General features: G+C 36.0%; 1 long non-coding RNA gene across 1 annotated transcript; it reads right to left on the bottom strand.

The window, feature by feature from the left end:
• Positions 1 to 8,155: 8,155 nt before the first annotated feature.
• On the bottom strand, positions 8,156 to 43,733 carry LOC145680801 (uncharacterized). The gene is made up of 3 exons (XR_014130681.1): positions 43,612 to 43,733; positions 25,997 to 26,119; positions 8,156 to 8,275 (listed from the first exon to the last, which is right to left on the bottom strand). It is a non-coding gene; the product is annotated as an uncharacterized LOC145680801 (long non-coding RNA).
• Positions 43,734 to 72,089: the final 28,356 nt, after the last annotated feature.

A 72,089-nucleotide genomic window follows, 5' to 3' on the forward strand; every position in this document is an offset into this window, starting at 1 on the left:
CTTTTACCTCAATAAATGCTTACAGAGAAAATTAATCATTTACTAGGGAAGTATATAAAACAAGTAGATAGAGGGAAAAGTTCTATAATGCATTTAATTAAGTAGTGCTGCCACGAGACGAGACATTCATATAATTTTTGAGACGATACGTAAAGTGAAAATTAATTACTAAATTCGTTACATTAGTGCTTTTAATAAATAGAATTTACTGAAAAACTTTATGTAGCACACTGAGCACATAGGCAACACTTACGAAACCTTTGCAAACAAAAAGTGAAGAGTAGTAATAAAGTTGCAAGATGACATTTTTTCATATTTTCATATTGCAATGAGTCTTAAACATAGAAGTTTAATTGTTTCTCAGATACAAAAAAAAAAAAAAAAAAAAAAAAAAACAAGAAGTTATAGTAGTTAAGAAATTTCTCAGTAGGAGGTTCGAACAGCTTACTATCTCAATTACTGATTGACTCTATAATGTCACGTTAATCAATTTGGTATCGATTTCTTACACGCGATGTCCCTGTTCTACTAGAAGACATGATTTTCATTATTATAGTGTTCTAATTCGTCCCGTTTCATAAATAATTTCCATTGTTTGGTTTATTTATATGGAGTCGGAAGATATAGGAAATGTTAGAAATATTTGACTAAACGTTTTATTTGTGCATATAAATTCATATCGTTCACACTGTCAGTGATGTGCTCTCCGTACTACGTTGAATTACAAAATTATTCCTCAGCCTAAAAGAAATACCCTTTTCAAGAAAGTTGATAATTTTCGTAATATTGGCCAAATTAAAATATTTTGCTTCTAATTTATGTATTTTAAAATAATATTGAATACAAACATTACAAATGTATTTGTGATTAACCTTTCCTGCTGTGGAAACATTTCGAACATATAAAGGAAATGTAGATATTTTTAAACAACGTTAGCTTGAAGAGACGCAACAATAATTTTGCACATACCTGTATCTTTGAGCACTCTTCCTTCCCTTAGGATACGCTTAAAAATCAAAGTTAACTGAGACAAACCGAAGACGGCTTAAGTCACAAATTAATGTTAAGCGGTTTAACTACTTCGTGAATTTGGTTATTTTATATATAGATAATGGGAATTTAAAATATTGTAGGATTTGATCTTTTTCTTCTCAAAATCAAAATTTTCGAAAGTGATGGAACAAGTATCAACTTACTCATATACAGAGTTTGATTTGTCTAAAATGGGTTTTAAGATATATTTTGATATTGTAATCAGTGTTCTAACGTAGATTTCCGAAACTTCCTGTTGTGTTATATGTATAAAAGTTAAAATAAAAATTGTTGTTTTGTTGGGACGTTTCCTTGATTCTGAAAGACCGATTTTCGATGTCTCTTAGCATTTTACTTTATGGTTAGCAGTATCTAAACCGAAAGAACAAGTAATTTTTTTACCACTTCCTGTTTTAGTAGAGTAACAATGATGAGACGACCCTTTTACTTGAGACATTAAATCGGAAACCCGCTTGTGGCTTCCATTACGTTTTTGTTCTGTGACTATCAACAATGTAACTAAAAACTTTATTTCTAGCAGTTCTGGTTTGAATAGAGGTTGACTGAATAGGTGGAACCTATCCTTAAAATTCTGAATCAGTTATAAAAATATCGCTTGTCGATATCTGAATATTTTTGTTCTGACAGGTGTCGAGAGACGGACGGAGACTTTCAATATTTAAGCATAGCATAGTTTCCAAGTCTAATATCCCGGCTGGAGCCAATGATAACTATGAAAATGAAATGAAATCTTTAAGTTTTACGTCCCACAGTTATGTCGGCCAAGCTAAAGAACACGGTGATGGTGATAAGTGAATGAAATGGTGGAATGAAGAAAGTGGGAGGAAACGGGAGAACCCCGAGAAAACCCACGAGCACGGTGTTTGTCCACCACAAAGTCCACACGGCGCGAGCTGGGATCGAACCAGGGACCTCTAGCACCGGAGGTGAACGCTCTACCACTCAGCCACCGCGCCCCCCACCAATGATAACTATATTCATTTCACATGGTACTGCCATTTACCTGTGACGATAAGGTAGACAATTTTAGAGTTCATGTTCATACAGTGAGAAAAATATTATAGTTATCTATTTATATGTTTTCTTTTTTCTTTAGGTTTAATGTTCCACGATTATAATGTGTGGTTAAAGGAGACGGTGAAAATGACATACATGGTAATGATGGAATGAAAAACTGGAAAAAACGGATGAGTCATAGAGACCCACGCTTTATATAAAATTCTTCATCATGGTAACATTCTTTAAAGACATAATTTTGAATTATTTGGAAATATTAGAAAAAATCTTGAATGAAGAGAATAATACCAAAAACATTATTAGAACAAAACATCATTGTTTAACGAATTGACAGAATCAATCTTTTATTTTTTAAAAAGTTACTGTAGGGTATGGGATTTGAACTGACGATCGTGGAAAAATTTAAACCCCCAACGAACACACATTAACCAATTACTCAACGAAAGCAACTTAGCTCCCAGTCAGTTAGTGCACATATATAAGGAAATCACTGAGACAAAGTGCCTCATCGTTTCGCATATTTTGTGTCTTATTTTTATTTAATCTTTTGTTTAGGTGTGAAATCTTTAATACCTATTATTGTTAGAGCTGTGCTATAGCCTTATATATAGTAACTTACATTATGAAATATTTGCATTATATTTCTAGTAGAGCATAAAATTCCCTCTCTCTTCGCAAATTTCGCTGCGCGTTTGCCACGTTTACGAATATGGAACTTATAATTTGGCGATGAAAGTTTCTATGATTTCTTTTCTTTTAATTATAACTTGCTTATTTCTTAATTTTTTATTGAAATCTTTTAGGAAATATGTGTTTCCTTCTTCTGTATATTTCGAAGGAAACGTGACAATTTTGATCATAAGAAAGAGTTATTCTCATTTATGTAATTTTTAAAGACATACGACAGAAATTCCTCATCTAGAGGACATGAGGAATTACAACAAGACTATGTGAACGGACAATACGCAAACACTAAACGAACTTTTTTTTAAATATTCGGCGAGGAAACTGTTTTAGGGGTCAAAGTCCCCACACAAATGTCTTAAATTTGCCGTCCGCAAGGCAAGAAATGAACCTAAGTGAATAAAATTGTGCAAATATATTATAGACGTAAAATGAGGGAATACCTATTTCCAGTACCGGATCTATAAACCGCAAACCAGGCGGTGCGGAGGGACCCAGAACCTAAGGGGTCCAAGGGCTTTTAAATGTCCCTGTGCAGCTTGCCTGTAAATATGAATTTTTAAAACACTTGAAAAAGAATATTTTCACAATAGTTTAACTAGAACCAAGTAATGAGCTACCAGGACTGACAACGACGCACGAGATGTCTCTTACTTTCTAGAGGTTTAAAAATAAACTTATCCGTATTTCGTGCCTCTTGCAAGAGTTGCAACACCGCTGAAGTGTTTTTAGGATTTTTACATCCAACTGCATCCAGACTTGCCACTCTGGCGTTAAGTTATTTGGAGAAATTGAGATTGTCTTTCAAAAAGTACAGAGTGCTGGAATATAAAGGCGCTGTTGTGATGAGTCTGCTTACTCACAAGGGAAGAGAGGGAGGTTGGTTATATATCGGAGTGGAAGATGATTTATACGCCAATCGAAAGCACTAGTAGGATTTTTACATCCAACTGCATCCAGACTTGCCACTCTGGCGTTAAGTTATTTGGAGAAATTGAGATTGTCTTTCAAAAAGTACAGAGTGCTGGAATATAAAGGCGCTGTTGTGATGAGTCTGCTTACTCACAAGGGAAGAGAGGGAGGTTGGTTATATATCGGAGTGGAAGATGATTTATACGCCAATCGAAAGCACTAATAGGATTTTTACATCCAACTGCATCCAGACTTGCCACTCTGGCGTTAAGTTATTTGGAGAAATTGAGATTGTCTTTCAAAAAGTACAGAGTGCTGGAATATAAAGGCGCTGTTGTGATGAGTCTGCTTACTCACAAGGGAAGAGAGGGAGGTTATATATCGGAATGGAAGATGATTTATACGCCAATCGAAAGCACTAATGACAACTATTAAGAAACTGTAATAAAATAATTCCAAATGCATATACTGTGTGAGTTATATGAATATACAGGGTGTCAAGAAAATACGTTCCAACCTCTAGAATCGCAAATGGTGAGACAGATGCTAAAACAGGAAAATATGTGTTTGATCATTTTAAAATTACAACGAGTCAAAGCAAAAAGTGTTGTCCCAAGGCCATTCGCAGGATCCCAGATTGTCCAACTCAAATATTGTAAATGGTAAGCTATTCGCAGGATCCCAGGCGGTTTCCAACTCAAATATTGTAAATAGTAAGAGGGTCAAGAAGTTTATCGTTTGAAACATGTTGGGAAATGAAGGAAGAATGAACAGTTCTCGACTCTCTAAAATTATCCAGTGTAAACTGGCGGCTGGTCAAAATGTCGGCAAAAATATCATTGTAAAATTTATAGTCATACCCAGAAAATTAAAAGGATGAAACACATGTCAAAACACGAAAATACGTGTGTCATTATTTGAAAAGTACAATTATTGAAAGTAAAAAAATTTGTACGAGGGTCCCAGACGGTGTCGTACTTAAAATTTTCAAATGGCAAGGAAGATCAAGTAGCATATCGTTGGAAAGTTTTTGTGAAATGAAAGAAAACGGAACAAGTCTCAACTCTCTAAAAAAAACCTATGCAAAATAGCTGTCGGTGAAATTGGGCATCCTCATTTCGATTCCCTGAGCGCATTCGCTTTCGATTTTGCAATCGGCACTTATTGTCACGGTAAGACATTTGCAAGTATTCGCTGTTCCTGGTGCAAAAAAAAAAAAAAACTCGTTTGAATCATTTTATACTTGATAACCCAGAATACGAGCTTAAATACTACTATTCTACACTATATGTTAACTATTCAGTTCTATACTCAAAGATGCCAAATCTTCTTTTCTTTTCAGTATTTCTTACTTTCTTTTACTTTATTATATTTTTTTGTTTATTTGCACATTACTGGACCCAAAGAGTAGAATATCAAAACGGTTAGGTGTGGCTTAGACCCCTCTAAACAGTTGAGCAAAATATATCGACTGTAGTAATACGGGTACGTCAAAAGTGTTCATAGGACAAGGAGAACTGCAACGAAACAGTGTAAGGAAAATACGCAAGAAATAAAAGAATGCGTAATATGTTAGTTTTTGCGGAATAACCGGGACGAGCCCTCTCCGAAAAAAATATATTAACGAGGGAGCACGTTAGTTCCAGTTTATATAAACGTAGCTATAAAAAACAGAAAGCAATGTCATTTAAATGGACTCGAACCCGTAACCCTCTATGCAGAAATCCAGTACACTAACCGTTCATATAAGACATCTAACGGTAAGCGTTTCTTTGTTTAAATTTATAACCGAGGGACACTATTATGTGCAAGTCTAATTTTCTGTCTCTCTTTCTCTCTCATATGTTTCACAAATATCATATGTTTCGGACATTTTTGAATATTAGCTATGGTCTATGTCTGATTATTTTACAGTAGTTTTTAGCAGACGGTTCTTCCAAATAAAAATTAACTAACACAGTAGTAACCAATGTTTTGTTTACTGATTTTCTAGAGGGAAAATACTTAGACTCTTGGTTCGCTCTTGGCAACTTAAAAATTGCAGCCTCCTTCCTGGGTTATAGGTGACTTCCCTCCAAGTGCTTGGGCGATATTTCTCCCACATTTATCATTCTCCTTCTCCTGAAAAAAGAGCTCTTCCTCTAATGAATTCCACATTGATTTACAAGTGACACACATAGCAGAGTTCATCACTTGGTAGCATGGGGTAACCAGGATTTGGTTTCGGAGGTCCCTGGCTAAACGTTCATTTGGGGAATCCGGGAGTTCACTCCCGGAAAAATTTTGAATAAAACTAAATTTTTGGCCCCATTTCAACAACTTTTACGAATGTCAGATGTTTCAGACCTCCTGGCTATTCCATTGCTTGGTAGCATGCATTGTTCCTAAACATCATCAGTCTTTGTTCACTTCTACTTTCAGTCATAATTTTACTCTTTCAAACCAAAGAGAACATATTCTTTCTACTTCGCATTTGGCGTTCTTAAAAGTAAAATTATGGTATAATTGAAAGTGCGATTTGGCCATTCTCAATGTAAATTTCTGTCCCGTCCGCAAAACAAATATCATGGACAAAACCTGTGTTCGAAATAAAAAAATGAATTTAGATATTTTCTGCAAGACAACTCGCGAGGTACAGAATTTTATATCCAGTATTTCTGTTTACTTAGTACTGGAATTAACAGAATTGGAAGTAATTGTTTTGCGTAAGTATAATTGTGCAGAATACCCATGGATAAATGTTTTGTGATCCTATAAATGTATGAAAATTGTAATGAATGTTTCTAGAGGAGTGGAAAATATTCTTCCCAGGCTGGTACAACAGTAATTAAGTTAGTGCCATTGAAAGAAAAACTACAGACGAGGAATTTTTTGGCTTTTCCCCTTACAATAACGTTTTATAATTAACAAACGTTCTATGTCTGACGTTTGACTGCCTATTGTTTTCTGTGGCTCAGTGGATGAGTGAGTAGAGTCGTTGCTTGGTAATCGTGAATTTGATGGATCGAATTCCGTCCAGGGCAGTTGAAAATATTCTTAAGATATTTCTCCCTCTGCGTAATCATCTGATACTCTCAACTGAGTTCTCCACTTGAATTCAACTGCTGATAGTGGGATGTTCTCAGGTTCGAGTGAGCTTTTACATGTCTACTTACAAGATCAAAATTTTCGACAAAATATGGATGCTATCCGATCATTTTATCACAAATTAAAAATTTGCACATGTGACTGTATCTCTCTTTCAACATATTCACATCGTTCGTTCTCTATTGTCATCAACTATTACATAAGATGGCTTGGGAGGAAAACTTCAAAATATTAAAGCGCTACACTAATGGGCTCACTTTCACTAAGCATTTAATTAAATGAATGTGTTTTCACACTGATGGGGAGGGGGTTCACTCTTCGTATCCTTCTGAAGTGACAGAATATTTATTCACGCTTTGCAAAGTCGTTTGAGATCAAACGACTGAAAATAGTGTTCATTCCAACAGCAACATGATTGAGTTTCTATCTTTTCTTGGACTTTATCTTTACTAATAGGACAAATTGCAAGTAATATGTTTGCCATAAGAACTACACGTTTGAGATTCATCTCATTTTGGAGAAATGATGCTGTAGACAGTAGTGGGAATTTCGCCCATGTTTACGGGAATTTTCAGTGCCTGCCGATTATGCCACTCGCCTTCCCTTAAAGCTAATTCGGTTGCAATACTTCCTGGCAAATGCTTCGAACTTAAGTGGTGGAGAAGTTTTGCTGTAAATCTCCATATGGCTGTACCATCCAGAAGTGTTCATTACTGTACAAGTATCATGATTTAGGGATGTTTCTTCTGCAGTGGGATTTGTATAATCTATATTTGTGATGGTTGTTAATGCACAAACATACAAAATGATTCCTTCGAGAAGAGATTTATTCAATGGTGAGTAATTTATTATTCAAGGCGATTCTGCCCTTTCCCGCTTTGCCAATGTTATAAAAGATTCTTACTTACTGTATGTTACATAACTTCCTTGACACAGTGATTCGTCGGTGACCCTATTAAAAATTTGTGGCTTGATTTAAAGGTTATGACTTTCGAGAAGACACCTGCAGCAAGAAAGCAGTTTGTTGAAGCAATAAACCACGTCTGGCAACAATGTATTTAAGTAAAGACAGTGCAAAACTTAGCGACCTCTTTGCCAAAACTTTGCAATCTATCGAATTAAGTATCAGCCCAAGTCAACGTTATTGTTGTATATATCTACATATACTTCCGTTAACAATGGCTGTCATATTTTATAAAATATTACAAATTGTTGCTGATATGGGTAACTGCTGTAACATAATTTGCATTTTGCATAAACTTTCCTATAAATTGATGCATATTTCGCTACATATATGGTTACTTATGTAGATTTTTTTTTTAATTAAACCTTCGAACATATAATGGTATTGCATATGAAGCTAATTTTTTTTTTAATTTATCCAAATTAAAATGTAACTTACTACACATATTCGGATCTTCGTCACTTCCATCCTTGCAATCTTTACGTCCATCGCAAAACTTGTTCGGGGGTACACACTTCCCACAATACAAGTCCTCATCATTGCATCCTAGCAGTTTCTCTGTCATGATAAAACATAGCTACTATTAGAGAAATTAAAAGATTCATTTTCTGTAGTAAAAAAGAGTCATTATAAACATTTAACCTTTTTCATTAATAACAAATCAGTTAACGATACAAAACCCGCTATTAACCCCTTCCACTACAATTTATTTTCTGAATTCTGATAATTGAAGTATAAGTTATAAAATATATTATAGATGTTTTATCATTATATAACTTTCAATACATGAATATAGTAACCCTCCGTGATGCTACTGTAAACGGCAAGATTGACTTAGGTTCATTTGCATATTAATATTTAAATTAACTATTTCATATTGTATTTTTTTGATAATTTTTTATTAATTAATTATATATTATCAGTATGCATTATACATGCATATTCTTGGGAACGCTCGGAATTAATAGTATTTTTTGTTTCATCGGTACCCTCCGAGATAGTAAATTTTATACTATAAAAAAATCAAGAAAAATCTCAAAAACGGTTTCTAGAAGGTGAAACATCTGAGTGAAATAGCAAAAACAGAGAATAGTCTGCTTGCTTGAAGCGAACAGAATTCGTTAGTTGACAGTCAATCCGTTTCGAAGGCTGTTTTATGGCCCCCACAGTGGACAGGTCAAGAGGCCACACAAGAACTAGGGGTGAGACGAAGTCCTCTGAATTCCTGCAGAGCAAGTGGGTGGTAGTTTTTTTTTTTTTTTACATAACTCGGTGCAAAGAATTCGAAGGGTGACAAGGTCAGTTCGGTTTTCAGCTTCAAGAGAAAAAGTTTAGTGAATTGGTTGTTGGCTTTTTGTGTTCAGTTTTTCTTGTCTTCAAGAATGGTGTTAGTGAGATCACCAACTGATCTTACTTTTCAGTGTACATTTAGTAAGAGCTAGTGTTTTACTTTTTAATAAATAGCTCAATTATGTGATGAAAACTGAATTGCTTAATAAGTGCATACAAATATCTTACCAATTATACATAATTATGTAAATTAGCGGCAGAGATACTGAACAGTTATTTTGTTTAATTTTATTATTTTTTTCGTTTGAAAATACGTGCATTGATATATATGAACTATCTATTACATAGTTAATTTTAAGGAAATCTCTTGTAAACTTTACAAAATGGACTAATAAATGGAGTAGAAATTACTAGTCCTTTCGATAAGTGATATTCTCAGTGATTGTTGCGAACATCATGAAGCATCAGTTTCAAGAACTCGCATTATAACATTCTACTGTGGACATAATTGTTTTAGAAAATTATTAGTACGTGCTTACTCACCTTGTAGCACTACAGTTAAATTCCAATGAAGTGATGGACAATGCAAATTAAAGCCATCGGATACCAAAAGGCAGCAGTGTCATTCTCTCATGGGAAGAGAGGGAATTCTAGGATAGATGGAAATGACTGGAACTTTTCACGTGGAAAGACTTCCTTCATGTGATTTTTTTTAGTAGGAACTCTACCACATAGTTGTGGTGTATAATAAACTTTGAACATTTTTTTTTCTAAAGAAATAAGTGACAAAGCCAAGTTCTAAAGTTATTGGAGTGGGGATCCCACGATGTTGTAACAGTTATTTTTTTCTTTGTTTTGTTCCATGGCCAACATATATCATATAGGCAATAAGGTGTGTTTTTTTATTAGATGGAAGTTGATAATTAGCTAAAGTTTTCTGAAAGGCAGAGGGCGAGTAGACATATTTTGCTATGTTTTATAGGCTTAGATGTCTTGTTTTCAGATGCCTGGTTTGAGATTTCACAGTGTTATTGTGTGTTGGGACTCCTCAAAGGGGTAGGGGAGAATAAATAAATACCCACAGGTACAGAAGTGAAGAAGAGGAGGAAGGTGATAATTAGCAAGAGAGAATATTTTGATAATATTCATGCATTCTGTCCAAGGGCGTAGCCGATAAATATTGAGGGAACATTTTTTTTATATTTCTCTCTCTCTCTCTCTCCTCTCTTGTTATTCTAACACAAATATTATATTTATGTTTACCTCCTCCGCCTTCATATAGCACCCAGCCTTACGGCAGTTAACACTACGTAGTACCGATATTATAAATTTTATGACAAGTGCAGCTCGTCATGGTGCGATTTGGCATGGGTGACTTTGTCGAGCTAGACTTGTCATTATAGGGCAAGGGGTTAATGTGTTACGTTTCCAATAAGTGAGTATTGGTTGTTGAATTCATTTGTAATAAAAAGGGGCGCGGTGGCACAGTGATGGCCCTCCTCGCTGATCTAGTGGCTAGCACGTGCGCCTTTGGTGTGCGGGGTCCCGGGTTCAATTCCCGGTGGGAGAGCCTTCGGAATATTAACTGTCCTGCATATGTATGTGTCCCTATCGAATTTACTTAAGGTCAAAGAGGCCTCGTATACGAGAAAACTCGGGTTGCTCAGGAAACTGAGGTGGGATAATTTGATCTCTAAAAAAAGTAGTAGAGCGTTCATCACTGGTGCTTGGGGTGGGTCGATACCAGCCCTCGCCAAGTGAACTTTGTGGTGGACAAACACTGTGTGCATGGGTTTCCTTGGGGTTCTCCCGTTTCCTCCCACTCCCTTCATTCCACCATGTTATTCATTATTCATCATCACCGTATCCTTTAGCCTAACCTGCATAACTGTGGGACGCAAAACTCAGAGATTAAATTTCATTTCTTTCATATGTAATAAAGTATCGTCTTGGCTAACTTAATGATATGTCGCGTTTTTTAATTTTCGAGTAAACTGGGAAAGAGGGTTAACTGTTCCCATGCAATTCAATGCAATGTTTCATACCTTCCCTGCCGTCTGCAGGGATATTTCTAAAATTTAACAATCTATATATTCTTCTGGACTTCTATCACATCCCATTCCATGTAATAACTATTTGATCGAAAGTGGCGCTTACCAATGTTTTCCCGAGCTGTTCAATTATGTACTAATAATGAAACTACGAAAATCTTTTAACAATGAATATGTAGCAAAGTGATTAGTACCTCTTTATGTAGTTCTTAATGGCGATTCAAGAACAGTGCATGCATCAGTGTTTGAGTATGTGTGTCATTGATAGTGCTCTCAAACGGGTCGGGTTACGGGTTGGGTTGTCGATTCGGGTCAGTCGGTCAGCTCGGGTCGGGTTATCGGGTCAGGCTACTCGGGTCGGGTTGTCAGGTCGGGTCACTCGGGTTACTCGGGTCGGGTTGTCAGGTCTGGTCAATCAGGTCATCTCGGGTCGGGTTGTCGGGTCTGGTCAATCGGGTCACCTCGGGTCAAATTATGGGGTCGGGTCAGGTTGTCGGGTCGGGTCAGTCGGGTCAGTTTACTTTGGTCAACTTAGTTTGGGTTGAACTTAAACTCGGCTGGAGTCGAAAGCTGCTCTTTTTCACTAGCTGCCTAATTAAAAATAGCAATTTTCAATTGATTTTATTAATATCTACGCCAGTATGGAGTGTGGATTTTGAACAAAACCAGAAATTGTTTAAGCAAGGCCAAATGAAAGATTGGATATGGACGACCAAGCCCAAGCGGGTTGCGGTAACTCAGTGGTACAGAATTTAGCTTTGGTGCGTGGAGTCCATGGTTTGATCCCAGCTTGTGGTAAGTGGGCTTTGTGGTGTGCGTGTAGTGAGTTTTTTCGGGGTTATCATGTCTCCTCCCACTTTCTTCATTCCACTATTGCATTCATTTCTCATAGTCACCATATCCCTTAGCCTCGGTGCAGAATCGAGGGACCTCAAACTCAATATTTCATTTCATTTCACCAAACCCAAGAACATCGATACAAAAACAAGATAAAGATTGGATATGAAAGACGAAGTGCATAGTAATCTCGCTCTTGGCCTTGTTTTGGTGATCACCAAGTAGCGATGAGCATATTTTCTTGCTTTCCGTATAGTATGAAAGACGATAATCAAAATCACACTTGGTCTTCATTTGTATCGATGATGCTAGCATTCTTGACTCTTGTATAGCATGAAAGACCACCAAGACTACGAAATGCAGGACCAAGACTTGACTGTGCAAGGCAAAGAATAAGACGCAGTATTGATGACCAATACCCAGGGAGCGAATTGTTTGAATTTCATTTGTTGGGCTGAAAGTGATGAAATAAAATTCGTACTTTATAATTAATTATCATACTGTATTTTTAAATTTTAAATTACAAAATTCATATTATGTATCTTCTTACTTGCAACTATATATACTGTAAAATACGTTTTAATTACCGAGAAAGGAAAATCAAAGTGGCGCGGGCCCCGGAATTATAAGAATCTATTTTGGAATGAAAGTTGAATTGTTAGAAAAATTCACAGATGTTCTCCCGTTTCCTCAATCCTTATCAGTTTTATTATTTCCTTACATAAATTACAAGCTGAAAACACAACCACGGGAGCCAAACATAATTAAGTAGAAAACGAGGCTGAAGCCTGTCTACTATATTAAATAATATCACATATACTATACATCACAAAAGAATATTATATGACAAAAAAGATGCCATTTGTTAGTCTGAAAGAGAGGAATGTGCGTTATTGCAAAACAGCTTCCAAAAACCGGCTAAAAAGTGCCGGTCCCTGTCGGGGGTATATAACTTTCGACGTGTACGTTTCAAAAATTCAAAGTACGTGCGTGCATCTAACTAGGTTGTGAAGCGCTGAAAATATACGAGAGTGCTGGCAACATGAAACAGCACCGCGCCATGTTTAGTGGGGGGATAAAAATGAAAATCAGGGAATAACATGAACTGCACCGTGAAATGTGAAGGCGCGCGACGGGTAACGCGTCCCAATACCTCCTGTATGGTGTGCCAAATTGATTTAGAGCCGACACAGTGTGTATATCGATGGGCTAATGTGTCTTCTTGCTGGCAGTGCTCGCACAAGGCATCTGGGGCTCGTTGAAACTCATATCGACGCGCCCTTGTCGGGAGAAGTTGATGTACTATTTGAAACCACAATACCTGCATGTATTTAGGTATGATAGGCTTCGACATGTTAGACCACACCTGCGGCCAATCTATTTTGGATACAGCTTAGGTACTCGTAAATTAGTGTTAGAGAAAGAGTGCGCCGTGAGTATTTATATAACGAGCGCGCATTGTGTTGTTGAGGGTGTAGAACCATCCGGGAATAATTCCAATATCGGATAAACGTTTTGATATAAGCCGGGCACTGATCAACGAATTGAATATAAGGAGAGTTTTGTAGTTGACTATAATCCTTCCAAAAACAACTTACCCAATGATTAGTGATAGAGCTGAGTGATGAGAGCGCCGCATAAGTGTCAGCCATAAACAACGTTTGGCATTTGATACGAATATTGACTAAGCCCATCCCGCCAGCGGAACGAGGCAAATAAAGGGCTTGATGGGGAATTTGAAAATTAAAACCTCGCCAAATATACCAAAGGAATAAGGATTCAAATCGTTTGGCATAAATTTCTAGGAAAGGAAAAACACGCGTTCTGTAGCAAAGTTTAGACACAACAAAAATAGTGATAAAATGAATACGGTGAAGTAAAGGGAGCGTACGGAAGCGCTGTGAATAGAACAACTTACTAATTTGCGTTAAAAGGGGAGCCCATACTTCATCATACTTGGGAGTTTGGTTAGACGTGAAGTGGATGCCTAAAATAGTGAGTGAAGTGACATGCGGTAAGGCCGGAGAAACCAAAGGATCCTCTGGGAGGTGGAAACCATTAAAAGACAACATCTGTGTTTTGTTGTCGTTATACTGCAAACCCGAACATCGGAAAAACGGGTCAGTACAGGAAACACGCCCTGTAGTGAGACTGGATCATCTCCTGTTATGGTCAAATCGTCGACATACCCAAAAATGTTTTGACTGCGGAACAGGGAGGGACCAATCGAAGACAATATGGCCAAACGATGGAGAAGCGGGTCTAAAACCAAAGCAAAAAGAATTGTGCTAAGACAGCACCCCTGGTGCAGTCCGCGTCGTAAAGAGATGTTCGGAGATAGATGTCCATTTATTTGCAAGTGGAACTGAGCTTGAGTATATAGATTAGGAATCACCTGGCGAAAAACAGTGGAAAAACACCAAGATTCAAGCATGAGATGAAGAAACTGATGATCTACTGAATTATATGCTTTGGCTAAATCCACTGCGAGTGCGCCAGCGGGAACATTGCGAAGGTGATAATACGAAAATAGATCTCGCAGGGAGCGAAGCGTGTATTGAATGTTATGCGACTCATGTAGTGCAGCTTGATACGGGCTAATGTATTTCCGAATAATAGGACAGAGTCTGGCAGCAAGAACTTTTGTAAATAATTTAAGATCCACTGGTAATAAGGGCAGCGTCCTATAATCGGTCACGACTCGCGCAGTGGAGGACTTCGGTAGGAGTACCACAATAGCTGTGTTGTGAGAAAAGGGGTCCCCTAATAACCATGCGTTAAACAGGAAGACTAGTGTACGGCTAAGAAAGGACCAATAACGCTTATAAAAGCAAAGCTCAGACCGTCAATCCCAGGGGAGCTACGGCCTTTGGTTCCGCGAATAACAGAAAAAATTTCATCCTCTGTTATAGGACGTATTAAGGCTTGAGAGTCAGGCTCTGTCAACTTGTAAGGCAGAGCAGACAAGAATTCCGGGGCGTTAGAGAGATCCATAGGCTGCACACTCGTAAAAGCAGTTTAATGCCTTGTCAATTCTTTTAGTATTTTTAAAGAGTCATTCCGCCCGCCGTTATTAGAGTGTCAGTGTACGTAGCTTTCCGCTTCCGAAACAGAAGATCAATTTGGTATATGGAGGCAGTTTCATCGGGGAAACAGTGATAAAAATCGTCCGAAAAATATGCTTGTATTGATGCATGCATGGGAATCTAGTTGACGCAACCTACTCTAAGTTCCTGAATTTGGATCCTGTTAGCCAAGGTCTGGAGGGTCGCCCATAACTCGCTGAGAGCGCGATAGAAAAATTCTGAGAGCGTACGGTCCTGTTGTTGCGCCAATTTACCACGCCATTTAAAAAAACTGCGAATTTTGGTTTAGCATATACTCGCCACCATGTATCAACATTGGGGAAATGTCGTTGCATCTTACACCAATACTCAACGCGCGTCGTAAATTCGTCGATCACGTACTCACGAGACAAAAGCGTATTGTTAATCTTCCAATACGATGGACCTCGTCCAGCGGGAAGAGAAAAAGGAAGATTAAAAGCTACTTCAACTGCAGCATGATTTGACAAAGGGGGCAAGAGAGTTAAAACGTGAAGCACTGCCTTGCATAAAGGATCTGCGACATAAACCCTATCTAGGCGGCTCTGCGTGGACATACAGCATATGTCATTACATGCGGAGAGTTAGAATCAAAAAGAGCATCATGTAGCTTCATGGCATGCACAAGCTCAACTAGTGAAGGGCAGGGAGTTGAGGGGGTGAGGGGGTGAGGGAGTCTCTAGGATCTATCACCGCATTAAAGTCGCCCAGCATTATACATTGATCAACACCAGGAGGAATCATAGATGGTATAGTTGTTGCAAAAAACTCATCCCTCTCTCTAATTTTAAGAAATCCAGAATAAGCATACAACAGGGTTATACATATGCCTGAGATATAGCATCTAGCTGCTCTACGATCAGGGGAGAGCATGACACGATCAAAAACTAAACCGTTTGTGACAAGTATCGCGACTCCTGTGGTGTTTCGACAATTAATAATAGCGTTATAATCGGGGAGAAAATCGAAAGAATGAAAAGTCAATTCAGTGAGAACATATATCAGGAAGGCGGCGCTCTATAAACTGTTTTAACGACGTTAAATTTGGTGTAGAGCTAATCCTATTAATATTAAGAGTTAGAAGAGTGAATGCGTTTAACATGGGCATGCTCTGAGGCACTATGAAAAAACACACATTACAGAACTTACTTGAAAAATCCGTAGAAATATTGTGTGAAAAGACCACATCAAAACACACATTCCTTCACACTTGAAAGCAACTAACGAGAAAAAATAAAGAAGCCAAAAAAACCACCCATAACATGCGAATTTGATTTAACACAGAAATACTGTTTTTATCATATCATGAAAAGAAGGCAAACTAACAACACCCACTATAATTCAGAGTCAGATGTGGATCAGTCTTGTGGGAGCGGGTCACGTGAACTGGAGTGTTTTGATATTGGTGGAACAGATTGGGAAGCAGGTTAAATCATTGTAGTTAAACGCTTTGTCTCTGCCGAGAGACTCTTGCTACTACCTTCCGAGAAGACCCCCTGCCTTCCCAGCAGGTGAGAGCTCTGACCTTGAAGAAAAATTTCATCACATAGAACTAAAGAAAGAAAAAAATAAATTTTTCCCATGTCGGATATTGATATCAGTTATAAAATGAAATAACCAAACCTTAAATGTACCAAATATTCCCTAAGATGCATATACAAATTTCCCGTTTGATCTAGCTAGTAGTTAATGTGTAAGACTTCAGTACACGTGATCCGGGTTTCATTTCCAATGGGAGTGCATTTTGGCGTTCACTCAGTATGATGACGTAGTGCTCTCAAACGGGTCGGGTTGACGGGTCAGGTCGTGTCAACGCGGGTCGGATTGTCGGGTCAGCTCGGGTCGGGTTGTTTGGTCGGATAATTCTGGTCGGGTTGTCCTGTCAGGTCGGGTAAGTCAATTCTTCAACCCGAACAGGCCCGACCCGTTGAGAGCACTAGGCATTGATACATTATGCAGAATAAGTCATCGTTAAAAAGAGACGAAAACACAATAAACTAGGGATGGAAAAAAATTCCGGGATCGGCAATTTAAGTTTCCGGATTTCCGAAATATAAAGTTTTTCAGAATTTCGTAATTTTCTAAATTCCGATTTCTTCCAAATTTCGGAATTTTTCAGAAATCCGGATATTTTCTAAATTCTACAATGCTGTATGTTTCGGAATTTTTCCGAAATGCGGAATTTTTCCGAGATCCAGAATTTTTCTGATTTTACTTTCCGGATTCCGGAAGGTAAAAATTCCGGAAATGGCTATTTCTATAATAGACACAATCTGCTACTTAACAGTGTACCAGTTTTTCTTTCGTTACTCAATAGGGTACATTTTAACATGTACGTACAATGCGTCAATAAATAAATAAATACTGTATGTTCTACGATTATAAAATTAATGAATTATAATTGACAATGGCGTATTTACGGTTTTGTCTCGAGGGGGCTTTGCTAACTTTATTCTTAGAAATGTGAAAATTCTGCTAGAAATTTCATTTACTAAAAAATAGTAAACAAAATTTCAGGGCTGGGGGCTTTAAGACCGTAATCCACTCTTGAATACGCCACTGATTATTAGCAAGGAAAGATATATTGTTTGCCTGTATAAAAATTCGTCCTTCATGTTTTTCTCAACATGTATACAGATGAAATTTTACCCTCAATCTTGTAGTTTGGTCAGATGGATGTCATCTATCAATTAATCTTTCATCAAACAATATCGTAATTGAACAAAACTTCCTTTTCTAGCTTATCATCATTTTGAACTATGATTTTTATTAACTACATTGTGTACTTGAGTCTTGCAAGTGTCAGATTGGTAGCTTGATGAGAGTACATTTCAGTCTCAGTTTCATTTTAGTACGCGATATGGTTATAAAACAGAACCTATTTTTAAATATTTAAAAATCTATTTTTTTCTATTCTCTTGAAAATCCACGCACCATTACTTACATTCGGACATATACAGTAGTTTTGTAAAATCAAATTGGTCCATCGATTGATAAGTGTATGCCTCATTTTCCGATATTTTCTTTCCTTCTTTCATTAGATACTAGTAATATCGTAGAAGTTTGTTTAACCCTCGGATATCCATAATACTTTTTAATTTCGAATTCCTAACAGATTTGCAATCAGAAACACATTTATTTGTGTCATCGTCATCGATAATATTGGTATATTAGTTTGTGTTGGGTTGTGCTTTTGTTAGGTTATGTTGGTTTTGTTAGTGGAGGTAAGTTTTGGGTAAGTTTAGGGAGGTTAGGTTAGCGAAACGGAAATTTGTTCATACGCTTTAGAACTATATTAATTACGTAATGTTTTTGTGGCGGGAAAGGTTGCAATATTCCAATATGAATGTAATATTTCAACGATATTTTGCAATACGCCTTAATACTATCTGTTCTTTATTTTGCTTTTTAGAATAATAAAATACAACAATAAAATACTTGAAACAAATATGGTAACATAGATATCCAAGGGGGTATAAATGTACTCCCAGTGTAGTTTTAGCCACATAAGTAAGCAGATCACTTTACAACATAATTGTTATTGAGAAAATAAGTTTCCTTACAGTTCGGCCCATAATGTAGAGCACGCTAGTCAACCTGGGGTGTCTGTGACACAAAATATACAGTAATTTCAGTCTATGTTCTTCAATCAGATTAAGCGAATATGTTTCGCAACCATACAAAATAACAGGCATGATTATCGTTTTATATATTTTAAGCTTCAAATTCGACAGAATTCGCGGCGACAAGAGATTCTGAACTGAATAATACCACGAATTCCCTGCTTTTAGTCGACATTTAATTTCTTCATGGATACAGTTTTCGTCTGTTAATATTGATTCTAGATATTTGAAAGTATCCACTTTATGAAAAGTGTTATTTAATATTTTAACGCATTAATAATTTGTCGTATTACGATCCCAACGAACTTCCATGTGTTTAGTTTTCTCTGCATTTACTTCTAAACCCATGTCCCTGCAAGCGTTTAATAATATCTCTGCATTTCTTTCTATTGTTTTCCTATCATGCCCTATTAAATTTACATCATCAGCGTACACCATACTATTCAATTCCATTCAATACCATTCAATTCTAGGCCCTGGTTGCTATCTTTGATTTTCGTTATAGCGTATTGAAGGACAAAGTTGAATAATAATGACGACAATGCATCTTCTTGTTTCATGCTATTCTCCACATGAAAGCTCGTGGACCAAAGTTTTCCTACCCGGACTTTACTTAGGGATTCAATTAAACATATCTTAATTACTTAATTAGCTTTTCCGGTATTCTAAATTCTGTAAGAATGTTATACAGTATTTCACTCCTAACCGAGTCGTAAGCCTTTCTAAAATGAATAAATAGTTGTTGTACCGGGGTATTGTATTCTCACGTCTTTTCGAATACTTGGAGAATGGTGGATAGTTGATCGGTTTCGTCTAAATCCACACTGATAATCTCCAATAATTTCATTTGCGTATGGGTCAATCTTGCTAACAGAATGTTTGAAGGGATTTTGTAGGATGTTGACAGAAGAGAAATGCCTCGATAATTATTACAGTCAGTTTTGTCACCTTTCTTGTGAGTTGGAACAATGATTGATTTTTTCCACTCTTGCGGCAATTCTTCCTTGTTCCAGATAAGAAGAATGGTCTGTGTATACTGTTCTACAATTTTTCGCCTCCAGCTAAAACTAACTCAGCTGGAATTTCGTCTACACCCTGACATTTGCCTTTAATTTCTTTATAGTTGTTTCTACTTCTATTCGGCTAAGTTTTGGGATATACAGTTTTTCGGTGTGTATTTCCCTTTCTGCACGCACCTTAGTTTTTGGTTGCGTGTTAAGCAAATCGTCAAAGAAATCTTTCCATCTATTCAAGATACTATCTGTATCAATGAGAATTGTACCGTCAGCTTTCTTTAATATATAAGCACGAGGTTGATAGCCTTTCTAAATTCGTTGATCCCGTTATACTTGTCCCGAATATTTTTATTTTTACTATTATCTTCAAATTCCTTAATTTTAGCTTTCAGAAAATCGCGTCTCTTTGCTCTAAGTTTTGGAAGTTTCCCGCTTGATGTCTAAGAAATGTTGTGTAGTAAGTTCAATCGGATTTTGTAGAGAGAGTAATTTTGCCTCTTTTCTCCTCTAGTTGAATACATTCCTGGTCGAACCATGTTTTTTTTCTACGTATTTCCGCGTATCCTAATTTTTCTTTTGTTGAAATTTTAATGCTATCTCTAATTTCAATCCAAGTATCCTTAACACTAATGCATTCCGAATCTTCTAATACCGAGAATCCATTCGAAACTTCAATTTGGTATTCCATTCTTACCTGGCCCTCTTCTAATTTCTTTAGATTAAATCTCTCCGTATTGAGACGTAGTATATTCCCTTTATTCAACTATAATCTCTCTCTTATTATCGTTGCTACCAGGTAGTGACAGTGTCACAATCAGCCTCTCTAAACCACCGATCATCAATTATGCTAGATTGTCTTCTTCTATCTACTATATCATAATGTCTACTATCTACTATCTTCTTCTATCATAAATATATATAATAAGAATGTAATATTTCAATATCACTTTGAAAATGATAATCGTTCTAATCTATGTGCCAATGTATTTTGGTGTATTGAAATCTTTCAAGCTATTTATCTAATCATGCGCCATATGGATTACCAGTACCTTTAAAATACTATATTTCAACCTCGCATATTTACACTGTAAAAATAAGGTATTGAAACAACACAAAATGACCACTACTTTAGCGTGTCACTTGTGTGCTAATTCAGCACCAAGCACATCGCCTTCCGAGCATATTAGAAATAACTCGGAACTACCTGAGGGAAATTGCATTTGTATTTACCGTTTAATATGAGCAAAGCTTTGAGAAATATGCCAAGTAACGAATAATGTTCTGTTTTCTGTAATCGCTGACAATAATATTGTTGTAAACATGTTAATCGTCTGACAACAGTTACATAAGCAACAGTTCTGCCATCTTCTGTACATATAATAACAGATAAAGCAAACAGATGGAAGCACTGTTATCTGTGTAACTGTTGTCAGATGATTCCCAGGTTTACAATAATATTATTGTGCCCGATTACAGAAAACAGAATGTTAGTAGAGGAAAACCAGAGTTCTACGCCACTGAGTTCGTACCCATTTCGCCAGTCCCGCCTGAAGGAGAGAACGACTTTCCCCTGCCGCCTGATACGAGATGCCAGACGACCCAGGTACGAGTCGAGAAATTAACCCCTATGTTATAGGGAGGTATTCGTTATAATTTATGAACACTTTTTAGGGAGTGTATTTGTTCCTTTTTATGACCACTTTTTAGGGGGTGTATTCGTTCCCTTTTATGAGCACTTTTTCATCCCCTATTTTAACATAGCAGAAATTACATAAGGAAATGAATACATAAAACAATGAGATATTACACAGAGACTACGTACATAGCAGAGCTAATAAAAGACTATGGACACATTTTCCAAAAATTATGTAACATAGCAAAGGCTACTAACACAACAGTAATGTATTCTTCTCTTTTATGACCACTTTTTTCAACCACTATTTTCAAATAGCAGAAATTACACAGATACTACGAACATAGCAGTAGCACAAAAAGGTATTAAATGCTGAGTTAGCTAAAATGTCATTTCTCGTTGGTACAAAATTGAATAGGTCACTCAAATTTAGTCCTACGTTTATTTGAGAAGTAGAATATGGTATAAAGACTCATCTAGTTAAAATCGTTCTTCTTCGTTTCTTCTCTGGTTGGTACAAAAATAAGATAGATCACCCAAACTTATTCCTTCGTTTATTTGATTAGTACAACATGTACATAAATACTGAGCTATTTAAAATGTACCTTCTTTGTTTTTTAACCGTTAAAACTAAAGTAAAGAAGCCAACAAAATTTATTCATTCTTCATGTACTATCTGCTTGGTACAAAACTGAATAGGTCACTCAAATTTAACCATTCGTTTATTTGAATCGCACAAAAAGGTACAAAATACTAAGCTAGTTACAACGGACTTTCTTTGCTTAAGCTAGTCAAATATATTCCTTCGTTTATTTGAATAGTACAAAAAGGTATAAAATGCTGAGTTAGTTAAAATAGTCCTTCTTCGCCTTTTCTGGGTAGTTCAAATTTAAATACTACAAAATGATCTAAAATTCTCAGCTAGTTAAAGTGGTCCTTGTTCGGTTTCTTTTCTCGTTGGTACAAAAGTAAATATGGCACTCAAATTTATTCCTTTGTTTATTTGTGTAGTAAAAAAGGTATAAAATACTGAACTAGATAAAATGAACCTTCATTGTTTGTTTCCGTTGATACAAAAATAAATAACCCACTCAAATATATTGCTTCGTTTGTTTGAGTAGCACTAAAAGGTATAACATGCTGAGCTAGTTAAAATGACTATTCTTCAATTTTTCTTCTTGGTAGAAAATTGAATAGGTCACACAAATTTATCACTTCGTTTGTTTACATAGTGCAAGAAGGTATACAATTCTGAGCTACTTAAAATGGTCTTCCTTTGCTTTTTCTGGCTAGTACAAATTTATTCCTCTGTTTTCTTGTGTAGCGCAAACATTATTAGTCAGTTAAAATGGTATTTCTGTTTGGTACAAAACTAAATATGTCACACAAATTTATCCCTTCGTTTGATTAAATATTACAAAATGTATAAAATTCTAAGCCAGTCTAAAATGATCCTTCTTCGGTTTTTCTTCTCTTTGGTACTAAAAAAAATAGGACACCCGAATTTATTTTTCATTTCTTTAAATGGCACAAAATGCTGAGCTAGTTAAAATGGACCTTCTTTGCTAATCTTCTGATTGGTACAAAAATAAAGTAGACCACTCAAATTTATTCCTTCGTTTATCTGAATAGCACTAAAAGGTATAAAATACTGAGTTAGTTAAAATGATCCCTCTTAGCCTATTCTGCTTAGTATACGTTTTTCTTTCGCTTGCTTGAATGGTAGAAGGTATAAAATACTGAACTAGTTAAATTGGACAATCTTCGCTTTTTTTCTCGTTAATACAAAAGTAAAGAAACCAATGAAAGTTATTCATTATTCGCTTTTTTTCTGCTTGGTACAAAAGGAAATAGGACACCCGAATTTATTTATTCATTTCTTTAAATGGTACATAAATTCTCAACTAGTTAAAATAGTTCTTTTCGCTTTTTCTGGTCAGTACAAATTTATTCCCTTGTTTATTTAAATAGTACAAAATGGTATAAAAATAGAACACTCAAATTTATTCTTTCGTTTTTGGAGTAGTACGAAACTGACACAAATTCTGAGCTACATAAACTGGTCCTTTTTCGCCTTTTCTCGTTGACATAAATTTATCCCTTCGTTTGTTTAAGTATTGCAAAAGGTATAAAATTCTAATCCAGTTAAAAATGGTCCATCTTTGCTTTTTTTACTCGTTGGTACAAAAGGAAATAGGACACCCGAATTTATTGCTTCGTTCGTTTGAACTAGTTAAAATGGTCTTTTTCGCATTTTCTGGTTAGTACAAATTTATTATTTTGTTTATTTAAATAGTACAAAATGGTATACAATATTCAGCAAGCTAAAATGTATCTTCTTCTCTTTTTCTCTTTTTGGTATAAAAAGTAGAACACAAAAATTTATTCTTTCGTCTATTGGAGTAGTAGAAAACTACAGAAGTTCTGAGATAGTTAAAATGGACCTTATTCTGCTTCGTACAAAACTGAATAGGTGACAGAAATGTACCCGTCGTCCTGTTTACAAGTTATTAAAGGTTAAATATTTGATCTTTGACCTCAATGGTCAGCACTTTTGGTACATGTAATACTTGATGACCTAATACTAAATGTGGAAACAGCACCTCAATATATGGCTCCGTTTACAAGTTATTCGGGTTTAAATATTTCACCTTTGACCTCGATGGTCAGTACTTTTGAGACATGTAGTAATTGATGACCTGTTATTAAACGTGGACACATCACCTCCATACGTTGCGTTTGTGTAGAAGTTATTCGGGTTTAAAGTTTGGACTTTTAACCTCGATGGTAATAAGTCATCAACTACTACATGTCCCAAAAATACTGACCATCGAGGTCAAAGGTCAAATATTTAAAGCCAAATAACTCGTAAACGAAGCAACATATTGAAATGCCGTTTCGAAATTTAGTAATAGGTCATCAAATGCTACATGTCTCCAAAGTACTGACCATCGAGGTCAAAGGTTAAATATTTAAACCCGAATAACTCGTAAAGGAAGCAAGATATTGAGGTGCCGTTTCCACATTTAATAATAGGCCATCAAGTACTACATGTCCCAAAGGTACTGTGTAATTTCATGTTAAAATAGGGGTTGAAAAAGTGAACGAGTAGTTCCCTTTATTATGTTAGTAGTCTTTGCTATGTTACATGGGAGTGCATTCGTAGTCTCTGTGTAATTCATGCTATGTTAAAATAGGGGTTGAGAAATAATGCCATCCTCTTTTATTAGTTATGTTATGTTACACAGTCATATGTAATATGTGCTATTTTAAATAAACGGTTGGAAAATGCGTTCATTGTTTATTTCTTAGCTCTGCTGTGTTAAAATAGTTGTTAAAAAGTAGTCGTAGAAGAGAACGAGGGCACCCATAAAATGTGGTCAGAAAGGAGAATGATCATAGTCTTATGTAATATGTGCTATGCTATATAAAGGTTTAAAAAGAAGCCATACTCTTTTTATTAGCTTTGCTAAGTTACATAGTCTTATGTAATTGCTACTATGTTAAAAATGTTAGTATTCTGTCTGCTATGTTACATAGTCTTACGTAGTCTGCTCTGTTAAAATAGATGTTGAAAAAAGTGCTCATAAAAGGAAACGAGTACACCTCTAAAAATAATCATAAAAGAGAACGATCGTAGCCTTGTGTAATATGTGCTATGTTATAGAGGGGTTGAAAAATTAACCATACTATTTATCTGTTCTGCTATGTTACATTGCCTCTGTGTAATATCTTCTATGTTAAAATAGGGGTTGCAAAAGTACTCATAAAAGGAAACGAGTACACCCCTAAAAAGTGGTCATAAAAGAGAACGATCATAGCCGTGTGTAATGTGTGCTATGTTATAGAGGGGTTGCAAAATTAACCATACTCTTTTATCTGTTCTGTTATGTTACATAATCTGCTATGTTAAAATATGGGTTGCAAAAGTGCTAATAAAAGGGAATAAATACACCCCTAAAAAGTGGTAATACAAGAGAACGAGTTTTCGGGGTGTTCGATTTTCCATGGTTGAACGGTATGTGGGTCATGGCGTATCGCGTGACGCTAGAATATTGAGCTTCAAATCAGGTGGGATCTGGATTGAGCAAGTATGAGCCAGGTCTGTTCCAGGTCTCTTCCAAATCGATCATTTTAAACTACTAATGTTATTAGTTACTTGCCATAAATGCGAAATATATTTCGCAAAACTTTACTCATACAAAACAATAAAAAACAATGCAAATACTTACAGCCAGTAACGAGGTATTTCTGATATGCTCTAAGGAGATGTGGTTGGTGTTGAATTGACACGCAAGTATCACCTTATATCCGTAGTCATGTTGTGTTGTTTCAACACCTTTTTTCTTTGCTGTGTAGTTATTACGGGGGAAATCTAAATAATTACTTTTAAATTTTTACGTCTTTATCATTTAACGTTTCAATGGATTTTCGATATTCTACTTGAAATGCGATTGAAAATTTATATTGTAATTATTTAACAACCCAATGTATATTCAGATAAATATTTTAAAAACTGCATACCGTAATATTGTAATCATTCAAATACATGTTGTTGTACATGTAATCATTTTTGTAAGATTTAACTACGTATAATCTATACTTTCAATATATATTACTATGATGATTATAATAAAATCAATTATAAAATAATTAATACAACTATGTAAAGTATAACACATATTTTTGTCTAAGGTATAAATAATCAAATAAAAATGTGCTTACTGCACGTTTCAGGATCTTCGTCGCTTCTATCTGGGCAAATGCTCAATCCATGGCAAATTCTGTTGGTTGGAATACACTCGCCAGAATTACACTGAAATAACCCTTCTTGACATCCAACCTGTTCTGTGGATAGATAGAAGACATTTTATAAAAAGATAACGTTCTCTTTGTACTATAAAACTGAGTTAACTTTGTCACAGTGATATAAAGAAAATGATTAACTTTATGTTTTAATTTCTTATGTTAATTTTGTATATTTTTACCCTCAAAATTTTACTTTCACTACGCCAATATTTTCGAATCTCAAAATTTTTGTGATAAGCATTTAGAAAATATAACTATATTATTATTGTCATTAAAGGGTATGTTTTTTGTCTTCAGCTAATTTAATTCATCGCGTTATAATTACGAACACAAAAATGCTATTTTTTTCTGAATAATCTCACAAGTGGTCACGTTTGGGTGAATCGAGTTGCTGGCGGAGACATATCTGGTAGAGTAGTACTAAATGTGCTCAATATATCAGGGAAGTTTTCGGCTCAAAACTCAAAGGGTTTAGGAGATACAGCCACTAGAACATCACATGGAGGTACATGTTATAGTCGTAATACATAGTCCAAAACATAAGAGAGAAGTCTTATAGTTATTATTTCCTCTAAACTAGTTTATGTTCGTGTTTCCAACATATTTAAGTGATGAAACACATGAGAAAGTTGTTTGTTTTGCAAATCCGAAGTGGTTTCGTTATTGCATAGAAAAGTTACCAATTACTACAAACAATATGCAGTTCAGGATACAGTGCATGCCTCGCACAAATACCCTGCTCACAGTAAGCACACCTGACAAACGCAATTAAGTCACACTTGAAACATCTGCTGTTTACGATTTGGTCAAAGCAGTAATTGTAACGAACGATCCAACTTTCAGGCCCCTCATCAGTCCAGCAGCCACAGAAGTTTAAGGGGGCATGAATATGTTAGGGAGGCAGAGTTATTAGAAATTATCTTACAAATCTTTAAATTGTATTTTTTGTATTAATAATAGTATTCTGTATTGGGGTCTCAAGGAGCCACGAAAAGTTTAGATTAGCCAGTCCCCCTAGCCCCTCTCTCGTTACAGGCCTGCTCCTCATTCAAGTATCCAGGCTTATTCAAAGCGAATCGAACTATGTTGCCAAAATAAGGGGCACTGAACTGGTAAATTGTGAACGACTGACGTTGTACGAACCTGTCACGATGCAAATATTCGCATCACTTCCTGTTATTGCTGTATCAGTGATGAAACGAACAAAGGCTTTGTATGAACGGAAGAAATGAACACCGAGAGTTTGAATCATGCCATTACATCCACCAGGTATCAGTCAATTGATCAATGCAAATCCTTCTGGCACACACTGTGACGAAAGACTGTCGTCTTTGCTTGCAGACTATGAATCAAGTTACAGGAGGACTTCCTTCCTATCACCTGGAATTCTTTTCCACATGACGTCCGAATAGAAAGTCTTAGTCCCTGGCTCTTTGTAGCGTTTGCAAAGCGTTCTTATTGCTCATGCGTACGCTTGGAATACGCTGACCATGTATTTAAATGTGGGTGGCTAATCACACACGAGAAAGCAGTAAAATCGTGGAGAAAACATCAGCTCGAGCGTATTTGGTGCGTTTCGGAACAATAGACCACCTGCTGTTGAAAAGATGTCAAAAGGAAGAAAAAAAAGGAAAACATGTTGCCAGGCAAGGGGATTTTAGCAACAAACAGCTGCTTGAAGATGCTTTGTGCAGACTACTCTGCAGCAACTTTACTATTATAGACCTGGACTTGGAAAAAAGACATGGAAACCCTGACTGGCTCACAGTATGATTTAACTTTGGCGAAATAAATTTACCAAATAGCCACCTTCGTCGTGTTCGTTCTAGAGGGTAAAGCTTCGAAAATGCATTCCCAAATAGCCAGAGACTTAAGATCCTGCTTGTTCATGTTCGCTGTTTCACCAGCAAGTGAGATTAAGATTATATTAGCTGGATCGGCTGGTTTTGCTGCAGGAAACCTACCGTTTGGTTCAACCACCAGAACATATATGGGATACAGAATTTCTCCGTCCATGGACGCAACCGGCATTATAATACAGGAATGAGATGTTGCACTCATACACCCCACTATTGTTCTGATCTCCTTCAACGTCCGGTACGAATGCAATTCATCTCGAAGCGACTTTGATCCGCATTGAAAACATTGCCAGCTGGAATGTCATCAGTGACCATAAGATCACGTACAGAAATAGACTATAGCATGTACTTCCATGTAACGTTCTAGTGGCTGTATCTCCTAAACCCTCTTAGTTTTTCACCCAAAACTTCCCTTTCATATTGAGCACACATAGTACTAATCTCGGGCACTAATTCGATTCAGACAAACGTGACCATTACTTGCGAATACCTAAAATGTCATTAAGTTACATTTTTCTATAGATACATTTTCAGAGAAGAACATGTAGTTTAAATTGTATAAAGGAACAACCCCTTATAGGAAATTGAACTAAAACTAAAATTATGCTACCGTAATAACTTTTCTGCTTTTGTTACTCATAAATCGACTTCCTTATAATCGACAGTTTACGAAACACATTTATATTTTCACTAATAAGAACTAAATGGCACAATAAACAAATATGATGAAACATGAACTTTTTACAATAAGTAATAATAATATACATAATTCTTATTCACAAACAGGGCTAGGCTTAAGCCAATTGGACCGAATGTTCCCAAACGGGCCCCGCGCCAGAGGGGGCCCCGTGCTAGTACCGTCTACTCTACTCTCCACTACCATTTTAACAGCATATTAAGCCCCAGAGCAAACAAGTGTATTGTCCACCCCATGACTATACATTTTGCTCCCAATACATTTAATTACACAACACATGATCTTAATACATGCCTTTCTGCTCGCGGAGCCCCCAATGCTTGCGAGGACTCCGGCCAAGTGACTATGGTAACGTTAAGATGGTTCTGCTGCTCTCCGTTGTCAAGTAGACATAACAACATATTGCAATACGTATACATCCATCGATTCCACATTGGAGAGCATTAACTCTCCTTAACAAATAAATGAATAGATTGTATTAAGTCTCCTGGCATAAGCAAATATTTTCTAATGATGCAAGAGATTCTTTATATTTTTACATTTACAACTTCTGTTGTAAAAATAGATATTATGTGCAGGGAGTATTCTACACACAGCAACACACCTAACACTCGCGAGAATTTACTTACACACACCCCTGGGTGTAGCAATATTGGTTTCTTTGAGTTTGTGTAAAAATGTATCATTATTCTCTGTTCTCACCCTCTTTTATTTTGAACAAGCCAGTAAGTAAAAGTTGCTGCTGTTCTTGTTGACTATGTCATCTGATACTACAGTGACTACCGAGATGGTATCAAATAAACCACCCTCAGTACGACTTCTTTGCATAAGTTATCCAATCTATTGCTATAGCTATTTTACAAATACGAAAACCAGAGGACAATTTCTGCCCTCTCCTGCGAAACATCCTGTGGATGTATTTTTTAAAAATCAAGACTCAAAAAACGAATGTGTTTTATTACGTACTGAATAGGTGGCTGCTTATGAAGGTTTGTCTTCTAACTCGAATAATCCAATGGAAAATATGTTATCCATCTTCCATCAGTTAATTAAGGTTTGTGATCGTATCATCATCGTTTCATTTTGTCTGTCGATAACGATTTCAACCTGATTACACCTTCCATAAGTAGCTATCTACGATGTCCTCACTATCGTACATTAGGTTGTCCTGGCTTGAATTATTTTCAAAAGATAGAACTGATAAGAAATCTTTGAATCATGTAAGACATACAGTGCATTTCATTATGTCTTACAAATATAAACTTAGGGAAACGTAGACTTTACCATTGTATTTCTCATAAACTGCTAGCCCCATTTCACATATTACATGATTCCCTTCCTAACTGAAAACGTCGAACGAGATACAAGATTGCTAAGTTCAAGATGGAGGCCATGATAAGCATACCCTCAAATAGATGTCTACTTCCTCTCGGTATCAGTAATGTGCTTTTGTTTTTCACCCCTTTACCCTCTCTACAAATAAAAGGAAATTTATAAATTTGAAGCACTGTTATGGTGTATTCTGATCAATCAGGTTTCGGGCCACTGCGGCCGTCTTTATAGAGGAAGGACTTTAAATTTTGCTTATGCTTGTTTCTTGATATTAAACACTTCTCTACCAAGTTTGGTCAAGAAATTAGATTTCGAAGTCGGTAGATTTACTTGTAAGAGAAGAAAACTATGAAATACTGGTACAGAACCTTCTTGAAAAATTGCGAGGCAAAAGGGTGAAATATATATTTTAAAATTCATTCACTGTCTGCATTTCTATTTGAGTGATTTCTCTGAAAAATTAGCAGCTATAAGCAATGAATAGGGTGAGTGTTTTCTCCAAAACATTTTGCAGATGGAAATACGTTATACAGGGAAAAGGGACCCGCCTATGATAAGGACCCATTGACCATTCATCAATTTTCTCTCTGGACAAAGTAACCTGAGGACTAGACGTTCTTGCCCCACATAGCGGGGACGAACCAACACTTCTTGTTTTGTCATTTCACAGTCACTAAAACAAGTAGTTTTAAGACTATGTCCTATTCAGATATGAAATACTAATATTGCTAGTTGTAGATTTATATATTGAAATGTACCTTATATATGTTTTGTCTATTGACTTTCAGTCATTACTTAAGCGCACATTAAACTTTTGAAATGAAATTAAAATTATCTATTATGATTAATGAAAGGGTGTGATTATGAAATTAAATTTTGTGATCTCTCCTATCCGAAATTGGCCTCGAGTGTATTGGTTTTACAGATCTTGGTGCAAGTTAGTTGAAAACCTGGTATTGTCTTTTATCTTTCCTTCCTTTTGTCGTTCTTTCTTCCCTTCTCCTTTCCTTTTTTCCCCTTTTGTCTTACTTTATTCCTTCCTTCCAGCGAAGTAACTAAACTAGTTGTCTCTCGGGGCAAAAACTTGCCTTAGCGCCCCCTCCGACCAACCAAACCTGAACGTTCCCTCAAATACTTGCCCAATTTTGCACCACTTTCTATTGCCCTGTGCAGTGTGTGAATTGCCAAAATGGATGAGAGGGAATTCCCCCTCTGTGAATTCCAGGAATCTGCGATATCATTCAATATATTTTGTAGGATGTCCCAAAAGTAATGGCGAAAATTGATACCACAGATTCCTGAAATTGTATAATAGAGTTATGCAATATATACATGGTATTTCAGATTTTCCCACAATTCTCTCCCATGGAAATAAAACCAATCAATTATGAGGAAGTTATTGTTTCCCTCCCTTTAATTAAGAAAACGGTTTTTTCGATAACTTTCGTTAGTAATTATTGGATTTTGCTGAAATATGCCACATAATTTTTCTGAGACGAACGAAACACACAAACTAAAATTTATTAGAAATAAGAAATTGTATGTTAGAAAAAAAATACTATCTGCGAAAATTTCGCGAAAATTCTGCGATATTATGAAATATACGGTGTTTTCTTTCAGAATAGGGGTTTATTGCTATTGTTTATGGTTGAAGTTAGAGGAACGAAGATTGATTCATGCCGTTTCGTGAAGGAGGTTAATAATATAAAACATTGTATATGTTTTCTTTCAGGCTTTCACACGCGATCCTAATTATTAACATTACATATTAGAAGCAGCCAAATACTCGTCAATTTTTAGACCATGTTTCAAGAAAACTTTCTTTAATAATAAATAAATAAACGCATAAACAATTATAAATCATTAAATATAGCATTCTTTCTTTCTTGGGACCTTAAGAATTACCCGGGATTGAAATGGTCAGCCAGCCAAGCCCCGGAGATGTCAATAGAAAATGAAGCGATGGCTTTTGAGTGTTAGCAACAGGCATCCACCGTAGAGTCATAGTAGATACGCCTCTGTGACACGCCTTGCCGGATCCCAGGCTGAATTTTGGGGGGAAAGTACCCAAAATGGCGGACTCCAAATTCTTATCCCACACAAGAACTTCCTTATTTTGCTGTGGATCTTCAATATTTTGGCTATTCGCTCATACCACTGGTTCCTCTTTGTAGGTTTTCAAAATGGCGGGAAACAAGATGGTGGACGCGATACATGAAAATAAATTCTCTTTAATGTATTTTTAATATTGACATGTGAAATATAACTTTTTATACGCAGGAAGCTTGTTTCTACAAACTATTTAATTCTGAATATTTTTAAAATGGCGGAAAAGAAGATGGTTGAATAATAATAATAATAATAATAATAATAATAATAATAATAATAATAATAATAATAATAATAGTAATAATAATAATAATAATAATAATAATAATAATAATAATAATAATAATAATAATAATAATAATAATAAAGTAATACCCGTAGCTCGTATGGGACCCCTATACTAGAAGAAGACGGACTCTGTAAGTTCTTTGGCGTTAATCCGACCCTGGACATAGTTGTCGTTTTTGTCCTATATAATTAATAGTACTATGTAATTATTAACCATGTTAATTAATATAATTATTATAACTTAATTAATTTAAAAATACAATTCTTGTTAAAATGCCATTTTTCGACGATCAAGAGTTATTATTTTATTTGCTTAACCGATGTCACTGTATTCGCCTAAAAAGTATAGCCTATAAATTGAAATATTTTGCTTATATAACATCAAAGTGATCTGATTTTTCTCGACTAAATACGATCATTTACAATTCATTCATATATGCTTTATTTGTTAAAGCAAAAAATAGGGTTTTGTTAAAAGAAAGAGTACTCCCGAATATCGTTGGTAACTGTTGGAATATATTTGGGTAACTTCTTCATGTAATTTGTACTGCATATTATAGTATATTGTACACATTGAGATTATACTCTAGGTAGTGAAAATGGAATTAGCTCCTGTAGCTGTGCTTACGACAAACTCGTCAGTGCATATATGCTTCTTTTATAAAAAGAGTAATGCCGGACTGAGAGCCCCATCAGATCAGGGTAAGAAAAGAGTTTGTTGTGTTGCTCGTGAGCGAACTGCGTTAAAAGATACATTTTACCCCGAAGTACTCCGTGATATAGTAGGATTCACAGATGAAGAATGGGAACAAACTGACTGAAAGTGGCATAAAAATTGCTACTCACAGTTCACAAGCGAAAGTCATATCTCTCGGTTGCTAAAGGGACCAACATGTAGTGGAGAAGGACAATTGGCCAACGCAAGTGAGTCTTCGGGAATAAGAGTCACTCGTAGTATACCAACTACAACCATAGACTGGAATCTCTGTATGTTTTGTCAGTTAAGAAAGGACGAAGATGAAGTGTACGACAAGAAAGGAAGTAAGAAACGGAAGAAAAGTAGTACTAAACTCTATAATGTTTCAACACTGGAAATGTCAGAAAAGGTCATTGCTCTCTCACAATCTGACACTGTTATGAGAGTTCGCGTTGAATCTCTTAGATCTGACTTAATCGCCAAAGAAGTAAAATACCATATCTCTTGCTGGCTACAATTTCAAAGACAAGTTTCCAGCTCAATCAGGAGGAAAACGTTTGTACGGACAAACCTCTTGATGAAATATGTGCTTTTCTTATAAAGGGTTTGTCGGAAGGGAAGTTTTATTGTCTGAAAGACGTATGTCAGACCTATGCATCATTATGCCAGGCATCCAGGATTGTAATATCTCGTAAATACTGTTCTCGCAGAAACACTTTCTATGAAGATGTACAGAAAAGAATTCGTTCGGCTAAAAGCATAGTCAGACCTCTTGACCCAAACTCACATGTACTTCTTTACCCAAGTGAATTAAAACCTGTTGCTATTGCCCAGTCAGTTGAGAATTCTGAAGATTCTGCGTGTTTCGTTCCAATGAGCCAACCTCCAGAGTTACAAGAGTTAGTGCATGTTGCTTTGGATATTCGAGCAGAGTTGAACAAAATGCCAGGCCATGACACAGGATGGAATGGAATAAACATAGATTCTGCAGCAAAAGTTATTCCAAAGAGTATTCTTTTGTTTTTGAGTCTTGTTTTCGGTGGGACAAGTGTTTTAGAGTTGGAAGAACATGAAGAAGGCAATGATAACATGAAAAGAAAAGTTCTATCCATATGCCAGGACGTAGTTTTTGTTGCATCCAACGGCAGGAAACTAACGCCGAAATATTCACGAACTTGTTAAAACGACAAGTGATATTAAAAGTAGACCAAATCCTCTTCTCACAGCTATGCCTCACGTTCAAAGTTTCTTTGGTGATCATACTTGTAGAAGTAAGGTACGGTCAATAGATTTAACTTGGCTTATTTGAAGATTATATAAACTTAATATCCAGTATGTACCTCTGTGGGCTGGGTTTAACGAAACGTGCGATGCAAGCGATTCCGAGATAACGTCTGTTGGTATGATGCCCATCCTTCAAGCTTCATCTGATGATAATGACACAGTATTTACAGTTCTCAATCGCTTTCAGGCTATTTCACAGAAACTTGGTCAAAAGTACACAGTTATAGTAGCTGACTTCCCCTTGTACAGCAGAGCCATGGAACTTATTTGGAAGATGCCTGACAAGTTTAAAGATATGTTAATGCTCATGGGGCCTCTGCATATAATGTTCAACTTTCTGCGAGCAATTGGCCAACACTGTGAAAGTTCGGGATTGGAGGACATTTGGCTCGAAGCCGGCCTACTGGCTCAGAATTCAATGCCTTCTGTAATGGAAGGGAGAGAATACTACAGAGCTGTGAGTTCACATCTGCTGACATACGAAGCTCTTTTTCGAGTCAAATGGGGTTACTTCGTTTAGTGGTTACTTTTGCATAACCTGATTGAAGATGATGAAAGCATCAAAGACCTAGCTACTTCAGTTCAGAAATAGTTCCACATGAAAAATAAGATGGAGAGAGACATTATTCGCGAAAAGGTTATAGATCTTCATCATAGGCTAAATGAGTTGGAAATTTCTCGCTATCTGAAGAAATTTGAAGATGGGTTTAAGTCTGATCCAAATTTCGAATTCTGGAACACCTACTTGCAACTAGTAGAGATTCTTGTTGACTAAATTAGGGCTCATCGAGAATGTAACTGGAAGCTACAAGTTATGGCACAAGAAGAAATTGTGCCATGGCTAAGTGTATTTGACCATACTCATTATGCCAGATGGGCTCCAATTTACTTGGCTCAGTTGAAAACACTACATCGGGGTTTCCGGAAGTATACCATGAATTCGTCAAAGGCAATTTTGTCGCCAAACGGACAAAAAATTCTTTCAATCAAGTACCGTTTGACCAAGCTACCGAGTGGATTAACAAATTATGTAAATTAGCAAACGGTGTCATTGGTATCACACGAACTGACACGGCAGGAGATAGGTTTTGCATAACCTGGACTGAAAGATCTCGCATTTCGGACGAAACAAGGGAAATGTTTGGTATTGAAGTTGATTATTCTATCACAACGCGCAAAGACTCTCAAGTCTCAAGATTACACCGCGATGAGAAAGATGTTCAAAGTATAGTTGAAACGTTAAAGAGATTTAACATGTTCTCCATGTTTAAGAATGTTCCGCATCCTCCGGAGCGTGCAGATGAAGAAAATGTTATTGACCCACAAATGCTGGTTAGTTATCGACAAATTACACCTGAAGTTATGGAACATCTCTTGCCTACAAAACAGCGAGGGGAAAATCTGGTGAAAACAGTCTTGACAGAGAAGTTAATAAAACAAACAGTGTCATTCCTTTCGACTATAAAGAGACAGAATTCGCTTTCATTTGCATCACTGTACAAAGTAGTTGTTACCACTCTACAAATTGAAAAGAAATCAATAAAGTTTGACAGACAGTTGATACAACGTTTATTCTGTGCACAACAAGCAGGACGGGAAGTGGAACTGGAGGATATCCTTTCACATGAACTATCACCCGTTCCACTCGCCTTGGCAAAGAACGATGGATCGATGAACTTCACCACCAAGTCGGCTTTGATATACATACTAACAATAAACATTTCAGCCATAACAACAGTTTCTGATATTTCTACTTGTTTAATCGTAGATGGTCATGTTTTGATGCATTGTGTTGGCAAACCTTCAAACTGGAAGACATTCAACGATTATGGAGAAAAAATTCAGCTATAGTTTTCTCGTACGTATCTCAAGAGGTTAAAAGAATTGTAATAACGTTTGACAGCTACCGACCATGCTAGATTAAGAATCACACTAGAAGGAAAAGAGATGATAAAAGTAAAAGACCTACAAGAAAAATCATTGGCGATGGCAACATTCCACTTCCAGTTTCATGGGATCAGTATGTTGGTCTGAAACAGCAACAAGGCTGACCTTGCATCCTTTCTTGCAAACCAATTACTTCAACTACTATGTCAAAACTTGCCAGAAAGCTGCGAATTGGTAACTTGTGCTTTTCCTGATAAAGTTATCTCAAATTTGAAACGGGAACCAAGGCATCTGGTGTCTAATCACGTGGAAGCAGACACACTAAAGATACTACATGCACAAGAAGCTATTCGAGATAGTGAAATTGCACTTGTGATTGTGAAGAGCAGGGACACTGATGTATTAGTTATGTTAATTCACTTCTTCGGTGAATCCTCCAAGAAGGTTTGGATGGCGGAACATCCAGAGATCGGAAATTCTTCAATATCAATGCTATTTCTGCGAATCTGAACAAGACTTTGAGGAAAAATCTGGTGGGTTTTCATTCAGTAACGGGCTGCGATACGACGTCATCCTTTACCGGCCATGGAAAAAAGAGCTCCTGGAAAATATTCATTTAGTACCCACATCTCCTAGAAGGTGTCGGACGTGATAGATCAATGGAAGGCATGGAGGAATTCGTCTGCAAACTTTACTCTGCATCCGATCCATTTGGAGGTATCGACCGTGTTCGATACGAACAATTTCTAGAAGGAAAGAAACAGTTGGAACATCTTCCACCTACAAAAATGCTCTTAAACTTCATTTCATTCGGTCAAACTATTAGGCTAAAATATGGTTGCAAGCAAATACTGCCATCATGGATATTGAGAATGCCGAGGAAACTGGAGGATGAAGAAAGGATGATTCTAATCTCATGGTTATCTGGACAACTAAATCAACAGTCCCACAGGTATGCGTAGTTCTGTTTTCGTGCGGATGTAAGAAAAAGTGTCATCTGCCGTCTTGCAAATGCAGGCGTTCAACTCCACCACAACTATGCTTGCCTACATACGGGTGCAATGGTATTGGTTGCCTTCATCCAACGGGCAAGGATTAATAGGAACAAGGAAATTTATTTCGCATTGTATTGCATCTAAGAAACTTGTCCGTTGCGATAACGTGAAGCGGTAAGTGGACATATAATTTCTACAAAAAATGTTCTTGTTTCTACACTTTTGTCAATATTGTTCTGATATTACCAAACTGTATAAGAGTCATCCGAGAATGTTACTGCTATGACAAATTCAAACAAAAGTGCATAATTTGATTAAAAACCGTGTGTGAAAACGCTGTGTGTCCTCTTAATCCATAATTTTACGATTTTTTCTTTCATTGAAGAAGCAAGACGTTTGAAGTGTTCATCCGAATATGGTCATCTATGACGAAGGTTTAAGTTTTCAATATATATATATATATATATATATATATATATATATATATATATAAGGTTTAAATATAATGAGTGTGTTAGCGTGAAAGAGAGAGAGAAAGTATTTAAGGATGGAAGATATCTCACCACACTTTGAAACACTTGGAATTAAATTCGATTCTTGAATCACCGCGAAACCTCGTTTATTACTATAGAAAGTCGATTGGAAAACGAACAGTAGAATTTTATGCCCACCATTCTGTTCCTCAACATTTTTGAAAACTCCTAGAGTGTAACAAATTAGTTAAACTTAAGAATTGACTCCAATACAAAATATTTAAAAGTACACTGGTAAATAGGGCATTTCCCTGCAGATTACGAATGTCTTGTCAGCCGTTTTGATTTGTGTTCCCGTCAAAATTCAGCCTGGCATCCGGCAAGGTGTGTTACACAGACCTAAGTATTATGGCTCTACGGTGGATGCCTCCGTGTAATTCAATTCTTTGGAATCTTACGATAAAATAAAAATGAAATGTACAATCTAGAAAATCGGAAGTTTTGAAAACATGTCAAACTATAACACTTAAGACGGCTCTTTATGCATACACCTTATGATTCAACCATCTTGTTTTCCGCCATTTTAGAGATATTCAAAGTTAAATAGTTTTTAGAAACAAGCCTCCTGCGTGTAAAAGGTGATATTTCACATGACAATATTAAAAATACATGAAAGTGAAATGACTTTTTTACATGTATCGCGTCCACCATCTTGTTGTCCGCCATTTTGAAAACCTACAAAGAGAAACCAGTGGTATGAGCGAATAGCTCGCCCCCGAAAACCCTAGGTTTGGTGCCAAAATATTGAAGGTCCAATGCAAAATTAGGAAGTTCTTGTGTAGGATAAGAATTATGAGTCCGCCATTTTGTTTCCGCCATTTCGGGTACTTTCTCCCCAAAATTCAGCCTGGCATCCGGCAAGGCGTGTTACAGGGGCCTATGTACTATGACTCTACAGTGGATGCCTGTTGTTAACATGCAAATGCCATCGGTTGACAAATACCGATAAAGTGGCTGACTAAAATAGGCTAAACATCTTTCGGAACTTAAAACATTTACCATTAAAATTCAACGCTGGTCCACTTTGCTAGGCTACGAACCAAGGGTACCCGTCCGCTTTGGTACCTGTCGCATTCCGAAAGTTTCATCATGTGCACCCCACCTCTTCCAAATAGCAGCTAGGGCTACTGGGGTCGATGGCATGGTCCTATAATCCAACTCTCTTCAAGATGAGACAATATGCTGGTCTATACCGTGAGGGTTGATTTTGAAGATGGTCTGTATTCTCTCAAATATACCAGATATGTGTCGTTCGACGTTTGGAGTTGTCGTTAATAGTAGTTTCCGTCCTTCGCAACCACTACGTTACATAACACAAAAACCTATATATATATATTTTGACTATAAAGTAATTGAATGGCTTGTAATGTTTGGGCGGAATCAACGTGTTACGGAACATTAGCACATGCTTCAATATATAATGTATGGTTGTTAGGGTATATGTTGTGCAAATAATGTAGTTAAGAGCATCAAAGCAGCAAGTTGTATTGAAAAGATAGTTTATTTGATTTGCAAACATATTACATTGGAAAATGAAATCTTAGAGTTTAATGCATGTTTTTAGGTGGAATTTTTAATTATGTAACTCTATATTATTGAGGCTTATTGGAATCAGAGCCATAGCTAGGCAAGACCAGCGGGCGCCGAACGAGCAAAAAGAAAGAAAAAAGTGTTTGAAATGAGTAAAAGACGTGCCATCCCGAAAAGTATTGGTGTCCTATCAACTCAATATTGTTCTCGGTTAGCAAAGAAATACACTTGGTAAAAATTTTCTTGTTCGCTCCCTCGCAACACAAATGTTACAATAAGAGTCGCAACAAGCTTGTACTTTTACTTGAACGAAATTTTTTTATATGGCTTGTTAATGACGATGTGGTATATAAGGTGCCGAGTAATGAATTATAGCGTACGCAGGAACGTTTTCAAAATCAGAAACGGTTAAATATGTGTTCAACACTTTGATGGTAATGAGTTTGTTTAGTTAATCAGGCGTATCTACGCAATTGGATTAACCCTTTCACTGTGGAAGGCGACGGAAAAAAAAACCCTAACCTGCGAATGTCGATTATAGTCGACGTGTTAAAATTTGTCTGTATCTTGGGTTTGTCGATTGTAGTCGCCAAAGGTTTTCTGTGTGATTTCTATTGTTTATCGAAAACAATATAACACAAAAAAATGAACGGCACAACTTTGGCGACTACTCTCGACAAAGCCAAGATACGGACAAACAAAGTTTAACACGTCGACTATCGTCGACATTCGCATGTTAAGGAAATTTGGTTCTGTCGACAAAAGTCGACTTCCTCTGTGAAAGGGTTAATCACGATGAATAGAAGGTATGAAGGTATGAAAATGAGAGTAGTGAAGAGATACATGGAAGCTGCTATTTGCATGGGAATATTAAAAGTGATGGAAAACAAGGGTAACAATAATATTTTCGAACTTCAAGCAGTTATAAAAGAAGGGTTTAAGGGGTCACAACTAATCCCAATGAATTTCGTCTTTTTCAAAGACTCATCTCTACCAGTACTTTTCTCTCTTTAAATTTCATTAACATATGAAATACTTCCAATTTGAATGAATTTATTGGGATAATTTCTTCATCAACTACTTGTATCGCCATGACACATTTTTTGAGAGTATATGTATAGTGGAGATTCCAGGATATCATCAGCGGACGGGTTAAACCATAGTTTGACGCTTTATCCTGTGTAAAGCACGATTGAAGCCCATGAAACCCATTGTATACAGTGTATACTTGAGCACCAAGGGGGAGGGGGCTATAGCCCCTATAGCTCCCCTTAGACCCGCGCCTGTATATATATAGCGTATGTATGTGTTAGTCTAATTTTAAAATGTAATTAGTAATAAGTAACCCTAAATTCAGAATTTTCGTTCATTAAGAAATTAAGTAATTTCTATAATTTCAAACATGCAGTAGTAGCCAAACTATGTTTTGGATCTTAAATAGAAACATTAAACATATTCTTAACCTGCATCGATCAATATCCAGAAATTCGCAAACAAGAACCCTTCTGAACATCCGTCAAATTTCACAATTTTTTTCGTAAAGAATCGAAATTAAAATGCTTTTTCCGTGGTCAGATACAGAATAAAATTATAAAAGTTCACCATTTTTAATGGAAAGTAATGCTGTTACCTATTTCGAACATTTTGAGAACAATTTGTTTCTAATGTCTTAAAATTTCATTTCTAATCGATAGTATGAAATATTGTAAATAGTATAAATTTCCAGGTGGATTTGTATACAACCAAAGTAGATTCGTTAAGTTTAACAATAAGTCCAAAACAACCGTCCTGAAAACAGCTCTTATTTGTAAAAGAATACAAAATGATCGTTTTTGAATGTTGCAAGGGTCTCTCAAAGCAGTTTGATAAAAAAAAAAAACATCAGCGTAGCGTAGCAACAAAAGCTGCTTGTTACGTGTAAAAAAGGAAAGAAAAAATAAAAGGAAAGGAAGAAAAAAAGAAAAGCTTGGTAAGGTAAGTGTAGGATGCACTGAATACTACTACGCCCCGGGCGCCGAAATCTCTACCTATGTCTCTGGTGGGAATCGCAATTGGCAATGGAATCTTTTATGTGGATATGGAAGTACCGCATAATAAATATCTTATTAATAATCAATGCATTTGTGTTTCGTCGCTGATAGAACGCTTAAGCCTAATATGTTAGTCAATGAATATATTCAATCATCATGACAAATTTACTCAGATTGTTCTGCAGATTATCATTAGGGGCACAGTTACAGTTTATCTGGCAAACTAATAATAATTGGGGCTTAAGATCTTAAACTCTCTCACTCAACCAAAATCTAAATGCTAACAGTACTTCAATTAGCCCGCTTCCCACGCTCCCCAACCCTGGATGCGACCTTGAATAAAGTACTATTCTTGTAATATTTGTATTTATTTTAAATATGTTAAAGTTTCTCACAAATTTCAGTTTCCTTTCTTTTGAAAGATACCTTAAAATTTCAATGTCGCAATGTGAGTTAGAACCTATCTACTTCCGTGTGATTAACCAGTTCTGCTACAAAGTTAAATATTCGATAAAACATCGCGGTATTTGTTATCTATTCGCACTACTTCTAGAGTATTCTTCGCATGGAAGTGATGGTACTGGCTTAAAAAATTTTTAGGGTTTATGCCGTTTAGGGTGTGTTCCGTTTAGGACTTGCGCTCTTTAAGTCTCATGCTGTTTAGGACATTTGCAACTAGCTGATTTTTAGGTCTTGTGCCACTTAGATTCAATACAATTTAGGATTTGTGCTGTTTCAATGCTCTGCCGTTTAGGGTTATTATCTCATCCCCGATCGGAGATATGCCCCGCGGTAATATCCCTTTAGCCATACTCTGAAATTATCATTACTGCTTCTGGTCTCCCTCATTGGTCACATTTGAATTTGATAGCGTGTGTCATTTTTCAAATAGATCTACTTTGCTTTTAAACCGCGGCCCTCAACCTTATTCGTAAACACGATTATAGCCCTCGGATTCATTATAGCAAAGCACCAGTGACGTAGAGAGTCAAAAATTATTAATCGAGTTTGTTGACTAAGTTGTTCCATCCAGTTTATACGAATATATGCCCCTCCTTTCCTATGTATTTGCATCGGAGGGTTATTGTAGATGAATTGTCTCTTGGTAGTATACAAACAAACCGTACCTAAAGGCTGGTCGATTGTATATCACTCACTTTATACCTTTAGTATTCTAACCATATGCCTTGACGTATTGTTTACGCCTATATTGCTAATTGTTTGTGTTTAAAATAGGTATTGTTAAATTGAAGTGAAGAGAGAAAGAGATATTATAATATCTGCGTATAATATCTTTGAAAAATTGTGTTCGAAGAACAAAACGAACAGGGTTTCATTCTATTTCTATTGCTGAAGATTCTGTTTTCCATTATTTACAACGAGAATTCATCTACCAAATGCTTTCCCAATGTTAAGTCTATGGGAATCCCGTTTCTCATTGATTATTCCTTAATGACATGTCTAATCGAGATATGCCATCACTTAGGACACTCAGCGTCCACTCTGGAATCACTATGTCAAATTTGGTAAAGAATGGTTGAAGCATCTCGGAGGAGTAACCGTACATATGAACCCTTAAGTCGAGTAAAGAACAGCTTCACTCTAAAAATGTGTTTTGAAAGGAAATATTGCTCATGTCATGGGTAAGGAAAGGATTACGCTTTTATCAATTTCTAATTATGCTTCTTATACTCACTTGACTATGATAAATCCAGCGGAAACATTGTCAGAACATTATTTGTCCATGTGGTTACAAGAAATGTATCAAAGTTTGAATACTTATTTTTATGGGTGGCCACTTCCGGAATTTTTACATTCCGGAATCTGGAAAATAAAATCGAAAAAATTCGAATTTCGGCAAAAATCCATATTTCACGAAAATTACAGATTTAGGAGCAATTCTTATTTCGGAAAAATTCACGAATTTTCTAAATTTGGAATATTACCGAATTCTAGAGTTTTTCTGAATGGCGAAATATTTCCTAATTCCGGATTTTTTACGAAATCCAGAAAATGAAATTTCCAACTCTAAAAATTTTGACTATTCCTATTATTTATATTACAATTTCTAAATATGATCTTATAGTGATCCCATGCACCAGTAATGTTATAGAAAAAGTTACTCCATTGAATTCAGCGTCCTGAAATCAGTATAAAAACCGCAATTTGATGTTTATCCAAACATGGGTAGTTTTATCATAGGGATTTTTTGTTTCAATTTCTAAAAGCCTATACAATAGAAACCCTAGCAAGTTCATCACTTGAGAAAAAAATCCATTGTTATACTTACTACATAATGCTCCTTTCTCATCATCCTTTCCTCGGCAATCAGCAAATGCATCACAGAGAAAATGTTTCGAGATGCATTGTCCTGAAGCACAAGCAAAGAAATCATCACCGCAATTCCCAGTTGCTGTTGTAAAACAAAAAGGGAAAAATGTATGTAAAAAATCATGTGTAAAATAACACAAAAATATTTATTATTATTATTTGATTTTAACGTCCCACAATTAATCTTTTATTGTTAAGAAAACAGAAGTATTACTTTAACAAAATAGTGAAATTTAAGAGACAAGATTTTGTTTAAGAAATATAAATCTCTCACTCTAAACTAAACAATTATAAATCATCTGTCGTTGACTATTGCAGCAAATTTAGTTGTATTTGCATTTAAAATACATTATTTTTAAAAAAAACTATTAAATTTTTACTACACACTTTTTAATACTCTCAAATACTACAATCTAAAGTAGTTAATGTCTTAATAACTTCTCAACTTTTGAACAGTATACGTTTGTAACCAAATTTAACCTTATCTGCCCAGGGACGTCGCGTGGGTTGTAAGCGCCCGGGGAAGGATTTCCCAGGCGCCCCCTTCCAGTGTGTTATGAAAAACAACCAGAGTTTTTCGGTACTCCTAGATTTAAATATTGAATGTAAGACAAAAGAAGTTGGTGTTATGCCAATTTTTTAAAAGTGAATGGAACTCATTAAGAAAATTAGATGTTAGTTGGACACGACAATCATTTGTGTTGTTGACATTGTAAAGGTTGACAAGGACGTAGCCAGGATTTCGGTTCAAGCACAATGGGAAAGAGGTTCTGGGAATACCGCCCTCCAGGAGTACACGAGGTCCGGGAGTACGCCTCGAAACTTTCTGTAAAAATTAAGCCTTACGTTGCATTATAATAAATTTATAAAAACTGTTTTCAATTTAAACCAGTATAGAATAGCCTAAATTTGAATATTAAGATTTCTTTTCCATTTTAGTTGGGAGTAACCCTTGCTCCGTCCCTGATAGCTAATAAACACAGTTATTGTGTAAGGCTAGTGCAGAATTGAAGGACTGAAAATAGATTTACTCTGTTATTGATTGGATAGCACGTGCAATGTTGTATTTGTGATGCTAGCCGGTTGTTATCAAGTGGTGTCAAAATAAGCAGATAATTGTAGTCTTGCAGTTATCGTGGTATTACTTGAGTATTTGTTGGACGGAGCACAAATAAAAAAATGCTATTGAATTCTACTGAAGTTTCTTCAGTTTGTACCAAACTGCCATACGGATAAGAAGTAATCAATAACAGATCTTGGTAATTTTTTACGATAAAATCTCTTCTCACAGAGTGCTGAAGAGAGTTCCAGTTGAATAATCCTAGACCATGTTGCATATTACAAGTAATTTTACTTAGCAGTGCCCTGACCGTTATTAAAATATCTCAATTAACATTATTTTAAAAAAAACATATGTCAACATGATCTGTTTTCCATAAATTTTGTTGATTTGTCGTCACGGTCGCGCGACTCTGGTCACAGCGTCCGTGGCAATAGCCCAGCTCGCCCCACCCAAGCCACGGCCCTGTGTCTGCGAAGATGCCACACTAATTGTATATGAAAAATTAACCCTCGGTACGAAACATTTCAAGCAATATACCAAAATGAATTTTGAAAAAATTAGTATTATAGTAAATATGTTCTCCTTCTTCGTTTTAATAAACCTAGGTATATTGATCAAAATAACAGTATTCGGCTGGTGCAGTTGGAATCTTCGCTTTCTCGTCAGGTCGAAAACTGCACGGCAATGCAACCAATTGATGAACCGAAATCAAAATTTCGTTCATGTTCAAAAAGCTCTATAGAGAGCCTTCAATCTATCAGCAGACACGGCAGATATATCGCACGTTGTTGAACATGGTCTCGTAAAGAAAGGTGTGGTAATGTGGTGCGTTCACCTCTGGTTGTGAGGTTCATGGTTCTATCGCAGCCCGTACCAAGTAAATTTTCTAGTGTACAAACACCGCATGTGAATTTTTTGTCGGTATTGTTCCGTCTTTTTCCACATATTCATTCCACCATTTCATCACTATCATGAACACAGCACTCCTTAGACGCTCACATCATAGTTGGACATAAATGTTATATGAAAATGTATCACTAAAAACCACGAAAAGCAACGACAAAATATTTGGGTCAGAATTCAAAAGTGGAAAATTAATGCACCAAACGCCGTTTGTCTGTAAAATTTCCTCCCGTTCACATAACATTGAAGTATAAGCCGACAGGACCATGCTCTTATCCGAACTACTTAAAAGATATAAGACATTCACTGTGCCATTGTCGCTCAGCAGCTCCAGCAATCGGCAAAGTGAAAGTGTTTAATTTATGGTAACCATATGAGTTCACATAAGTCAACATGAGTCATTGCAAACTGGAAATTTGCAGTGTTCTGAGTGTGAGGGCATAACCGGAAAGGTTTTCTGTATTGTACTGTCGTTTCTGCTGACAAATGAATACGTTATAACAATCATAAACCGTCAATACAGTGGTGGGATCATGATTGTTGTCCACAACGGTATCGAAAATCCACCTTTGTCGAGATGAAAACATCAGTTTGAATCTATACAGTGACGAACTCTACGAAATGCACGACAAACATCCTGCAATAGTCAACACCCTGCACAAACAGGCAGCCTATGTACACATGTTTTTTAAAGAATGGTGCATACTGTTCATAAACTACAATATGAAATTTATTCTCCCTCATACTGTTGCCCTGTTGTCTCTCACACCGATTCCCACCGAATAGTTTTTAACTTTTTCGCATGAAAGAATCTCGCTGATGGCCGGGCGGCGGAACGTGCGGTTAACGATTTCTTCATATAGCAAACTCTAGAGTTTTTTCATCATGGAATTCACTAGTTAGCTGAACAAGAATGACAGCAGTCGTGAAACTATTTTAACTAATAGGGCTTTGTCATTTTCACTTATTTTTCCTTTGAAACTGATAGTGGCTCTATACAGTCTGTCTCAAAAGTCACTTGACATAAGGTACCTCTGTTATTATCAGAGTTACAACATGTAAAAAGAGAAACCACCTCCAAATATGATGTTTTCAATCTAAATTGAAGGATCTTTTAATTGTACGAGCCGTTTGGGCTGTACACTCTATGCGGCTAACGTTAAATGAAAATGCAACAGTGCCTTTTACATGGATTCACAACATAAGTGAATGAAGTTACTGTCTAAAATCCGGGTTGGCCATCTACTCATTAGCGTAAAAGCCAATACCTTTATTCAGTGTGTCTGTCGGCCTACCGTCATTCTCATGACAAAGAATAATACGCCGCCGGAGCATTGCAGGTTTAACTTGAATGCAAGCATATTTCACAGCTTTTCTCAGTTCGGAAGTGGTATCGTAACGGTTTTGTGAAACGATGCTCTTTATAAATCTCCATAGCGCATTTTCACAAGTGGTGTCTGGACTTCGTGGTGGCCAGGCAAATGGTGCGGCAGATCAGGACTATCACGACCAATCCAACGTCCAGAAAAGATTTCTGTAAGATTTTCCCGTAAGACGAATAGGAAGGTGTCCCACCATGCTGAAATCAAGACGTTTCCTTGATTATGTGCTCCTCCAAGAAAGGAACAAACAAGAAACCTTATATTAGCATTTACGTATGAATGGGTAACGGAGTACAGGACTTTGTGGCCACCCTGTAGGTACATGTACTTACTGTTTCGTCACAAGTACAGAAAGTAGATATGCTTAGCACTAGTCGAAAATCAAAACTACTTCGCTGTCCTAAGTCAAGAGTAAGTGCAATGCAAATCTCAAAAATAAAACAAATAACTCATATCAACACTTTAAGCAAATCTCAACGTTAAAAAAACACAAAAGTTTTTTTTCTTCTAAATTTTTATTAAAACATCATCTGTAAATCTGAGGGATCCATTCGTTTCATATTTGTCAATGCTTAGTCATGAGTCAGTGCTTAGAAAGCTCCAGCAGATTCGAATGAATACAAAATTACACATACTAAAATCATTCTGCCAAACCTCTATTATTCCATCATAAACAAAATGTTCAAACTTTGGTGTAAAGATTATTTATGGCTAGATTTCTAAAAACAATTTGGTTATTAGTATGAAACGTACATCCCGTTATATGTAAATCATAGATAACACATAGCATATCCTCATGGTGAAATCTTAAACTTCTCAAACATTAGATCTGCATTCGACTGTATGTATCTATTAGTAACTAACCTCGTCCATCTGTACCATTGAAAAGGCCTGCTTGTCGCGATTATAGCCTCAACATAATTTTATACCGCGATTACAAGTAAGTAGTGTCCTCATACTGTTGTTAATTTGTCGGTCTTAACATTTGAAAGTACTTCGAAATTGGTTTGGTTCAATAACTTAGTTTGTAAGATTTTTTTCATTCTGTAACAGTAGTTTATATCATAGTTCTATTAGTATATCGGATTATCTTTATGTTTTAATTCATCACTATTACCATTAGTATTGAAATTATATTTTACCACAAAAATTACATTAGTTCTTATTAAGGTTATCTAGTTATTTTATTTTAATTAGTACACTTTTCTGGTTTTATGATTCATTACTAAATGCTTTGATCATTTTTTAAAGATGTAAATGGAAGATAAGGAATCCTGTAAAATTGCCTGACACGTTTTGAAATGTATTGTGAGAGTGATGTCTCGTCTCTGAAGGTGGATTGGTAGGGCTCTGTCTCTTCTCGTCTCGTAAGGACTCCTATAAAATAATAATAATGCATTCATACCTCTTCTCGCACTAAGATGCAACAAAGGCCAGTCCTCAGCAATAAATTCTGAAGAAGTGTTGTCATCACAACTCATGTATAAGGAAGATAATGAGAAAGTGCAACAAATTTAGTAGCAACATCTCTAATATCTGTAAGGTAAGCAAGAAAGAAAATTAATATTAATTTAGAAAATCAAATACATCATTCAAGTAAAATGTAATGTTTCTTATCTACATTATAAAATTGAAAGTGACTATGTTTGTGACTCTTAATCTCCTGAACCTCCCGATCAATATCGATTAAATTTTCAACATCAGGTTCGGACCTGAGATAGATTTTATATATTCACTTTGGCGATGCAACTTAGGGGAGGAAAGTGTGAGACACATTTAAAGATGATTGAAACTGAACGATATTAAAGTCGGATCTATAATTTTCTGGTCGCTGAGATGAACAGTAACACTTGCGTTGCAATTTAAATTTAAATTCAGCCACGCAACATCAAAGTGAAGGGCTTGGAGAAACCTAAAATGATCGAAACAAACCGATATCAGAGCTTAAGTAATAGTAAAAAATGACTAGCTAACGGACCATATTAGTATTTGTGGATCAAATATCCAATATATCTCAATAAAAATTTTCTTGCAGTCCTTGTATCTAGAGAAGTACATATAGTGCAGTCAAACCCAAGTTATTACTTAACTCAGTATAATATGTGCTTATTCCGTAGAAAACACGAAAACTTGATTTAGGGGCCGTTCAAAAATTTTGTTTTTTTTTACTCAACAACTAATTATTGGCCAAGATCTCTTTCTTTTGATGTATTTGTCTATCATTCCTAAAATTATATTCTTCTAAATTTAACCCAAGCGGTTTATTGGTGCTAGTTGTACGGACAACTCCTAAAGTGCATTACCACATACATTTCTCCTTTTCCTGCAATATGCAATAGTAGGCAATCCAAAAACTGAGTCGTTGGTTTGGTTGAGAATTAGAAAGGCGTTGGACCCTGTTACAAATATATCATTGTAACCAATTGCAAATAAGAGAATAAAATAAATTGTAAAGAATGACGGTTTTATTATTGTGAGGGAACCGGATGACATTAAAAGTTAGAAAATGATCTTACTTTAACAGCTCAAACAAGATGAATCTTAAGAAATAGATATCAGAGAAAAGATTTAAAGATTGTAAAGATTTAATACAAAAGCCTACCAGCACAACAACAAATATCCACAGGAAACGGAAAGAAAGACAAACACAGACTAAGGGACACCATTGGAGTAGCAGACTTGCGGGAGTCCCATGCAAAATAAAAACGTGAGACATTATTTGTAAATCCAGTTGTTAAAATAATAATAATAATAATAATAGTAATTATTATTATTATTATTATAAATTATTATTCGGTTCAAAATCTCTTGTCGTCGCGAATTCTGTCGAGGAATTTGAAACTTAAAATATACAAAACGATAATCATGCCTGTTGTTCTGTATGGTTGCCAAACATGGTCACTTACTCTGAGGGAAGAAGATAGACTGAAAGTATTTGAGAACAAGATCCTTATACGAATATTCGGACCCAAGAGGAACGGGAATGGGGAATGGCGGAAACTTCATAACGAGGAAGTACATAGCCCTATTTTATATGGTTTACCCAACATTGTTAGGGTCGTCAAGTCTAGGAGGCTTAGATGGGCGGGTCATGTAGCTAGAATGGAAGAAAGTAGAGACGCTTTCAAAATCTTGACTGGAAGACCAATCGGAAAACGACCATTAGGAAGACCTAGGCGAAGATAGAAGGACAATATTAAGATGGATCTCGCAGAGATTGGAATACAGGGTAGATACTGGGTGCAGTTAGCTAAGGATAGAAGTCAGTAGAGAGCTTTTGTGAACGCGGCATTGAACCTCCGGGTTCCATAGGCCATAGAGTTAGTTAGTTAGTTTTATAAATTATTATTCTTACTATTAACAATAATAATAATATTATTGAAAACTAGTTTCCTTTTCAAAATATCTGACTCTGTCTAAGAGGTTGTCTATATATAGTGGTCATGTGTGCATATTCTTTTCAATAGGTGGTCACAAAGGATGGAATGAAAATCTCTGAGAAAGAGGAACAAAAGGCTTTCTCATTATAAATTCTAGGTCAAAGTTCGAAGCACTTGCTTTTGACAGGTTCTTTCTTGATTCCCCCTTTTTTGGGAAAGAGAAAAATGTAGGCGCCTCAGAAATTACAGTATATAATATCCTAATTTAAAAGTGGAATTATTTACATTGCAACTTGTAATAATGAAGAATTGTTATTAGAAGACATTATTGTAAAAATTAAGATTTATTCCTTCATTTATCGCAAGCCTTACGATCCCCTAATACCTCGCTCCTTTTAACGGAAGATCGATATCGAAAATTTAGGATATGCAATGTCCTTGAATCAATAATCAAAATCTAAAGGTGTTCTTCCATAACTACGTTGAGGGGAAGTGGGTGTACCCGAACAAATATTTTAAGCCAAAAAAAATTGTTAAAAAAAAGTAGCTATACTTCCCCCTTAATAGAAAACTATTACTGTAATTTATCTTTTACTTCTGTTTCTGATTGTCTTAGAAATCAACAATAGTACACATACTTCACATAATATAGCAATGTACTCTATAATATTTAACAATTAAGCAAATCGGAAGATGAAATTCTTCTAATAATAAAGTGGAATTTTCTACAAAATAATCAGAATTCTTTCTTCCTATTTCCGTCAATAATTTTGATACAGACACAGAATTACAAGCCAAATAGAACTACAAAGGAGATATTTAATTCTTTTATTCTTTCACACCAAAAGACGTCTGCATTTTGCTGAGATTGTCATTTTTTAATATATAAGTCCCCAATCCCGTGCTAGTTCTAGCTGCCGGTGTTTCGAGGTAATCAGCACCGGAAAATGTAAAGTCTGTCGGCTTTCAAATGTCGACTGTTTGTTAGAAGAGATTTCACATTTTATTGTTGTTATTTCTTCGTTACAGAAACACTTCTGATTGATTATATCCATAGTGAATTACTGAACTTATACACTCCGCATAAGAAAAAGCGACAGCTAACACCTTGCAGTTGGACCATCCAATATATACCTTTTTATCCCACAATCATGTCTGGTAGAGAGACCCCCATCTGTCTCCTCTTTTCCTCTCTCCCGTATTAAAATCAGCAACAACATGAGCACAATTCTAATTTCAAAATATACATGTATTAGTGGGAATAAAGTGGAAGAATGAAATTGAGACGAAACGAGATTCATAAGTTGATGTAGAGAGCAACTTAAACATATCTCAATGAAAAACTGTAACCAACAGATATCTATTAGAGGTATGGAAGTGAGACAAAGAGAAAAAAGAGATACAAAATAAAAACAAAAAGGAGCAGAGATAAAAATGTTGGATCCAGAAATCCCACAGTAATATAGAAATAACATTTATTTTTAAATTTTTGTCAGGACTATTCGAATAAATACATAGAGGATGCTTGAAAAATTCATTAGGTCACTGTCCCAATAAATACCGAACTTAGAGATTAAATAGATAAATGACACGTATAGGATGATGTCAAAAGCTTAACACACATCCTGTCTTTCGGCGTAATTCGGTTGCAAATTCGGTAATGTTCATTAAACGTATTTATCCGAAATACATTATAATAAACCTACTAAGTAGCGTAGGTTATACCTTCCATTCAAAACTACTAATGCAAACTAAACTGAAAAAGGAAACAGAAAATATGGGAAAAAGACAGGGAGAAAAATTGAATGAGTCGTATTATACTCCTAAATTTCTATCAGAAAGAGCCTACATTAAAATTCCGAATTGTGTCATAATTAAAAGTGACAAATGTTTAAAAGGAAAATTGGATGTTGTTTTCTTATACAAGTAGCAAATCTTGCATTTTTCTCATTTTATACCTGGATAAAATAAATTGAAGAATTATAGGATAGAAACGAATTTTTATGTCAAATTAATATAACGAAAATCTCCCTTGAAATCGCCAAAAAGGGAGCCATTTTCTAGTCATTTCTCAGCATTCGTCTGTTCCGAACATCCTCTCTTGATTTATGTTATTGCGGATATAACGTAATTCGCAATGGTAGAGTGAACTCGCTAGAGCTAAAATGGGTCATTGCAGTGGACGGTGATTCGATTGAGAGTCGATACCCCACAAGAAAAAAGAGGCATTACTTATTACCTTTACATAAAGTGTGTCTGTGTGTGTATGAGAGAGAGAGAAAGAAGGGAGAAAGGTGCATGAGATAATAAGGAACAGTCAAGAAAGATGGATAGAGAGAGAGAAAGAGACACGAATATAATTATGAAAACTACTTATCATTACTCTGTATGATAAATATAGCACACACTGTTTATTCGGATACTCGCCTTGTAACTTCTCCAACCAACGTTGGTAGCGAATGATTTATGAATAAACAAAGAGAATAACTGATGGGGACTCAAACTGAGGTTTTGCGTTTCGAAGTCTAGGACGGCACCAATACACCAGCAGTTACTCTATCCAAAATGTATTTAACAAAAAGTGAAGCAGGCACGTAGCCAGGATTTCGTAATAGGGTCCGTGACATGAAATATTGTGGTTATCACACCAGGGGTTCGATAATTCTAAATTATTTTACTGGCAACATATATTGGTTCGTTTAGCGAGGATTTCATAATGAGCGGAGGGGGTCGTGACTTGAAATACTGTGGTTACACACCAGGGGCTCAATAAGTCTAAACTATTTTACTGGCAACACACCCATATTAGTTTCTTAGGAAAATAAAATGAGGATATATTAATCTTTTAATAACAAACTATAAAGAAATCTGAAGTAAAATAATATTTTAAAAATATTGAAAAATATACAGTCTTCCTAGGTAATTCGAACTGAGTTCTTGTCGTCTTCTTCCTTCTTCTTTTTCTTATCTTCGATTAATGCCGTCAAAGATAGCAAAGAGATCTCTCGGAGGTAAACACATCCTATAAAATGGATTAGTCTTGCCGCGAAATTGAAAATTACTTTAAAGTGTAACTGGAATTTATGTTGCCAGGCTCTGGTGATTGTTGGCATTTCTTAAGTTCTACCTGAGAATCTACCTGATAGAACAGGTTTATTGATTGTCATTTGTAGTCTATAAAATTAGCATGGAGCTAAATGGAAATCTGAATGGTCCGTTCAAATAATATCAATTTTTAGATTGAACCTCTTCCGATTCCTACACACAAAGTTCCACATTAGAAAGAGTAACCAAACGTTTGCTGTAGTTTTATACTTTTAGCGCTGATTCTTCTTTTTCTCGTTTCTTTTTGTTTCATCTCTTCTTAATTTTTTTTCATATATGGTCCCGAAGGGGGGTCCGGACCCCCCGGACCCACCCCTTGGATGCGTGCCTGAGTGAAGTGTTTCTTTCTAAGAACAATAACATGAAAAGTGGATATTTCAGACCAATTAAGTGTTTCGAATTCTGCTAGTAGCCCGTAGTTATTATTTACCCTTTCCCCACCAACATTTCTAAATCGTTTCATTTGTAATCATGATACAAGTGTTTGCTTCCACATTCTTACGGATTACTTGTTTAGTATCAGAAGTCACTCTTCGATTCTTCCCGATCACTTTGTTAAGAAGGGACCCCGTTCTTGATCAGGATACTGTACAATATGAATGTATATATTTGTTTTTTTTTTTACTAAAGTACAATAACAATGTTAAAAACAATATTCATACTAGTGGACTGTAAGGCTTGATTCGTACACCACATGAATGCAACCAAATATAAATTCACTGTATTTAATGATTACAACTACAATTTGCACAGAAAAATAATACACGAGAATAAACATGTTCACAAGGTCTTTAGTTGTAAATGATTGTAATTCGATGGCTTACTGTTTGTGATATATTGTACGATGTTCTACCATGATATATGGTCCACCAAACTGTATGCACTTGCTGCCTCCACATTCACCCACACCAAACAATAGAAAAGCGTTAAGCAACTTGAACACTGTTGCCAGCTAAAGGCACACACACTGTTAAATACACAAATAATCCCAAACATACTCCCCCCTGTTGGTCAGCTAAGGTCTGACCAAATAAAACAAAATGATACATATAAAAAACGAAACAAACACAAAACTTGAAGAACTGTACTTATTTTTAGATTACTCAAATCTCAATTCTAATCCTTGTTATATGGTAATGCAACTAATTTGTTGATGGAACGTTTATATGTTCCAGTTGTAGTACGAACCGTCACTACACGAACTAAGAAATCCTTTCCTGGGAACACCTTTTCAATGATGCCCAATTTCCACTGCAATGCAGGAATGTTGTCTTCAATCAGCAAAACTACATCTCCGACCTTGAGATTGTGTTGCGGTGAAGTTGTCTTAGAGCGTTGTTGAAGACCATGTAAATAATCTCGGGACCATCTCTTCCAAATGTGTTGTTTTAGTTGTTGTATCTTCTGCCAACGAGATAAGCGGTTGTGTGGTAGATCGGTGAGGTTAGGCTCTGGTAAAGCTGTAAGTGCTTCTCCAATTAAAAAATGTCCAGGGGTGAGAACACTGATGTCGTTAGGTTCACTTGATAGCACTGTAAGTGGTCGAGAGTTGAGACAGGCCTCAATCTGTGTCAGTAATGTTGCAAACTCTTCATATGTTAACACTGCACCCTTTGTAATACGAACTAGATGGTATTTCATTGATTTTATACCGGCTTCCCATAGTCCTCCAAAATGCGACGAATTTGGTGGTATGAAGTGCCACTGAATTCCTTCGGTCGATGTAAAATCATGAACTTGAGAACTAAAAGGATCTGATGAAAACAGCTGATACAATTCTTTCAATTCGTTGTTGGCTCCAACGAAATTTGTGCCATTGTCGCTGTATATATTGAGACATCTTCCTCGTCTGGCTATGAATCTGCGTAAAGCTGCTATGAATGACTGCGCACTAAGATCTGTTACCAATTCCAGATGTATTGCCTTGGTGGATAAACAAACAAATAACGCAACATATGCCTTACGTACAGATCTATTTCTAACTGCTCCTGATTTTATGTAAAACGCTCCCGCGTAGTCCACGCCTACGTTTAGGAATGGTCTGGCTTGCTGCACACGAGCTGCTGGCAACTGTCCCATAAGTTGTTTTGAACCACTGGCCTTTAACTTGAAACATGTGAAGCAATGATTGATCACTTGTTTTACTACCTGTTTGCACCTGATGATCCAATATTTCTGGCGTAGTGATGATATTAATAATTGGGGTCCAGCATGAAGTAATCTTAAGTGTTCTGCTTCCACTATAAGTTTTGTCAAGTGTTGGTTTGAAGGCAGAACTATTTGATGTTTGGCGTCAAATGGAAGCTGACTATTCTCCAATCTTCCTCCAACTCGGATCATGCCTTCACTATCTAAAAATGGATGTAAATTGTTCAATTTACTTCTTGACGGAACAATGTTTCCATTACGAAGATGCTGCAATTCGCTGTGAAACCCAATTTCTTGTGTCCATTTGATGCAAACATGGAGCGCTGTGCGGAGTTCTTGTACTGAAAGACCTTCTGTTAGTTTGTTTTGCTTGTGTCTGATGTTATGAACAAAACGTCTATAATATGCTATTGTCCTAACTAACCTTGACAATTTTGAGAATCTTGTTATGGTTCCATTGCACCAATTGTTCAAAGTGACTGTCAATGTTATGGTTCCCTTACTCTCTGGAACTTGATCTGGTTGCAGTGAATCCTTACTTGTGATTGACCAATTAGATTCTAAACTAGAAAGCTATTGTGGACCGTGCCACCATAATGAATTGTCCTTTATGGAAACTGCATCTATTCCTCTTGAAATCAAGTCTCCAGGGTTGTCTGAAGAAGTTGCTTGTATAATTTAATCCATTTCTTTGCTAATTCCATTGGTATACTGTCGTCCCATTGAACCTTTTGCCGCCACAATTCTTGCAAAAATATTTTGTATGAAATGACAACTGGTGAAATTATTCCTAATGGATCGAATATAGAGGCAATGATGGAAGCAATCTGGCGTTTAGTAATGCACTCTTGAATCTTCATTGTTGACGTCTTGCTTTCAACGAGAAATATATCCTTGTCTGGATGCCATGACAATCCTAATGCCTTGACGCCTTGGCCTTCGTGGAACTGGATTGGACGCTGCACTTCTCGAAGCTCTGGCGAGATGGATTCCAATAATCTTGGATCATTCGAACTCCATTTTCTAAGTGTAAAACCTCCCTTTCCCAGTAACTCTATCAATTGCTTCTGGACCTCTAAAGCTTGCTGTATGTCGCTCATGCCACTACAAACATCATCAATATAGAAATCTCGACGTAATATTTCTGCTGCTACAGGGTAATTATGCTCTTCTTCGTCTGCTAATTGCTGTAGGCATCTTGTGGCCACAAATGAAGCACATACCGTACCATACGTCAGTGTTTTCAACTCAAAAACTTGAATCGGTTCATTTCTAGATCTTCTCCACAATATACGTTGTAATGGCGTGTCTTCTGGATGAACATTGACCATGCGATACATCTTAGCGATATCTGCAGTGAATACTATCGAATGAGTTCTAAAGCGCAAAATGATAGAAAACAAATCTTGCTGTATTGTAGGACCAACTAAGAGAATGTCGTTGAGGCTTTTTCCACTGTCAGATTTTGCTGAAGCATCAAACACTACACGGAGCTTCGTTGTAGAGCTTGTGGGCTTAAAAACTGCATGATGTGGCAAATAGTATGCAACGCTGACGTCCTCCTTTTTACTCTCATCTATCCTTACCATGTGACCAAGATCTTCATATTCTTGCATGAATTCCGTATATTTAGCTTCAAAGTCCGGATGTTGATCGAATCTTCTTTCCAATTGCTTTAATCTAACCAATGCCTGCTGATAAGAATCGCCTAAAACTGTACGGTCTTCAAGCAAAGGCAATCGTACAGTGAAACGCCCTGTATAATCTCTTGTTGTATTCTGAACGAAATGTCGCTCACATGCAAGCTCTTCGCTTGATCTAGGTGTAACAGTAATTTCTTCTAGTTCCCAGAATTTTTGAAGTTGTTGCTGTAGATCTATATTTGTCTTCACAAAACATGTTGTTAATGGAATATGGGGGTCACGTTCTTGAGGAATGCGTCCTGCCACGATCCATCCCAATTCTGTCTCCTGAAGCACTGGAAAATCACCTGGCCGTGTTTTGTGTCCTGACTTCATAATTATGTAGAATACTTCCGCACCTAAAAGAATATCTATGTCTCCAGGTGTATTAAAAGTAGGATCTGCTAAAACAGTGTCCTTGGGAATGTTCCAATCGTCATAATTAATTCTTTCTTCCGGTAGTTTACTTGTAATGTGAGGGAGAACTGAACAACTTATATTCAATGAAAATGTGTTAACACATGAATGGACACAAATATCTACAGAGTACTTTGTATTAGATATCGCTTGATTTATACCTTGAATTGGAGTATACTGCCTATACCGTTTGATGTTCAATTGTTGCACCAAATTCTCTGTTACGAAATTGGTCTGACTAGCACTGTCTAGAAGCGCGCGACAAGGAACCAAATTTCCCTTATTATCCCTTACTTTTACTATTGCAGTAGATAACAACACTCTTGCGTTGGGCCTAGCCTTTAAAGCACAATATGACACTTGACCTAAATTTTCACTGGAATCTGAGTTGTTACTACGCTCTTGCACCGCGCAACTGCTTACACTTGGAAACCGCACTGATTTGTCCTTTGTTACGTCTACATGCAATAATGTATTGTGCTTTTTGGAACACTTTTTACAACCTCTCGATTTACAATTCTTCAAAAAATGATTACTTTTCAAACAATTCATGCATAATTTATTTTTACGAATGCACTCTAATTTTTGGCTGTGTGCCGCATTCACAAAAGACGAACAAGAATATAAGGGATGCTGGCTATTACAAAATTCGCATGCATTTGAAAATGTTGATAAATAAGTCTTTGATGACTGAATACTTTTTGTTTGCTTGTTTTGTACGCTACTACCCTGCTTCACACATATCAATACTAGTTCTCATGTTCTCAAGCACCTGACAACGTTTCTCGAGAAACGAAAAGAATTCTGATAAAACAGGAAAATTAGAATTCGTATTCTGAAGCTCCCATGACTTTCTAGTAGTTGCGTCTAATTTTGATACAAAGTGTTGGGTCAAAATTACGTCTGTGAGGTTTACGTTTGGCTCAAGTGCTTGTAGCGCATTTATATTGCTAGTAGCTGTATTTATAAAAGCACGAAGTTCACTTACATTTTCTTTATACACTGGCTTGATTTGTAGTATTTCGTGAATGTAAGAAGAAGCAATTAGCTTTTTATTTGAATACCTGTCAACGAGTAATTGCCATGCTACTGAATAATTTGTTTCGGTAATAGGTAAATTTTCAATTAGGTTTAACGCTTCGCCCTTAAGAGAAGTTCGGAGGTACTGAAACTTCTGTACTGTGGAAATGTCTTTATTCTCGTGAATAAGAGATATAAAAGTGTCCTTATATGATAACCAATGTTTACAGTTCCCGTCAAATGCAGGCAACTGTATGACCGGCAATTTAACTTGTGCGCTACTGCTAGTGCTATTATTAACAGCTGATTCTTTATTTCCATGTTTTAAAACAAGTGCTTGCATTTGAGCCTCTAAAGAAAAATACACATTTTCAATTTCTGCACGAGCGTTAACTGCTTCCGCTCCGGGTTCGATTTGATCAATTTCAATAGTATCTTGCACCTCCTGCAACTTTGACCAGACGTTATTTAGATGTTTTAAGCGTGCACGTATTTCTTCTATATTGCCTTCATTTGGATCAAAGGCCTGAACAAAAGTGTTTATTCTGGTTAACTGGCCTCTGTATGCAGATCTTTGCCTTAAAAGACGCTGGTGTGATTCAGCCATGATTAAATGCTACGCAGAAATATGAAGAATAAAAAACTACTGACCTGATGATGATGTTTTTTTGTTTTCTTTTACCTATGAAATATACTCCAGAAGCGTGGTCCTGGTACAACAGCTGTCCGCCTACACAGAAAACGTGCTGATTGTCCAACGTACGTGATAGCACCACATATAGGCCGACACAAACACATTTCTCTTCATAACAGCACAGAACAATTCTCACAATTGTCAGAAAGCTTTGCACTCATCCGGCCCGGAGGACCAATGTACAATATGAATGTATATATTTGTTTTTTTTTACTAAAGTACAATAACAATGTTAAAAACAATATTCATACTAGTGGACTGTAAGGCTTGATTCGTACACCACATGAATGCAACCAAATATAAATTCACTGTATTTAATGATTACAACTACAATTTGCACAGAAAAATAATACACGAGAATAAACATGTTCACAAGGTCTTTAGTTGTAAATGATTGTAATTCGATGGCTTACTGTTTGTGATATATTGTACGATGTTCTACCATGATATATGGTCCACCAAACTGTATGCACTTGCTGCCTCCACATTCACCCACACCAAACAATAGAAAAGCGTTAAGCAACTTGAACACTGTTGCCAGCTAAAGGCACACACACTGTTAAATACACAAATAATCCCAAACAGATACGAACCTACGTTTTGAACATATACCACTCGCGATTCAAGGACGTTACCCCTACCTTACCTTGCGAACTAAAACTATATTTGCCAGTCTTACCGCTTTCAGTTCTACTCTTTAATAGTAATAATAATAATAATAATAATAATAATAATAATAATAATAATAATAATACATGAATAACAGAATTACAATACCAATTACGAAAACAATACCTTGCAATGAAGAAAACATGATTCCCACGATGGGATCTCAAATCGGGTTTCTGCCATATCAATTCCATGCTATACAACTCCTACAAATTCATCATACAAAGATGTATATACAAGTACTAGTACTTACGGAAAATAAACTAGTAGTTACGTAAGATACAAATAGAACTTTTTATTTCTACATGTGTTGATACAATTTAAACAACGAGCAAATAATATCTGCCGTCTTTTCTTCTTTGGAAATTACAAGTTAAGTTGAGCAAAAATAATGTTTATCTTGACCATTGTTAAAAACGATGAGCTAGCCTCGACTCATCGTGATATTTCCCTCATTGACGAAGGTCTATATAACTTGTTTTTGAGTTAAACAAGGGAATCTCGAGTAAGTCATTGTGACATTCAGATAAGGAACTTCTCCTTGTACGAGCATTAGTATCTAGTATATAGTCTTACATGCAACGATTTCAATTGGCTAATAGTTTGGGTGGAATTTGAAGTTACACGCTAGATAAGTGGTTAGCGTATTGAAGTTCTAAATGGCGGACCCGGGTTCAAATTCCGACCACGTTCAAACTTTTTCAAATGTTTCAATATCAATTTCAATGTACACTCTATGTAACAAGCAAGATGATTCTCCTGTTCAGAAAGAAAAAGATGTTGGATTGAAAATTGGTGAAGGTCTGTCAATGGAGACAATGATTTACAAACTTATTCCCAGCAGTTGTTCTAGATTAGATATTTTCATCTACTTTCAAGCATTTTCTGGTTCATGCGTGGTCAGTGTCTTTCTTTCTTTGAACACGTAGTATACAGTATAATGAAATCATACATTACACACGGCAATATTGAGGTAATATATGGTGTTAATTGAAAAACAGGCACTGAACCATAAAGATTCATCTTAGGATGTAGAAATATTTCGTGCGTCATCTACTTCCAATTTTACCTCTATAAACACCTGGATTAGTGCTACCAACTGCTGTCAGTGCCGAAAAAGTTTCGTGTAAGTTGGTTGCATCTGTCCAGTCATTCTCACAACTGCAAATGACCTGAACTCCAAGTAATGAAATTAGAGCACTCTGAGGAGGAGATATATTTGCTGGTGGTTGTACGAAGGTGGTGACCCTTACATAGAAGGAAGTTACGCAGCAAAGCCAAACCAGTGTTTTATTATTATTATTATTATTATTATTATTATTATTATTATTATTATTATTATTATTATTATTATTATTATTATTAAGTTATTATTATTATTATTGTTATTACACTGTGTAACACGAAATCTGTTCTCTACATGAAAAGGTGTTTTTCTTGTGTATTTTTGCATCAGAAAATCGAATCTGTAATTACTTTTTGTGTATCACATACCAATTTTGTGAAAAATTGAAAAGTTTGAAATTTTGTGCTGTGAAATACCATATTTTTGAGGCTGATGATGAAATATGATTAATGATTGGTTTTGGATTTGAAATTTAGTGTACTTTTTCAGCAGCGAGGCTATATGAGAAGGCCGCACGTGTTATCCATTAGACCAGCGGAGAGAGCAAAAGTGTGCTTAAGATATAAATTGTTGCATATGCAATATACCCTAAAATATATTCTCATTTAAATTCATCCTATCGACAATTTTTCTTCTTTACAGAAGGAATAATTACAATGATTATAGGGGGGTTCTCCTCATCCCCCAATTTTCTCCTACCTCATACGAGTCTTTTTCTGTGTTAAAATAGGAAACACTAGTTTCTCATATATTTCTCCTCACTCTTTACCTTCATTTCAGGCAGTAGCCCATTAATTTCTAGTAATAAACGAGTTCAGAATGTGTTGCCTAAATCTGCTGCCATATGTTTTAGCATTTGAGTAATTTTTGGTTCAACTTTATTGCTATTTGCTGAATGGTGTTTCGTTAGGAGTAGTCGGATTTGCCGGGTTGTGTTTTTTTGTGGTAGTGTGTGCTGTGTATCTGGGTTGCAAGAAAATGATGAATAAATGTACAGCTTTAGTTAAAAAGGTTTATGAACTGTACTTAGTTGTAGGGTTGGGGATTACGGTAAGTCTTGGACCCCGCACATATGTTGCATTACGTGCTCCAGGAATTTGAGAAACTGGCTACAAGGAAAATGTAGTTCCATGAAATTTACTCTTCGTATGATTTGGCTGGAACAAATAGATCATGTATTGACTGTTACTTTTGCTTGACAGATGTAAAGGACTTTCCCTCTTAACATCAGATTCAGTACCCTAATTTAAAGTGAGCTATTCGACCAATTCCCCACAGTGAAGATCTTCCAGTACCAAAAGCTCTAGAATATTACACTATAGCTATTGATTCAGACGATGATAGCTCAGACGTTCTAAACAACGGGGAAAGTGGAGACTTTCACCCATCTGCAAAAAAATGAAATGAAATTTTTAAGTTTTACGTCCCACAGTTATGCAGGTTAGGCTAAAGAAGACGGTAATGATGAATAATGAATGAAATGGTGGAATGAAGAAAGTGGGAGGAAACGGGAGAACCCCGAAAATACCCACGCACACTATGTTGGTCCACCACAAAGTTAACTTGGCGGAAGCAGGGTTTGAACCGCGGCCGCGGCCCCATTTCACCCATCTGCATCCCAGTCAACGTCACCTTATTTGATCACACAAGGGGAGCTTAATCTGCATCAGGTACCATGGGATCAAATTTGCCCCCAGTGTTATTTGCAGTGCTGTAACTTTTAATACATTCGTAATAGCTTCAAGCTTTTTTTTTTTTTGTATTTTCACTTTGGTTTCAGACAGGAATTATGCTTAGTACAAACTTGACCTCGGGTTTACCTAACGAGAGGTATTTGTTAGTATAAGTATTCGGGGTCAAAAATGACCCCATGGTACCTCTTGTGTTCAAAATTATATAATATATTACATGCATTTATTATGACTTATGCCCTATGTATTAATTTTCCTACCAAAATAAATGGTAGATAATAATAATAATAATAATAATAATAATAATAATAATAATAATAATAATAATAATAATAGTAATAATCCTTTTTTTATAATTATTACAATCGCGAATTGAACAGTTCCTTAAATATGGGATCATATTGAGTCTAATATATTTCAATGGAATATGGGCTATTTTCTTCCTGGTCTTGGCTACATTACAACACCTGGAATAGGCAACGCTAGCATCTGTAGATACATTGGGCCTTATGCAGAGTCGTTCTGACGCGTGATTAGTGCCATACTAATGAGTTCGACTAATATATGTTTCCTGCAGTAGTCAGGCGTCTAGTATGTCGTTAATCATACAGCAAAACGAATAAGCATAAGGCGGATTGTTATCAAGTAAACAAAACGGCATAATCTATCTGTTGAAGAAAAGTTGGTATATTTGGAGGATCTCAACGGTGAAGAAGAAGAGGCTATTCAGGACAGCTTGAGCTGGGATGAGAGGGACGAAGAATTCAACGAAGTGGTTGATTCCCTGAGGAAAGTGCAAGTGGGTCTCAGTGCAAGGAAGAAAACGGTAGTGATGTGACTCCAGCAAACCCCACAGGAAGTGAAGAAAGTCATCGAGAGCTGTGGTATGAGGATAACAAGCAATCCTTCACAACCAAGTGGCACAGAGCTATATGGGAAGCGCGGAAGGTCTAACCCGTGTCCATGAGCGAAGGACAGCAAACACGCCACATTCTATGTCAAGTACAGCAATTTTTTTTTGCAAACAGCATAACATGAGTCTTGTAAAGTGCGACGTATGCAAGGACGATTAAACAGAACTACCAAGGAACAATTACAGAAATAACGAATATTCTTATGCTAACGTGCAATGTGCTAAAGATGAGTGTACATAAAATATTTATAGTAAAAAAATAGCACAGGAATATTGAAACCTAATGAAAACATTGTTCAGATTCTTTAATAAAGATGTCCGGATAAAGAAACATAATTTCAGAGGTAATATTATTTGTATAGTTGTGTTTTGTAAGTGGGGTCAAATTTGACCCCATAGTACCTTTAGTGTAATTTTTTTCGTGGTACACTCCGCATCAAAAAAGTTGCGAAAGCTAACGCCGTGCAGCTAAGCCACTCAATATACACCTTCTTATCCCATAATCTTGTCTGGTAAAGAGACTACCTCTCTCTCTCTCTCTTTCTTCTCTCCGATACTAAAATTAGCTAACAACATGAACGCAATTCTAATGTCAAACTACACATGTATCAGTATCTGTAAAATGAAATAACAAAGCCGGGGCGAAACAAGATTCATAAGCTGATTTAGGGAGAAACTGAAACACACACAATGAAAAATTGAAACCAATGCACGTCTATTACACAGAGGTTCAGAAATGAGGCAGAGTGAGAGAGAGAGAAGGTAAGAGGAGAAGAAAAAGAAAAGGGAGAACAGATAATAAAAGTGGAATTTTAAACGTAGTAAGAAAAGAACTTAAAATTATAAAGTTCCGTTACAAGAAACCCAACAGTAATATAGAAATAACGTTTGTTTTTATATATTTTTAAGGACTATTCGAATATATAGAGGATGCTTGAAAAATTCATTACGTCACTTTCAAAGAGGATAGCATACTCAATTTCCAGTAGAACTGTAGATCTCACAGATATATCTAAGGTAATGCCAACAGTTTAACACATGCTTTGTTTTCGCGTGGTTCGGTTGTAAATTCGGCAGTGTTCATTGGACGTACTGATGGAAACTACATTCTAATATACCCAGTAGGTAGCGTAGGTCATATCTTCCATTCCAGACTACTAATGCAAAGTGAACAAAAAGAAAAAAAGAAAAAAGGAAAGGAAAAAAGAAAGAAAGAAAGACAAAATTGAACTGGTAAATTTTTATCACAAATATGTTATATTAAAAGTCCAAACCGTATCATACTGAAAAGTTACAAAAGTACAAATGGAAAATTGGTTGTTCTTTATAGATGTAGCAGACCTTGCATGTTTCAAATTTCAATGTGAATAAATCACATTGAATTATAAGATGGAAACAAATTTGTGTTGAAATATTATAAATATTTTTTTTTGTTTTCAAATAACCAAAGAGGTTGCCATTTTCTATTCGTTTGCGAAGATTTATCTGTACCGAACATCCAGCATCATTTTCATCTCTTGCGAATATAACGTTGTAATTTGCACAGAGAGAATGAACACGCTAGAGCTCAAACGGATCATAGTGTCAGCCCGAAGATGTTGGTTAGCTTATCGATCACCACTGGGTCGAGGATTCAACCCATAGTGACCCGGTATTCGACTGAGACTCGGTAACCCAGACGATAAAAAAGATATTTTGCTTATTTCCTTGCATTTAAACAGTATTTCTTTCAGAGATGACCAGGACTAGAGATGTTATGTCCAGAGCACGAAAAACTCGACGCTGAAGTTGCCAGTTAATTACATTCTCCAGATCAGGTCTATCGGTCTCTTGCTCCGCTTTAACTTTGGAACACACACGCGCATGAAGTGTGTGTGTACGTGAAAGAGAAGGGGAGAAGTGAAAGATGCAAAGACTGGATATCGAAACGCCAAGAAAGAGAACGAGAGAGAGAGAGAGAGAGAGAGAGAGAGAGAGAGATGAATATAAATATGAATCATATTTATCATTACAGTGTATGATGAAGATCGCACACACTGTTTATTCGAATTCTGGCCAATGATGCTTTGTAAGTTCTCCAACAAAAGATAAATTATCTGTTTGCAGCCATTGTTTTATGCGAGAAGTTATATTACCTGGTGGGGAATCGAACTCAGATTTTCCGCTTGGAAGTCTGGTACTTTACCACTACACTACCGATTGAATTTGGCAAACTTTGTTCAACAAATGCTGTAATATTTCTCTTAGCTTAAGATATTAAAACCAGTTTGTTTATTAAACGACAAAGTCATTTTGAGGACTACTTTGTTGAAAACGGAGGCATTGTTTATTGCAAAAAATGTAGAGACTTATTTCAGTCTTTGGACGTGAACATAATCCTACCAAGAGGCACTTATTGACAGAACGAAACTAAGTCTGCAGACAATGCTTCTCCATAATGGAAATGTTAATCCCATTCATCCATCTGTTTCTGTAGCATACGCGGCTCATACAAAGGGCTATGAAGTTATGAATGCAATATTGAACTTTATTGAATATAAAAAATTCAAACGGCATGTGATCAAATGAAGGGGGGGGGGTTAAAGTTACTGGTATTCTCACAGGAATGCAACAAAGATACCCAAGTATTTTTGTGTGTGTGTTTGAGTAGGACAAAGTAAAACAGTACGTCCTTAAACACTGGCCGCAGACACAAGATTTCGTTCCTAGCACCAGGAGCATATCTCGTAAACCAATTGTAAACCCTCAAGATGTCTTTTGCCACAATTACATATCAAAGTTGGGTTGATGACGACTTTTGTTAAAACACTAGATAGAGAATGTATTGCTTAAGGAGAAATCCCCGGACATAAGGATGAGTATTTGTTGGTCCACAGGTCTACAGGTAAAACAATCATGCAGGATGAAGACTTCGAAACTAAACTCTCTGAAATTTGGAAATTAAATTGGCTGTCATTTAAACCGTTACGTTCAGGTTTTCTTGGAAATGTAAATTCTGAAAATTATGAAGCTATTATGAGTGACATGATACAGAGTTTTCAACTCATGGGATGCAACATATCATTAAAATTACACATTTTGCACTCACACCTTGACTTTTCCCCTCAAAACTTTGGCATAGTAAGTGATGAAAACGAAAAACAGTTTCAACAGGACATTGTCACATTTGAAAACCGTTACAGTGGAAAATGTACTGAAAGTATTTCGCATCAATATTGCTGGTCTATTGTCAGGGAGATTCTAGAAGGTATCTACAAGAGTTAGCAACCAAAGAAAGTATTTTAAAGGGTAAGTGAACAAAATTTAATCTTAGTATAATACGCCTTCCCAACCTTCATTATATACTAAATATACGTAAATATGTAAATTTTGTATAATGTGTTGCGGTCTGCCCAACAAAAACGTGACGTGATACAACATTTTGGTTTCCACCAATAAATTCAGCACCTGTCATTTAGCTAAAATCACATAATTTCAAGGACACAAAAAGTTTAAATTTGTTGCACAGTGTTATTATTATTATTATTATTATTATTATTATTATTATTATTATTATTATTATTATTATTATTATTATTATTATTTACATATCCCAGCAACATCAATACAGTTTCCCAATCTGCTCTCGAGTGCTTCAGCCCAGCAAAAAAAAAAAAAAAAAATCGTTGGTTCTATAGCCAAGCATCCACAGCGTCCACTAACCACAAATTTATTGCAAAAATAGCAGTCAGAAAGAGGTGTTTTTAGGTTAAGGAACAGATGGGAGCTACTGAGCACCAGATCTGGGGAATAGTGGCATTGAGGACAAGTTCGAACCCTGATTAATGAATTGCAAACATTCTTATTTGGCAGGTAAGGGCGAGCAATAGAACAGCACACAACGAGCCAACATTCCACGGCGTTGTTTCTGTTTCAAAATAAACACTAGTGATTGTCTTCTTTTTCGAGATTTTCTATCAAGATACTTCACTCTGAATGCCAAAATGAAATTAAATCTTACAGTTTTATGTACCATGGTTATGCCGTGTAGGATAAAGGATATTGTGATGATGAGAAATGAATAAAAGGGTAGAATGATGAAAATAGGAGGAAACGGGAGAATCCCTAGAAAACCCACGCACATGTTTACATGCCAAAAATGAAACGGGTCCCGTCACCTTAACTTTTGGCTGTTGGATCTTGAATGTTTTGGGTGAATGGGAATAGCGGGTGTTTCCATTGCTGCTTTGGCGCACATCCAGGATCGAAGTGTAAAACCCAAATTTCATCCATGGTGAAAAATCTCCCCAAAAACGTATCACACATGCCCTCTATTGGTCGACCATCATCGTTCTTGGAAGCCACACGCAGAAACCATTTTCATTAATATTCTTTATGAATAACTGAATGCAGACTTCCAATTAAGATGTCAGATATGAGGTACAGCCACTCACAAGTCTGGCAACGTGATGACATGCACTTTCGTAATCATTTCTGACGTGGCGTTAATTGACGATGGAGTATGGTCATGATCATCTTTACAAGTCTGTCATTCACATTTAAATTCACTGCATCATAATTTCGCTAGATTATTTCATGGTCTAGAGTTCCTAAGAGTTTCCACCACATCAATATGTGTATTAGACGTTAATTCATTTTCCACCATCATTGCTCGGATGTCTTTTTTTATTTGTTTCAATCAGGCTACACTTTTTATTATCAACTACATTGTAAATTCTTCAAACTTTGTGTATATCAGTTTAAGGGAAATGTGATGTTACAACTAGACTTACAAATAGGGAATCAGAAGCGGAGTATGCTGGATCACTCTCTTGTTTTGTGCATGTTTACTTCTGAATGTAATAAATATTTTCATGCAATACTGTGCTTACTTGATTATGTATATATTTGTATGTATAGCTGTAGATGTGTATTATTTCGATTTTGTTTTTGATATTTGTAACTGCAAAATTTTCATTCTTATGGTTAAGTGAGATACAAGGTATGGTTAGCCTTAACTTTACAATGTAAAATAAGATTAAATAAATTAATTATACAAGTTTTAGAGAAAATCTTTGTGCCACGTCTCCCTATTCTATTTCCAGGCAAAAAGGGAGACGAGTGATTGACGAAGGAGAGTGATTATAAAGAATTGGTGAAAGATAAATACGAAATCTCTGAGTTTTACGTCCCACGTATATGCTCGCATGGATAAAGGAGACATTGATGATTAAAAACGAAGGAAATGGTGGATTGAAGAAAGTGGGAGGAAACCGGAGAACACCAAAGAACTCTACGCACACGATGTTTGTCCACCACAAAGTTCACTTGGCACGAGCTGGGATCGAAGCTAAAATCCTATGCACTAGATATAAACGCTCTACAGCTGAGCCACCACAGCCAACGGAAGGAAACGGGATAATCTTGAGAAAACTAACTAAAACGATGTTGTGCACCACAAACTCAGATGTTTTGGATTTGAACCCAGGTTCCCAATACCAGAAATAAAAGCTTTACCATTGAGCCACTACGCTATCTGTCATTTACAGTCTTCGAGAACAACTTTAAGAAACTTCTAATTTGTTCCTCTGTTGAGCGAACTTCAAAATTATTTAAAACTTATTAGTTGGGCAACCCAAAGGCATAAAAACATAACAGGAATTTACAAATATGATTGGTACCTTGAGCATGGTTGTGGTTGTTTAAGGGTCCAGAAGAAACTAATTTTAAAAGCACAATAAAGCATAATTTTAGAAAATAAAGCATAAAGCATAAACCACAATTCTTGGAAAATTCTGTTTAACTACAAGCTTAACATACTCTATTAATATTTTAAATGTCAATACTTACAATACAAAGTCATTGAGAACATAACAATGCAAGAATGGAAAGCTTATTTTATTTCTGTAAACGTTTTGGTGTAATCCTTTGATGTGTATAAAAGAAAAATGAAAAAGAAGAAAACTTTCCGCTATCAATGAATACTACAGAAGAACTCCACACTACATTGTACCTCTTGAACTCGAGCACTTTCTGTACTTTTTGGTGGCATATTTTACTTCCCCTTTGTGTACACAATATATGCACCTTTAAGGCACACACAAGTGATAGAAAAAACTTACTCGAGTAAAGCAGATCTCTGTAAAGTGCATTAGGTAGAAAGTTCATTAAGTATGAAAGAAAGTGGCTGGATAAAATATTAATAAATATATCAAATATTTAGAATATTTAATGTATAGTAAATATTACACATTATACATGATTGATCTAAAACAATGATTGAAATTAATAATAAAGTACAATAAAGCATAATTTGGAAAAGAAAATAAACCAGAACTAAACAACATAAAGCATATTGCATGTTTTGCTCAACTTAACTAGTTATTAAAACTGTGACTTTTGTTGTAACATGTCATTAAAAATTCATCAATACGTGAAAACAAGTGTTTTCTTACCTATATATTATATATAATATAGCTTTATCATACATAAATCGTTCATGCTATGAGAGTAACTGTAATATTTTTGATATGCTAAAATAGCATAAAGATAAGCTTAATAAATGCGACAAATTTATTGAAATTTTATTCACGTGTTCTTGGAAATTAATGACTATAACATTTACATTTTCTCTGATTTTATTTTTTTATTTTATTTCATAAGCTATCGTCATTGTGGAAATTGTATATTAAATGTTCATAAAAATCAAATTACACCAAAAATCTTAACTGTATTAGCACTTTTAACGCAAATTCTATTGTAGATACTAAGTGTCAAAATAGTATGTTCTCCTTTGATTCTTTTGCTTTTGTAGGTAAACATTCATGGTAGGTACCATTTATAAGAACCACAACTTTGTTCCTTAACCAGAAACACATCAATACTCTTTAACAACGGTGACACAATGCAAGCTATAAAAATCCAAAACAGCTTTAATATAGAAAACACAAGATCCTAAGTTTATAAACGTACAGTAAACATATGTTCATACTATTCAGTTTCGTATGTTCAAAATAAGTACATACACAATCTTACAAGATAACCTTGTACTTGTAGAGAAATTTACCTTGAGCAATTTTAATTTGTAAATTCTACAAAGATGTATTATTTTCTTTTTAATGGGACTAATTATGTATTGCTTACAAAAGTAGTTTGGCATCTACCGTGACACCTCTTTGGGAATCTTCCCTTTATTAGGTTCTCTTAAAACCCACCTTCTGATCCAATCTGAAACTACATTTTATACACATGATTTTCAAGTAGTAATTATTTTCCAAATAGATGTTCTGCGACATAATGATTTCCTCCTCTTCTTCTCAGTAAATTACACTGAAACTAAGGAGCATGTAGAAGAACCGTGCGTTGAGAAAGAGCAACGGTAATAGATTCTGCTTCTTTATTTGCTTTTTATCAAAATGTTTATGTTAATCAAATGTCCTGTATTGGCTAAAGTTGAATATGGATAAACACACACATCACACACACATATTATATATATAGGGTCTATATATGAAAGTGACTATGTTTACAACTTAATAACTCTTTACCACCCGACCGATCTCGTTCAAATTTTCAACATAGACCAAGCTCTGACTGGAATGTTTTTGTTTATTTCACTTTGAACGTGCAACTTGGGGCAGGGAGAGATATATAAAAATGATTGAAAATGACCGATGTTAGTGTCAAATCCATAGTTTTTGGTGTCGCTGAGATAAACAATGACACTTTCGATGCAGTTTAAATCCAAATTCACCCCGCAACTTGGGGAAGGGGAGGATGTCATATACAAAATATTCGAAAATGACCGATATTAGAGTCGAGTTCATTGTGTTTGAGGTCCCTGAGATGAACAGTAACACTTTCGATGCCGTTTAAATTAAAATTTAGCCATGCAACTTGGGGAGGGAGAGATATAGAAAAATGGTTGAAAAATGACCGATATTTGTGTCGAATCCATAGTTTGTGGAGTCTGTATGTTGATGGTGACAGTTTTGGTGCCCTTTATATCCAAAATGAAACGTATTCTTCTCGTATAAAAACGGGTATTCTAGCTAATTTATAAAAAAGAAAAGAACTGAATAAAATTATTTGTTTAAAAGATTGGATATAAATCTGAGAATACAAATAAAAATGACAGCAAAAAAAAAAAGGTTACGTAACGAAGATCTAAAGCCCCTCCTGTCCCCTTGTCACGCTTCGTAACGCAAGACCGAACACCCTCCCACCCTTTGGAAGGTTATGTAATATGTGGAAGACCCCTAAATG

The sequence above is a fragment of the Thermobia domestica genome, chromosome 3 (assembly GCF_964235325.1).
Source record: "Thermobia domestica chromosome 3, izTheDome1.hap1.1, whole genome shotgun sequence".
Classification (NCBI taxonomy): Eukaryota; Metazoa; Arthropoda; class Insecta; order Zygentoma; family Lepismatidae; genus Thermobia; species Thermobia domestica.